We start from the raw sequence: 68,007 nt of genomic DNA on the forward strand, positions 1-68,007 counted from the left end.
CTGTCTTTGCTCACTGCTTTGGCTGTGGCAGCCCTTGCCATGTCCATGTCTTGGTGGCCAAACCCCACTGTTGGCACACATCCTCCATGCTCATCCCCACCAGCCATGGGGAGATCCCAGAGCAGTGACTGGTTCTGCCATGTGGAAAATGGGGCTGAGCAGCAGCTGGGCTCTCCCCCAGGCAGGGAGCTTACGCTTCGGAAATGAGCAGGTGGGAGCTCAACAGCCTCCAGAAATGGGCTGAGGAAGTTTTAAGGAGGGAATGCCTGTTTATGCGACTTCTGGGTAGCTGTTGCCCTTTGTCTGCACCTGGCAAATGAGAAGGGCTTTCAGATTTACTGAGAGTCATGTACATGTAATTCTATGTAATTCTTTTCCATTTCGGTATGCCATGAGAATATTTGCTGTAGTTAATTCTGCACAACCTGAGGTAGCACTTCACATGCTGACTGCATGCCACGACACTTTCTCTATGGATTTTCTCATAGGCATCCTCATCTCACTGTGGTTGTTAGCAGAGATATTTCTACAGCCCCTCAGCACAGCTGGGTGCAGACTTCATGCCAAAAGTGTCTTCTGTGTGCATGGGCTTCACCCTCTCTCACTCCCAGACACCCACGTACACACCTTCTGCCTCTGCAAGGCTGGAGAGGAGCAATGTATGAAGGCAGAAGCAACGCAGGAGGCAAATCACACCTTTGTTGTGTGCCCCAGTTTCCCCTCTGCAAAACCAAGTGAGAGACAGCAAGGCTAAAGGTGCTGCAGAGCTCCAGCATGAACTGTGAGATCCTCGCGGGAGTTTCACTGCATACTGACGTGAATGTGTCCTGTCAGGCAGGGTTGCTGAGCATCGGACTAGCTCCGTGTGGGGGCACCTGCTTGGCGTGCCCTTTGAAACAAGCTTTATTCCTTTCTTCCAGAAACTGGACTGAAAGGTGTCCGTCAGAAAACTGCTGAGCCTCCAGGTGCAAGGGCAAGAGGCAGCTGGGGGAACAGAAGAGTCTTTTCTCCACTCAGTGTGTGCATGCATCAGTGAGAGCTGCACCAGCTACAGTGAAGCTCTCGATGGTGCTGAGGCCACAGGTGAGAAGATCTGCTTCCCCATCAGGAAGAGGAGACTCTCACAGCTGAACTCTGCCGAGTATATGTGATAAAAACATGACGCTAGTTAGGACTGCCTAGTGGTAATGCATCCTTGGAGGTGCACACTGTTAACTGAGGCGTGTTGACAGGCACTACAGCGATGCTGCACAATAGCAGGTGGCGTGAGACTTGTAAGAAGTTCCTAGGGTTTGCGCATCCACTTTGATTCGGACTCCTGCAGGATGGGCTGTGTCAGGCGTCTGTGTGACGGCTGGGCAAGGCCCAGGTATTCACTCCAAGGCAGACAGCTAGAGCTGATGTGAGGAAAGCAATCATAAGTGTTGTGTCTTTTCTTCCACGCTTTGTGTGGCTCACTACATTCTGCAAGCTGCTGCTTGATGCTGCCTTTCATCTGCATGGGAAGGAGTTACCATTCCAAAATTATCATTTATACTTTCTGCTAGCTTTCTCCTCTTCACACTCCCTCCTGCTCACCTGGGCAGATGGATTTGCTTCCTGTGCCTCTACTGCTCATTTTCAGACTTACATTTCATCACCTGCATCTGGACGCCTCAGAGCAGACCAGAGAGCTGCAGCTCCCTGTTGGCCCTAAGCATCCTTCTGGGACTTGCAGCAAGAGAGCATAAATACGCTGAGGTCTGAGACAGCAGCACTGCAAATGCTCCACCAAGATCTCTGCCTGCAGCTCCTCCTTGCCGCTTAAGGCCAGACTGGTGAGTCACCGTGTGCAGTCCTCAGGGCTGGAGCTGTTTTTCATTGCTGTGTCACGGTGATCTCTGAGCCATCTTCTGCAAAAGGCGAGGGCTGCGAAGCCGCAAGGCAAAGGGGCCCTGCTGCTCTGTGTAGCAGAGTAAGGGACGAGCGTTTGGGTGTGATGGGGGAGGCAGATGTGGCAGCAGGGTGGAGAGCTCACAGAGCATGGTCATCACAGCCAGGGCTGTGCTGCAGAAGCCCGTTGTGCAGCTCCCAGCTCGGCAGCCCAGCCTTGCCCTCGCGAGCGGCAGGAGCTGCCGTGTTTCGCCAGCCTGGCTCGAATGGGGGAACGACCTCTGCTCCGTGGGCATGGGGTGGCCTGCACCCAGAAGCAGCCTCTGCCTAGGGCTGAAGGTAAATTGCCCCTTTCAATTTGTGTTTGCTGCCTTGACCTTCTTTTGCTGCACTGGTGAGCATCCACCTTGCTAGCTGGGCTTCCTCTGAATTTCCTCCCACTCTTCCTCTTGCCTAATCCAAGTGGATGTAGCTGCGTCTCTTCCCTTCCCAGAGCACTGGGCTTCACATGGAGCCCAGCAGCGTCTGCTGTTACCTCGGCCTTAGGTTTTTGTTTTTCTCCCCACAAACCAGTGACTAGCTCAGCAGCTTTCAGCTTCCTCATGCCTCCTCAAAATGCAGACCGAGGGGCAGAAAAGTTGCCATGCGATCTCAGTGCAGGGTGCAGCTCTGCACACTCTCTCCTCATGTTTTGCAGCGTGACGGAGTTTCTGGTATGAGTGCTAAAACTTGCATTGACTTCACTGGACACCGGATTTCCCCAGCTGGCAATGCTGCTGAGCTCTGCTGGCATTTATGCTTTCTCTTGTGCTGTCCTTTATTTTTCAGGTGTTTCTAAGTAGAAGACCAAAGACCCCTATGGCAGACGTCAATCACACAGCCTTCCGGCCAGGAACATTCCTCCTTGTTGGCATCCCAGGCCTGGAGAAGTTTCACCTCTGGATTTCTCTCCCCTTCTTCTCCATGTATATTTTTGCCCTTCTAGGCAACTTAGTCTTGCTATTTACCATAGTGAGAGAGCAAAGCCTCCACAAGCCTATGTACCTTTTCCTTTCGGCATTAACACTAGCAGACTTGCTCTTATCTACCACTACAGTGCCCAGGATGTTAGCTATTTTCTGGTTCAGAGTGAGGGACATCTCTTTTGGTGCATGTCTTGCTCAGATGTTTCTCGGTCATTTTATTTTTATTGCAGAGTCAGGAATTCTGGTGGGCATGGCCTTTGATCGGTATGTTGCCATCTGCAACCCCCTGAGATATGTGACTTTATTGACCCACTCAGTCATATGGAGAATAGAGCTGGCAGCTGTTGTCAGAAGCTTCTGCATCGTCCTCCCAGCTCTTTTTCTGCTTCTAAGGCTGTCTTACTGCAGAAACCGTGTTATCCCACATTCGTACTGTGAGCACATGGGTGTAGCCAGACTGGCCTGCACAAGCATAAAAGTCAATATTGTGTATGGTTTAACAGCTATCCTGCTGTCGTTAGGGATAGATGTAGTGCTCATTGCCGTGTCTTACGGACTGATTCTCAGGGCTGTCTTCCAGCTGCCCTCCGCAGGTGCCCGTCGCAAAGCTATGAGCACCTGTGGCTCCCACCTCTGCATCATCCTCCTGTTCTACGTGCCAGCATTCTTCTCCTTTTTCACACATCGGTTTGGTGGCCACAGCATCCCGCGCCACGTCCACATCCTGCTGGCCTGTCTCTACGTAGTGGTTCCCCCCATGCTAAATCCTGTCATTTATGGAATGAACAACAAGCAGATTCATGAGACAGTAATGTCCATGTTGTCTTGGATGGGAAGCCGGAGAAACTGAGTTGTTTATTGGGGCTGGTTTTTCCGAGCCTTGCTCAGAGCTTGTGCATTAGTTCAAGGCAGAGAGATGCTGCTCCTGCAAAAGGGTTTGGAGGCAAAGCTTGGGTGCAGCATTTCCGAGGGTCTCCAGGTCTCCAGGCCTGTGACCTGCTTTTACCCAGGGAAGTGTTGGACCATCTACGCCCTGGTAAGACACTGGTGCCTGGAAGCACTGCCTGCTGCAGGTGTGCTCTGCTGCCATCAGTAGCACTGGGATGTTGCCTGGGCTTGGAAAGCTGCTGCCTGCGCAGTCTTGGCAGCACAGTGCACATCTCCAGAGCATGCTGTCCCCAACTGCAGGGAAAGCGAGTTGGAGGTGGGAATAGCAGCTGATCCAGATGGACTTTTGTTTTTGCCACCCTAGAATTAGTTTGTGCAATGGCAGTGGAATAGAGGCTGCTACAAAGAACTGTGGCAAGAATATTTTTCCCGATGGAATGGACTCACAACTCGGTATTGCCAGAGATCCTAATAAAGAACCAGGACAATCATTCTGTCCAGAGTTGGTGTAGTCAATGTGCCCTGGTCAGAGACTTCAGCTGTTGGTATCATCGGGGCTGGTAAATTGTTGTTGCTTTTAAAGGTGTTGCTGCCTGCAGGCTTTTATTAAACAGCAGCTTTGCTGAGGGGTAGCTGATCAGTGCTGCTGCTGCTGTTAATGGCAAGGACTTCCTATCTCGGGACAGTTATTTTCTCATTCTTCTCTTAAACACTTTGTATTTATTGGTCAGGAAAGACATTTGTGTTCTAAGGAACTGAAGCCTATTCTTGATTTAATGCACAGTAAAGCAGCATAGGTGATTGCTGTCGCCACCCCTTGTTTTCGTGCAGGCTCTAGCGTGCTGCCACGCCGGTGGCACAAGGGATCCGTGTGCCAGTTACAGCGGCGGTGCCTTCCCGGGGTGCTGCATTGCCCACCAACATTTTCACTCTCCCTGCTGTTGTCAGCCGTGGGGCTCGGGTAGCGCAAGCTGGTGGGGGCTGGTCGGCAGTGCCAGGGCTGCTCCTTGCAAACGTCTGGTTTTTGTGTGCACTTAGAGCTGAGCAGCTGTACTGCAGTTCCCACTTTCATGTGTTGTCCTGCCATTTCAGTGTCATTTTCATAAGTGAGCAAGACATAGCAGTGCGGCATCTCTCCTTCTCAAGTGGAGCTCTGCATTGCTGGAGCACCCTGCATTGCACAAGATCCATGCTCCAAACTCATCCGCTGTGCTTGCGGCCCCATGAGGAATGGGACTCTCCATCTCCAGTTTGTACAAAAGAGTCCAGGCTGGGAAAACAGGGCACCCTCGGAGTCCCAGCAGGGTATCAAAGCCAGCAGGAGCAATGAAACATGATCATTGATTTCGAGCTTGCACAAGAAAATCAAGGCAGCCTTAAACCTGAAATTCCCCCCACAACGAGCAGCAACACACAGGGATGAGCCAGGCTTTACCCTGTGGCCAGAAGGTGCTTTACATGGCTCCAGATCCCCATCCCCATGGGAGAAGCAGAATTGGGAAACACAACAAACCACCCAGGTCCACCAGAGGTGCAGAGCCAGCACCAGGCGTGAGCTGGCTGGGGCTTCCATTTAAAAGCTACTTGAGCCTGACAAACTATTGGAGGAGCCTGATTCAGCCTGGCATTCCTTGGAGAATCCAGCATTTAACCTGTCTTGCACATTAAATGGCTCTAGCGACTTTGCGTCCCCCTTTCTTCAGATGGGCCCTCCTGTGGTAGCACCCACTGAATGACCCAGCAGAGCAGCACTTTTATTTTCACCCATATGTAGAGGCCAACCATTACTGCAGAGAGGCCAAGAGGAACCTCCACGTGCACTGCACACATTTGAAATTAGGTCCTTTCAGCCCCAGCTCAAAGCAGGGAGCTTGATCAGGACTTAAGGTCTGCAGATGTGTCAGGGCTTTCTGAAAGAAAGGGGGCTGCTTAATGCAGGAGGAAAGGCTTAAGCTTGTAGGTTGGAACAACAGAACCAAAGGTTTCAGGTAAAGCAAGGCGTGGTCTTTAACTGAGACTATCATTAAGCACTGGAACAAGTGGCCACAGAGGGTGGTGAACTCTCTGTCTCTAAAGGTATTTCACCCAGTGCGGGACTCTTTCTGAAAGCTCTCCCCGCCACTGAAATAATTTGTGTGGAGCTCAGAATGTTTTGGGGAACCTTTAGAGCCAAAGGAACAGATGACATCAGACCCACAGTCTCAGCTGTCAAAAGCTGTGCTCCTCTGAGTCAGAAAGAAAAAGCATATGTAATACTGGAGCAAAAGAACAGAAGCAGATAAAGCTGCAGAAATAGATTAAAAAATGCTCTTGCATTTCATTGTGCTTCCTCTGTTTCTGGTGGGGCCCGTTGCCCAGCTCCAGCAGAGGACATCCCAGGGTGGCTGCCCAGCTCCAAAGCCGCATGCCGCGCGCCCTGCAAACCGTGGCCTTCGCCCGCATCCTCTGCAGCCACGCAGGGTTCTCCTAAACTCGGAGGAATCCGTCTCTTGAAGCTCCACACCTATGCATTATTGATAGGAAATGTTCCCTGACTACCAGCACTGAAATTTAGAAATATCAACAGTGTTTTATAGCTGGCTGCACACAGCCTGCAAAGTGTGTCCTCCACAGCTATGAAATGCATGTGGTGATAAAGATCGTCTCTTTTACTGAGCGATTCCACATTTTTGCAAGCCCTTCCTTCTTATTTTCATTCATGTAAACAGAAGCCCATCAGTACAGATCATTTTGGCATGCACTGTATCATCAGCAACACTCTTTTCACTGGAATAAGCACTTGAGTCCCTGCTGTAAAACAAACAAAAGAACAAAATGTTCTATCACATTGTTGTTCCTGGAACGGCATCCCTTCTCCTTCCACATGTTTTGTCTCTCTCTCCTTCCTGGGACCACCACAGGCCTCCCCTGACATGCCCTCAATGAATACTCTCAATAGTTTCCATGTTGTCTTCACCCCGTTTTTCACATTCCTCAATGTTTTCCTTCCTGTTTTTCCCAGCACTTGTCTCGCCAAAGAGATTTCTACAGAGCAGCCCAAGCCCACTAAAAGCTTTTTCTTACCCTAGGTATACACCATTAACTCAGGACATGTCAATTTGTATAAAGAGAAATCCAGTTCCTGTGCTTGCTAGCACCTGCCAAAGGCTTTGCAGGCTTCTCGCCTGGCTAAAGAACTAAGAACTACAACTGCACAAGTAACAGAGCCGTCTTTGCATCACAGCCGCTAAATGATCCTTTAATTCCTTATCTACAGATAGCCACATGACTGAGCCATATGTATAAAATGAGAGGCACACCATCGAAGTGGCACAGAAGTCCCACACTCAGATCTGTTTATCTGAAAAGTCTGTGATTGAAAGTTTGATTTCTTTTGTCATTTAGCAGTCCTCTTGTCAAACCATCTCTGTCAGTTAGCACCACAACAGAAGCAATTCTTGTTGGTAGTATTTACTATTGGTAATTTTGCTGTGGGTTGAAGCACAGGTCAGAGAATTTCATATGACGTTTAAGGTGTAGAATGAAAAGACCACCCGAGACCTTTGACTCAAAGGATGGGCCAGGAGAAAGAAACGAGGGGAGAACAAGAACATCAGACATCATGGGTCATCGTGTCACCGAAATTGGGAGTAAAACTCCTTAACACCAATGTAGCGTTAAGAAGCAGGCATTCTCTTTATTACGGCGCCGGATGCACGGGGGATCGCTCCTCCCAACATGCATGCCGTATGTTGCATTAGCCAAAGTTTATATTGCTTTGTTACATACATTTGCATTAAATTTCCCCAAATGATTATACATAGTCATTCTATTTCCTGGAACTAATGATCATATTTACATAGTCATTACGCATGCGGTCTGAGTCTCCGGGGGGGCTTCTGTAGGGGTCTCTGGTGGTCCCTGGGGGTCTCTGGTAGTCCCTAGTGGTTGCTGAAGAGGTGCCTTTTCCATGAACTCCGAGCTCCTTTTCCGTAGACGGTCTCGACTTGGCTCATTTCTTTGCTTGAGAAAGCTGTCCAGATCCTAACCTTGGTTTCAACTGGTTTCTGCTGGTTTCGCTGTACTCCTCTAGGACGTAGCAGTTACAGTTGGGAGAATTGTATCCTTGGGTGCACTCTTGTTGGAAGCTCCTGGTAACAGTTCTGCCCTTCCCACCCCCTTTTGAGACTCCTTGGCTGAGGCCCCTGGTAACAATCATGAAAAGCTGTGGGAGCAAAGCACTGTGGCTGACATCTGGCAAACTAAGGGACGTATTAAAATATGGCTTTCATGAGCAGAATGAGCTGGAAAGTGGAGTGCGTAGAGAATTTGTTGAGGTGTGCAGATGACTTAAATGCCCATTTTCATGTGAAGCTTCCTATCAAAATCATCTGGAACAGATCAAACTTCTCATGCAGTAAGCCCACAAGACAACTACCAGGTGCTCATGCAAGACTATTGCACTGGCACTGAAACTGCCTTGTGACTGCTTGTACAGCCTGTAAATGGAACAGGTAGCATTATTCAGGTCCTTGGAATGAAAAGCATTTGAAGGAGTCACAGGACAGGGCTGACTACAGGAAACTGTGGGCTAGAAAATGCCCTAATGGTCGCTTACAGTCTGTGAATCTGCGAAAGCCCGTGGCTGCCACAGGGATGGAATCGGGAAGAACAGTGCCCCTCACAAGCAGAGGCTGCAGCGACTCGGTCGCAGGCTCCACTCGCTTCATGCATGGGGATTTCTGATGAATGATTCTTAACGGATGGCTATGAATAACAGTTAATAACTGCACTGAGTGGGTGCCCTGAGTGAGGCGAAGCAAATGCACTTTCCAAATGCTGAAGCGACACCTGGATCATTCTATGAAGTGGGTGTTTCCCAGAGCAGTGACCTCTGTCAAGGAGATCTCTCAGCTCCCGTGGTGCCACGGGGAGAAGATCCTCCTTGGTGTGAGCACCCTGAGGACACCCCTGCGGATCTGCTTCGTTTTAATGCTGTAGATGATGGGGTTCAGCACGGGGGGGACCAGCAGGTAGATGTTGGCCATGAGGATGTGAACGAGAGGGGAAACATGTTTGCCAAAACGATGAACCACGGACAAGCCAACCATGGGGATGTACAGTACTAGGACTGCCAGGATGTGGGACAAGCAGTTGTTTAAAGCCTTGAGACGCTCACTTGGAGATGCAATGCTCACGACTGCCTTAGCAATCAGTATATATGACACAAAGATGAGCAGGGGGTCTAACACAACTATGAGGACCACTATAGCTAGCCCGTACCTGCTATTGAATGTGATGTCTGCACATACGTGCTTGATCACGTCTTGGTGCAGGCAGTAGGAGTGGGAGAGCACACGGGACCGGCAGAAGGGCAACCTTCTCAGCAGGAAGAGGGATGGCAGCACCCCTAAGAGACATCGGCACATGACAGCCAGCCCGATCTTGGCTATCCTGGCGCTGGTGAGGATGGAGGAGTATCTCAGTGGGTAGCAGATGGCCACATAGCGATCAAAGGCCATGGCCAGAAGCACCGAAGACTCCATGAAAGAGAATGAATGAACAAAGTAGCCCTGAGTAAAACAGGCATCCAAACCAATTTCCCTGTGGTTGGCCCAGAAAATACCCATCACGGTTGGCATTGTAGACAGAGACAAGCCCAGAGCGCAGCTAACAGAGGCAGCGAACAGACGCAGCAGTTTGCGCAGCAGTTCGCGCAGAAGGGCGCGCGAAGGGACGTGCGAAGGGACCTTCATTTCTGTTCCCTGTGGTGTACACTTCCTCAAGTATGGTCGTGACACGTCGCACAGCGCGTTCCCCAGTGACTGTTGGAGTTGCTGCGTCAGAGGCTTGGACCCAGACTGACCCTCTGACAGTAGATGCGGCTCTACAGGTCTCAGGCTGCAGGGAGTGCTTGGGGCCTCTCCAGGAGGCCTGGGCTGGCAGCCAGCTCTCCTGCAGGAGGTGTGCTGCTGTTGACGAGTTGTGTCGTCAGGTAAGGGAGTTACGGGAGGAGGTCAGTAGGCTGCGCAGCATCCGAGAAGCAGAGCAAGAGATAGACAGGGTATTCTCGGAGACTGTACAGCTCCAGGAGTCCCAACCCCCTGCAGCAGTGGAGTTGCCAGAGGGCTCTGTGCCGTGTGAAACGGTACATCATAACATCACAGAAGAAGGCTGGAAACTGGTCACTGCTCGTGGGAGGAGAAAGGCTCCTACTCCTCCTGAAGACCTGAAGCTGAAGAACAGGTTTAGTGCCCTCCAGGATGAGGAGGAGATGGGCATGGCTGCCAGGGAAGTAACCGGGACAACAGACCCTGTGCCCTGCCGGAACACCCGGAAAAAGCGGCGGGTGATTGTTGTGGGGGACTCCCTGCTACAGGGGACGGAGGCATCTATCTGCAGACCTGACCTCTTGTCTAGAGAGGTTTGTGGCCTGCCAGGGGCTCGTGTGAGAGATGTCATGCAAAGACTGCCAAGGCTTGTCCACGCTTCGGACTATTACCCACTGCTGCTCTTCCACGTGGGCGCCAATGACACCAAGGGCAAACTGGAGACCATCAAGCAGGATTTCAGAGCTCTGGGGATGGTGGTCAAGGGTCTGGGAGCCCAGGTCATCTTCTCCTCAATCCTGCCAGTGAGGGGGATGGATGAGAGGAGGAGGAGACGGACTTTCCAGGTTAACGACTGGCTGCGCCGCTGGTGTTGGCAACAGGGTTTTGGTTTCTATGACCATGGGACCCTGTTTGAAGATCGACAACTGATGGCGAGAGATGGGATCCACCTCACGAGGCGGGGCACACAGGTCTTTGCCAACAGGTTGGCCAACCTGGTAAGGAGGGCTTTAAACTAGGAAAGATGGGGGAAGGGGAGAGTTATAGTGCCAGGGTAGTTGGCAAAAGACTGCTCAAGTCAGGATGCCTCCAACAGGTGAATGCAGCCAGGGAAGTGCGCATGGGATGTGGCTATGGAGGACCCTCTTTTACCCCTCCTGGGAAACCTGCATGCTCGATCACCTCCCTGAAATGCCTGTACACCAATGCACGCAGCTTGGGGAACAAACAGGAAGAACTAGAGATATCTGTGCGGTCGCAGGGCCATGATCTCATTGCCATTACAGAGACATGGTGGGATAGCTCGCATGACTGGAGTGCTGTCATGGATGGCTACGTGCTTTTTAGGAAAGACAGGCCAGGAAAGCGAGGTGGTGGAGTTGCTCTTTATGTGAGAGAGCAACTGGAATGTATTGAGCTGTGCCTAGGGGTGGATGAAGAGCGAGTCGAGAGCTTATGGGTAAGGATCAAAGGGCAGGCTAATAGAGGTGACACTGTTGTGGGTGTTTACTACAGGCCACCTGATCAGGATGAGGAAGTTGATGAGGCCTTCTACAGACAGCTGGAAGTAGCCTCACGATCCCAGGCCCTGGTTCTCATGGGGGACTTCAACCACCCCGATATCTGCTGGAAAGACAACACAGCTAGGCACAAACAGTCCTGGAGATTCCTGCAGAGCATTGGTGACAACTTCTTGACACAGGTGGTGGAGGAGCCAACAAGGAGAGGTGTGCTGCTGGACCTCGTACTAACAAACAAAGAAGGACTGGTGGAAGATGTGAAGGTTGGGGGCTGCCTTGGCTGCAGTGACCATGAGATGGTGGAGTTCAGGATCCTGCGAGGAGGCAGCAGGGCACCAAGTAGGATCGCAACCCTGGACTTCAGGAGAGCAAACTTTGTCCTCTTCAGGGACCTACTTGGAGGAATCCCATGGGTGAGGGCCCTGGAAGGAAGGAGTGTTCAAGAGAGTTGGTTAATATTCAAACATCACTTCCTCCAGGCTCAAGAGCGGTGCATCCCTATGAGTAGGAAGTCAAGCAAAGGAGGCAGGAGACCTGCATGGATGAGCAAGGAGCTCCTGGCAAAACTCAACCAGAAGAAGGAAGTCTACAGAAAGTGGAAAGGGGGACAGGCCACTTGGGATGAATATAGGAATGTTGTCAGAGTATGCAGGGATGCGACGAGGAAGGCTAAGGCCCGTTTGGAATTAAATCTGGCTAGAGATGTCAAGGACAACAAGAAGGGCTTCTTCAAATACATCAGCAGCAAGAGGAAGACTAGGGAAAATGTGGGCCCTTTGCTGAATGGGGTGGGTGCCCTGGTGACGAAGGATGCAGAGAAGGCAGAGTTACTGAATGCCTTCTTTGCTTCAGTCTTTACTGCTCAGGCCAGCCCTCAGGAACCCCAGACCCTGGAGGCAAGAGAGAAAGTCTGGAGAGAGGAAGACTTTCCCTTGGTGGAGGAGGAGTGGGTTAGAGATCATTTAAGCAAACTTGACACCCACAAATCCATGGGCCCTGATGGGATGCACCCACGAGTGCTGAGGGAGCTGGCGGACATTATTGCTAAGCCACTCTCCATCATCTTTGAAAGGTCATGGAGAACAGGAGAGGTGCCCGAGGACTGGAAGAAAGCCAATGTCACCCCAGTCTTCAAAAAGGGCAAGAAGGAGGACCCAGGGAACTACAGGCCAGTCAGCCTCACCTGCATCCCTGGAAAGGTGATGGAGCAGCTCATCCTGGAGGCCATCTCCACGCATGTGGAGGAAAAGAAGGTGATCAGGAGTAGTCAGCATGGCTTCACCAAGGGGAAATCATGCCTAACCAATCTGATAGCCTTCTATGATGGGATGACTGGCTGGGTAGATGAGGGGAGAGCAGTGGATGTTGTCTACCTAGACTTCAGCAAGGCTTTTGACACTGTCTCCCATAGCATCCTCATAGACAAGCTCAGGAAGTGCGGGTTAGATGAGTGGACAGTGAGGTGGATTGAGAACTGGCTGAATGGCAGAGCTCAGAGAGTTGTGCTCAGTGGCACAGAGTCTAGTTGGAGGCCTGTAGCTAGCGGTGTCCCCCAGGGGTCAGTCCTGGGTCCAGTCTTGTTCAACTTCTTCATCAATGACCTGGATGAAGGCACAGAGTGCACCCTCAGCAAGTTTGCTGACGATACAAAACTGGGAGGAGTGGCCGATACGCCAGAGGGCTGTGCTGCCATTCAAAGAGACTTGGACAGGCTGGAGAGGTGGGCAGAGAGGAACCTCATGAAATTCAACAAAGGGAAGTGCAGGGTCCTGCACCTGGGGAGGAATAACCCCATGCAGCAGTACAGGTTGGGGGTTGACCTGCTGGAAAGCAGCTCTGCTGAGAAGGACCTGGGAGTGCTGGTGGACACCAAGTTAAGCATGAGGCAGCAATGTGCCCTTGTGGCCAAGAAGGCCAATGGTATCCTGGGCTGCATCAGAAAGAGTGTTGCCAGCAGGTCGAGGGAGGTGATTCTCCCCCTCTACTCAGCCCTGGTGAGGCCACATCTAGAGTACTGCGTCCAGTTCTGGGCTCCCCAGTACAAGAGGGATGTGGCACTACTGGAGCAAGTCCAGCGAAGGGCCACAAAGATGATTAGGGGACTGGAGCATCTCTCTTATGAGGAAAGGCTGAGAGAGCTGGGCCTGTTTAGCTTGGAGAAGAGAAGGCTGAGAGGAGATCTTATCAATGTGTTCAAGTATCTGAAGGGAGGGTGTCGAGAGGATGGGGCCAGACTCTTTTCAGTGGTGACGAGCGACAGGACACGAGGCAATGGGCACAAACTGAAACACAGACACTTCCATCTTAACATGAGGAAAAACTTTTTCACTGTGAGGGTGACAGAGCACTGGAACAGGTTGCCCCGAGAGGTGGTGGAGTCTCCTTCTCTGGAGATATTCAAAATGCGCCTGGATGCAATCCTGTGCAATGTGCTGTAGGTGACCCTGCTTGAGCAGGGGGGTTGGACTAGATGATCTCCAGAGGTCCCTTCCAACCTCAGTGATTCTGTGATTCTGTGATCCGTGATGGCCAGCATGGAGAGGAATTGGTACATGGGCTCGTGGAGGCTCGGCTCGGTCCAGATGACAAAGAGGATCGTGCAGTTCCCCGCCAGTGCCACAACGTAAATGCAAGTGAAAGGGATGGAGAGCCAGACATGGGCAGCCTCCAGCCCCGGGATGCCCGTCAGCATGAACGTCAGCTGAGAGGAATTGCTCCTATCGCAACACGACATGATGAACTGAAGCACAAAAAGGCAATTCACTAATGTGATCAGTGAACCAAAGGAAAACACGCCACCTAGAAATAACCCCAGATCATAAATCAGCAAAATCTAAGCAGATAGCTTTATGTTTCATGCACTGGCACTTTCAAAGTGCTGCAGTACAAACCGTTATGTACGTGAAAGCATGATGGTACAGAAGCATAGCGTAGAAAGACGCAATCCTTGCACTCCGCTATGACAAGAATAAATACCATATAGCCTGGGAGCCTGATAATTTCTTCCTTTACCTAGTACGATTGTAAATGTCAATGTGCAATATTGCTGTTATTATAAACATTACAACTTCAGGAAAAGGGAGGAAAGTTCATAACTGTCCCCCAGATAAATAGCAAGTAATCAAATGTAGCGGGTGAAGCAAAGCTATTTATGTCAATTTCACCTGCACCTTTGGCATTTTTGGGCTTCCACTTAATGGAGTCAGGAGACTCTGGTGTCATTGATATGGCTTTTCACTCCAGAAAGAAGTAGGAAGTTCTCTTGAAATGGTGAATTTAGAAGTGCTGTTGATTCTTCAGATTGAGTCCCGACAGCTTCCCGATCCCACTGCAGGATGAGATGCAGTTTCATGCCAGTTGTCTTCTGTCCTCTCCTCCCTCTTTGCACGCGACACACATTTTGAGACCTTGGCTTCAAGGAGCCCCGAATGACCGAGGAACTGGAGCTCTGCGAGTGTCTTGATCACACACTTGTCCCCCAGCTAAACACGGCCAGGCAATGTCCTCCAAGGCTCTGGGTTGATTGCCCACGGGTTAGAGCACATTCTTGCAGAAAGAGCTGAAAGGAGAAATGGATTGCTTTCCTAAATACAAGCGCAACCACACTGAGACGGCGGGAATTCTGCATGTGTATTTTAGCCATGGAAAATTCTGTAAGTAGCTGGCAGGTGCGCAGGTTTTCTAATCTGAGCATCTTTTAAACAGCAGTAAAGCATAGCAAGACACTGCAGCCTCACTCTGAAAAAGTCATACCAGGCACTAAGTTCTGATTTTATGCTAAGCAGGGAAAACTGACTTAAAACAGGGCAGATTTGCCATTGTGGTTAGGAAGCAAGTTGATTCCTGCCTACCATTCCTTCCAGAGAAAGAGATTTCTGAAAACAAAATGCCCTTTGATATGGCAGGGGAGGTAGGAGAAGCCTTATCTCTTGAAGGCTAAAAGCTGTGGTAGCTAAAGCAAAGCAAGAAACACATTTTTAGCACAGATTTAGCATTCTCCAGTGGGAACAGGCAACCTTAGAAGCTTCGGATTCTCTTCGCATGACTGGAGTGCTGTCATGGATGGCTACGTGCTTTTTAGGAAAGACAGGCCAGGAAAGCGAGGTGGTGGAGTTGCTCTTTATGTGAGAGAACAACTGGAATGTATTGAGCTGTGCCTAGGGGTGGATGAAGAGCGAGTCGAGAGCTTATGGGTAAGGATCAAAGGGCAGGCTAATAGAGGTGACACTGTTGTGGGTGTTTACTACAGGCCACCTGATCAGGATGAGGAAGTCGATGAGGCCTTCTACAGACAGCTGGAAGTAGCCTCACAATCCCAGGCCCTGGTTCTCATGGGGGACTTCAACCACCCCGATATCTGCTGGAAAGACAACACAGCTAGGCACAAACAGTCCTGGAGGTTCCTGCAGAGCATTGGTGACAACTTCTTGACCCAGGTGGTGGAGGAGCCAACAAGGAGAGGTGTGCTGCTGGACCTCGTACTAACAAACAAAGAAGGAGTGGTGGAAGATGTGAAGGTTGGGGGCTGCCTTGGCTGCAGTGACCATGAGATGGTGGAGTTCAGGATCCTGCGAGGAGGCAGCAGGGCACCAAGTAGGATCGCAACCCTGGACTTCAGGAGAGCAAACTTTGGCGTCTTCAGGGACCTACTTGGAGGAATCCCAAGGGTTACGGCCCTAGAAGGAAGGAGTGTTCAAGAGAGTTGGTTAATATTCAAGCATCACTTCCTCCAGGCTCAAGAGCGGTGCATCCCTATGAGTAGGAAGTCAAGCAAAGGAGGAAGGAGAGCTGCATGGATGAGCAAGGAGCTCCTGGCAAAACTCAACCAGAAGAAGGAAGTATAGAGAAAGTGGAAAGGGGGACAGGCCACTTGGGAGGAATATAGGAATGTTGTCAGAGTATGCAGGGATGCGACGAGGAAGGCTAAGGCCCGTTTGGAATTAAATCTGGCTAGAGATGTCAAGGACAACAAGAAGGGCTTCTTCAAATACATCAGCAGCAAGAGGAAGACTAGGGAAAATGTGGGCCCTTTGCTGAATGGGGTGGGTGCCCTGGTGACGAAGGATGCAGAGAAGGCAGAGTTACTGAATGCCTTCTTTGCTTCAGTCTTTACTGCTGAGGCCAGCCCTCAGGAACCCCAGACCCTGGAGGCAAGAGAGAAAGTCTGGAGAGAGGAAGATTTTCACTTGGTGGAGGAGGTTGGGGTTAGAGATCATTTAAGCAAACTCGACACCCACAGATCCATGGGCCCTGATGGGATGCACCCAGGAGTGCTGAGGGAGCTGGCGGACATTATTGCTAAGCCACTCTCCATCATCTTGGAAAGGTCATGGAGAACAGGAGAGGTGCCCGAGGACTGGAAGAAAGCCAGTGTCACCGCACTCTTCCAAAAGGGCAAGAAGGAGGACCCAGGGAACTACAGGCCAGTCAGCCTCACCTCCATCCCTGCAAAGGTGATGGAGCAGCTCATCCTGGAAGCCATCTCCACGCATGTGGAGGAAAAGAAGGTGATCAGGAGTAGTCAGCATGGCTTCACCAAGGGGAAATCATGCCTAACCAATCTGATAGCCTTCTGGGTTGGAATGCCTGGCTGGGTAGATGAGGGGAGAGCAGTGGATGTTGTCTACCTAGACTTCAGCAAGGCTTTTGACACTGTCTCCCATAGCATCCTCATAGACAAGCTCAGGAAGTGTGGGTTAGATGAGTGGACAGTGAGGTGGATTGAGAACTGGCTGAATGGCAGAGCTCAGAGAGTTGTGATCAGTGGCACAGAGTCTAGTTGGAGGCCTGTAGCTAGCGGTGTCCCCCAGGGGTCAGTACTGGGTCCAGTCTTGTTCAACTTCTTCATCAATGACCTGGATGAAGGCACAGAGTGCACCCTCAGCAAGTTTGCTGATGATACAAAACTGGGAGGAGTGGCCGATACCCCAGAGGGCTGTGCTGCCATTCAAAGAGACTTGGACAGGCTGGAGAGATGGGCAGAGAGGAACCTCATGAAATTCAACAAAGGGAAGTGCAGGGTCCTGCACCTGTGGAGGAATAACCCCATGCAGCAGTAGAGGTTGGGGGTTGACCTGCTGGAAAGCAGCTCTGTGGAGAAGGCCCTGGGAGTGCTGGTGGACACCAAGTTAAGCATGAGGCAGCAATGTGGCCTTGTGGCCAAGAAGGCCAATGGTATCCTGGGCTGCATCAGAAAGAGTGTTTCCAGCAGGTCGAGGGAGGTGATTCTCCCCCCTCTACTCAGCCCTGGTGAGGCCACATCTGGAGTACTGCGTCCAGTTCTGGGCTCCCCAGTACAAGAGGGATGTGGCACTACTGGAGCAAGTCCAGCGAAGGGCCACAGAGATGATTAGGGGACTGGAGCATCTCTCTTATGAGGAAAGGCTGAGAGAGCTGGGCCTGTTTAGCTTGGAGAAGAGAAGGCTGAGAGGAGATCTTATCAATGTGTACAAGTATCTGAAGGGAGGGTGTCGAGAGGATGGGACCAGACTCTTTTCAGTGGTGCCGAGCTACAGGACGCGAGGCAATGGGCACAAACTGAAACACAGACACTTCCATCTTAACATGAGGAAAAACTTTTTCACTGTGAGGGTGACAGAGCACTGGAACAGGTTGCCCGGAGAGGCGGTGGAGTCTCCTTCTCTGGAGATATTCAAAACCTGCTGGGACGCAATCCTGTGCAATGTGCTCTAGGTGACTGTGGTTGAGCAGGGGGGTTGGACTAGATGATCTGCAGAGGTCCCTTCCAACCCAAGTGATTCTGTGATTCTGTGATTCTGTGATTCTGCCTGAAGTCTTCAAAGGGCAACCGGAGGACATCTCAGGTCAAAGTGAGCTCACTGATTTAATGCCAGTAAAATGTGGTGGTCACCTGGCTCATCACAGAATTGATAGGAAATATGCCGGAAAGGGCCCTCAGGAGACCCCTTTCCCATCTCTGATGAACCACCAGCAGCCATCCTTCGATCAGCTGCAGAGGGACAGTGCCCTAGTCCATTGCCTGCCCAAAGGCAGGATCCACCTATGCCATGCCATTCCTGATGGGCACCTGCTCAATCTGGTTTTCAAAGTGCCACCAATGGCAAAGCGGCATCCTCCCTAGGCAATCTAGTCCCGTGCTTCACTGCCTTCACCCCACTCCTATGGCGACCCTCTCTTCCTGCAGGCTAAACCCACCCTGCCTGGCCCTGCCCACGGCTGTCACAAAGAAGAGTTGATTCCCTTTTCCACAGCTCTGCTTTACACACTGAAAGACAGTTCTCTTTGGTCTTTTGTTCTTTACGCTACGCAATCCAAGCTCCTTTAAATTTTCCAGGTCATGTCTCATTCTCCTGGCACACCCCCAACCTTTCTTCAGTTGGTCTGCTTTATTTTCAAGCGGGGGAATTAAAACCAAGTAACTTCACTGGTCCCTTCTCGCCCTAAAATCTACAGATCTAGGAAGTGTGGAAAAATGAGCAAGTAGTAATGGGAAGAAGTAAATATAAAGGTGGAAATCTGAATGGAAACTTACAAAGAGTAGCTGTCGTTTCAGCTTTTCGTCGTGCTCCCACGTCTTAGTGGTACTGCGCTCATGGGGAATTAAAGATCATAGTAGTCTTTCCTTCTCGCTGCATTGACAACTTTAGTCCTGCCAAGGATGCAAGGTCTTGACGAAGTGAAGAGTCAAGGCCCAGGTGCTCCCTGCCTGTGCTGCCCACGCACAGCTATTTATAATATTTTCCTGACAAAACACTGCTGAGAACGAGCATTACGAGCAACCCAGAGGCAGAAGGAGCGTGTCCCTGGGAAGCACAGTGTTGCTGTGAAGAGGCGCAGACAAGCCAAAGGGAATAGGAGCTGGGGGAGTCGTTGTGCCTTCAACTCTCCACTGGGCAGGGGACACAAACCACACGGTCCCCGCTCACCGTCCCCACCGGCCACACAGCCTCTGCGGGAAGCTGCAAAGCAGCAGAAGGAAAAACTGCAAACACGCCTTCCTCTGAGCCAAAGGGATCCTCAACAGCCAGCATCACACTAAAACCTGGGAAATGCTTTACCGACCCTTGACAGATGAGATCCTGCCAGTGATGGCTCCTGCTGCTGGAGGTGCTGGTGCACAAGCTCTGCTGCACTCCTCCACAGCTCCTTCTCCTCGCCCTGTACCCGTTGCCAATGTACTAACACAAGCCTCCAGCCCTCTGTCCCTTAGCGCTCTTAAAGCCTGAGACCGCTCTCACAGCGCCCATGAAATGTTGCTGAGTGCAGGAAGTTTCCAACACAGCGACAGGCCTTGCAGGTTAAACCTTAGTTTTTGCTGACTGCTGAGTAGCTCCGTGGTTAGTGCTCAGAAGCATTAAAAAAGAAAAAAAGAAAAACTGAATGCAAATAATGGTTAGGACAGGAATAAACATCAGGGAACGTCCTTAGACGGCTGTATAAACCTAATGTTCACCCTGATCTTGTGCAGTTCTGCTTCCTTCATCTCAAAGAGGGACATGAAACGGGGAAAGTTCAGGGAGGGCATCACAAGCAATCCGAGACCTGGAAGAGCTTTCCTGGACTAGACACCCACACGCGAATGCCTCTAAACATGCTGAGCTGCAGGAGGTGTGAGCACCTCTGGATCCCTGCTGTCAAACATGTAGGCATCAGTCGAATGCAGATGTCTTCCGACTGTGCATGGCAGAGAGGAAAAAGGCCAAATCAGCCACTGAGAATTACATATCAGAATTCAGCCAGGGCTTGCCCTAGGTAAAGCACGGACAGTCGGAACTTGAGGATACAAGGTACCCTTGCTGCTGCAACCACTGTGTTGAGTCTGCCCCCAGGAAGGAGCACGCGGAGCACGAGGTTAGGCGTCCCTGACGTGCCGTGCCGGGACAGCGAGAAATGTCCCCCTGCCGTCCACCTCAGGGCAGCCAGCTCACCACAGCTCACCTCGGGGTGGGAGGTCCCCAGGACACTCTCAGTCTCAGAGCCCCGAGACAACTTGCACAAGGCAAGTCAGCTGCATGGAGCAAATGGGGGTGCACCCACCCACCTCTGCCATCAACACAAGCCATACTGGTAGGACTACAGAGAGAGGGAGAGCTTCCCCATCTTCCGCACTGAGCATCACGCGGACAAGTACCCCCTTCACGGACACGGGATACACGTTCATGTGGCTCGCACTCAAAAGGCTTTCTGGGGAGATCTGGAGAACTGCAGAACCATGAACGTGAGACCTGTGTGGGACAAGGATGCAGAAAATAATGAAGGGTTGAATCAACCGGCCCTTGCATAAGCACGCGATCCTGGGGAAGGCTCAGCTCGGCTCTTCTAACATGGAGACAAGCCTCCCTAGGATACCCAAAGTCCTCAAAGGACCAGAAAAGATTCTGGGTGAGGCAGATCCAGTTGATCGACCCTACTTGGAGTCCCAAAGGCTCTGAATAAGGCCCCCACCAGAGGTCATCAAACAAGCAGCCGTCAGACGAGAGTGAAATCCCTCACACTAGGACAGGATTGAATCAGAAGATAAACGGCTATCCTTTACAGTGAACCCCTGCAGGAATCTGTGCTGGGGCTTGTCCTTTCCAATTTAGTTCATCTGGGAAAAGGAGGGAAAACAGCAGGGTGACCAAGTTTCCTGATGATAGTCAGTTACTCAAGAAAAAGGAGGACCGGCTGAGGAAATCTGCAGAAGAGCCTAATGTAACTGTACAATACAACAACAGATATAAGTCAGATTAGATAAATGTAAAGTGATGCAATTGGGGGAAAAAAAAAAACAGAACACTTTAGACAGAAAATGACGGGCTCATGGCTAACAATTATCCCTCAGGAATAAGCTGTCACAAGTTCTGACAGTTTTATGACAACATCATTTTGGTGATCAGCAGTGCCCAAAAGCAAGCCAGATATTAGAAATTCCTTGTCAAGGGGTAGAAAGGAAAGGAAGAACGGCGTTATGCGTCTGGGATACTGCTGCAGTTGTGGCTCCTCCGGGGAAGGGAAAGATGTGCCACAAGACCTGAGCAGACCGTGACTCTGCAGCATGGACAAGAGGCAGCTGAGGGGAGATGCGATAGAGGTGACAAAGGCACAGAGAGGATGAATGGGGAATAATCGCTCACTGTCACTTCCACTACGAGAACGAGAAGCACGAAAAATGAAAACAGCACACGGCTGGTTCAGAGCAAACCTATCGAGGTCATTCTTCACACACCATGGAATTAGACTGCGGAAATCACTACAACAGGGTCTTGTGGAGCTGAAAGTGTTCATGAGTGACACCCAGAAAGAGGAGCTCCTCAGGCAAGTGGGTTCATCACCAAAAATCCCCCAAATCAGGGCTGTGATTGAAGAACCTGCGTGGTTTCAGAGGGAAGGCTCTGCCTGTCAGCAGCCAGGGAGTAGGGGCTTCCCGAGGGGTCTTGTGATCAAAGCTGGCTTTCAGGCTCAATTGTAGTGTTCAGGTCTTTGCAACAAGGCTTATTGTTTCCTCTCATCAGCTGGCATTTATTTTTTAATTTGGGAGCTGATACTCTCATAACATGGATCGTTGTTACTGATCGTCTCCCCAGGCAAGAGATGGTGGCTTGTGAGAGAAGCTGGGCACAGCTGCTTGTCACTAAACCACTGCTCCTAAGGCAATGCATGCTGGCACAAGCTAGACCTCATTAAGCATATTAGTGCTTTCAAGTGCCAGCATCTGTGTGAGAAGACTCTCCTGTTAAAGCTGAGCCCAGGATGCTGCTGCACTGAGTGTTTTTAAGGTCTTGCAGAGGTCTTGGAGGCTCTTTTGACTGGTAAGCTGCTCTTCTTTGCTTTATGGAGTATGTGGTTATGATGCAGATTAGTTACTTCCTCAGCCTCAGGTTTATGTGTATGCTTCCTTAGTTCAGGAGTTGCTGTTTTCTCCTACAGCACTTTATACTGTTTTTAGATGTTGTAAGCAGTGTGTCCTCTTCCTGTGCTGTGCAAAAGCTTCCTTAGGAGTGGTGGTTCTACACTGTTCTCCTGCCTTGACAAGGAATGTGAGGGAGTAGCATTCCTCTAACAAGTGAGCATAAAAGACCTATTCTGCTCTGGATAGGAAGGAGAGGCCAAGACATTCTGACATGAAGTTGTCTCCTGTTGCTCGAGTCTCTTCTCCTTTAGAGACCTTAGTTTTGGCTCTGTAGTGGCTGTGAGGTACAGATGAGCCAAAGCAAATGCCTCTTTCTTCTGACCCATTCCTGAAAAGAAGGTGGGCCTCTTGCAGCTGGTGGTCCAGGCAAGGTGTCAGTGTGCTGGTGCTTTTAACCGCCTCCTCTGAACCACTAGCTAAAACCCATCCCTAGTTAGGGGCTGTCTAGCTTGCATGAAGCTTGGGCTCTGAAAGCTCTGAGCTTAAACTGTGAGGTGGCTTAAGGGAAGAAGGAATCCAGCTGGAAGGGTTCTAATGCAGCATTGTCCTGCTGATCATGGTGCCTTGTGGGGTCTCAGAGGCTGACTAGCAAACAGCCGCAGTGCTGATGGAGGAGAGGGTGCCAGGCTGCCTGGGGACAACACCTGGCTGACCTGGCAGCCTTTCTTTGGAGCACTGCACCATGTGTCCTTGGTGCTGTGACTTGCTAGCAAGCTGCTGGTGTCCTTCTGGGTGCCTTGCCTGCACAGCCCCTCTGCTCCTGCTGCTCCTGCTAAAGCGTGTCCTCTGCTGTCCCCTTGCCTGTGCAGCTTTGCCCTTCTCCTGCCTCTGTGGAGATGGCAGTGGGGCAGGTGCTGCTTGTGCTGCTGGCTGCCTCCACAGTGAGTGCCACCAAGGACCTGCTGCTGAATGTCTGCATGGATGCCAAGCACCACAAAAGCAAGCCTGGCCCAGAGGGGCTGCTGCATGGCCAGGTAGGATGCTGCTGTGCTGCTGATGTTTCTGTCCAGCCACCACCTCTGCAGTCCAGGATATGCCAGGTGGCGCTGTCTGGGTGCCCTCTGCCCACCTGCCCAGACCAGAGAGGCTGCTGTGGAGCTTTGGGCTTAGCAAGCTCTTGTCTGGGGAAGATGGCCTGTGCTGTATATGGGGCCAGATTGTTTTGCCCCTTTCTTCCAACAAAAGGCTAGAGCAGAATGGGGGTGGGGGGAGCTACTGCTGCCATGGATGTGGGGATTTCTTGTGTTAGCTCAGTTTTCCTTTTTGTTTTTGCCAGGAGGGCACTTTTTTCAAAGCTCAGGGGATCCTGAGATCACACTGAGATAAATGCTGGCAAGAAAAGCCCATCTTTTCTGCTCCCTCCCTCTCTGTGTTAGAGCTGCTTCTTGCTGCCTGGGAGCTCTGTTCCCCAGCCCTTGGTGGGGACAGGCCTAGCAGGCAGCCAGGGCCCAGCAGGTGGCAGCTCGTGTTTCTCTTTGCTGGGACTGGTGCTGTGTGTGATCTGGGCTGGGCTCTGACCTTCATGGTCCCTGTCCTGCTCTCCTGCTGACTCCATCTGGCTGCAGCCGCAAGCTCTTCAGTCTGCAGTGCCCTGGGGTTGCTGCAGAAGGGCAAATGCTGTTGCTGCTCAAGTGCTCTTGCTGGAGGCAGTGCAGGCAGCTGGCACCTGCAGCAGCCTGCCACTGCCTTGAGCTGCTGCCTGGCCCTCCTCACGGGCCTGTCTCCTGCTCCATGGCAGTGTTCCCCCTGGAAGGACAATGCCTGCTGCACAGCCAACACCAGCTCAGAAGCCCACAGGGACCAGTCCTACCTCTACAGCTTCAACTGGAACCACTGTGGGGTGATGCCACCCAAGTGCAAGAGGCACTTCATCCAGGACACGTGCTTGTATGAGTGCTCACCCAACCTGGGGCCTTGGATTGACAAGGTAGGGGTCAGTTCTGCTGTGACTGAAGGCAGTGGAGCTTGTGCTGGGCCCATGACATGGGATCTGCTGGTGCCCTGTGTGTTATGCTCTTGCCCGCCTGGGTGAGGGCTGGCATGTGTGCTCTCCAGGAATGGTGAGTCTCTCCACCTGATAGGTAGATTAGCAGAGGACTCTGCTTGCCTGTGTACCTAAGCAGAGGCTGACTGATGTAAAAATTGCTCTCTATCAAGGTGTGTCTGGTGGGACTGAAACTTTTGGGGGTCAGCTCTGGAGGCCAAGGGAAAGGGTTGGGAGGGGGATTCAGATGACCTCTGTGATGTGGCAGAGCCCTTGGCTTTCGAGGGCCACCACCAATGTGCATGGCCCTCTTCTCTTGGAGGCTGACAGCAGCTGGCGTCGGGAGAGGATTCTCCATGTGCCCCTCTGCAAAGAGGACTGTGAGGAGTGGTGGGAGGATTGCAAGGACTCTGTCACCTGCAAGGAGAACTGGCACAAGGGCTGGAACTGGGCAACAGGTTAGTGGGCTCTGTGGAGCAAGCCTTTCCTCACCTTTCCCTGCAAACCAAGACCTGGCAGTGTCACTGCTGCCTGCCCAGTGCTCAAAGCCAAGACACCTGGTTGCTCTCATTTGGCTTGGGGGGTTGCAGACTAGAAGGTGGCCAAGCCACAGTCCACCAGCTGATGTGCAGCAGTGGGCTGTGGGCAGACTGTTAGCTGGGGCCTGCTTCCTTGTGTGGAAGGAGGGAACTGAAGTGTGCTCACTCAGGAGGGCCTTGCTGGTGCTGTCTGTCCTCAGGAACAAACCGCTGCCCTTGGGGATCCATGTGCAGGCCCTTCTCCCATGTCTTCCCCCAACCAGCTGACCTGTGTGAGAAGATCTGGTCCAACTCCTACAAATACACCACAGAGCACCGGGGCAGTGGGCGCTGCATCCAGATGTGGTTTGATCCTGCCCAGGGAAACCCCAATGTGCTTGTGGCAAAACACTATGCTTGGAAGAAGAGATCCTCTCCTGCTCGGATGAAGAATGTGACTCCTGCTGAGACTGGCAAAGCTGTGTGTGCTTTGCCATGGCCTGCCCTGGTCCCGCTGCCTCTTGCCCTCCTGATGCTCCCCTAGGGCCCTGGGAGCTGTTGGCCCTGTGGGTGCTGGGGGATCCCTCCAATGGCTCGCCCAAGGGCCTTGGCTTTGGCCACTCTCAAGAAATGGGCTGCACAAGGTGCCCTATGAGAGGAGATGGCATGTATAACACTCAGGTCTGCCCAAACTGTTTGTCCATGCCAGCAAGTGCTTGACATGAATGTTGTTGTTGCTGTTGGCCCTTGATACCTGCCTCTACTTGGAGCTGGTGGTGAAGGACACTATTTCCCTGCCATGCTATGGAGGGAAGGCCTAGCCTTTGCTCTGAGGTAGGAGGTGTTGCTCCTTCAGCACATGTGTTGCCACCCCACACTCACCTTCTCCTGGCCCTAGCACAGGCTCTGACAGCTGTGCTCTGGCTTGCAAATGCTTCTTCCTGGTCCTCAGCTGAGCTCTGCTGGTGGCTTCCTCAGACTCCTCTCCAGCTCCCTGGAGGCTGGGCAGTGAGAATAAAAGCCTTCTTAATCAGCCTTGCTCTCCTGGAGTTGAAACAAATACTGTTGAGGAAGTAGCAGGGCTCTGGGGGTGGAACAAGCCTGCTGTTCTGGCCTGCACAGGGCTTTTCCCAAATGAAGAAGCCAGTCTGGGGCTGGGAAAGCTGCAGCCTTGCCTCATGGGTCCTGAGAAATCCTTAGCTGCTGTGCTCTGCTCCATCGTGCTGCAGGAGATGCAGAGTCTTCTGCTGGTGCACCCTGGGGCTCTTGCACACCTAGGCATGATGGAAGCACCCAGAATGTCTTGGCCCTTGTCCCTAGCCTTAACCATTCTCCAGTGCCCTTTCCCTTCCCTTGGAGTTGGCCTCCCAAAGCCAGGTGCAGGCTGATCTTCTGGGGGTGTGTGGGGGGTGGATTTCTGCAGCTAAAGGCCAATTGCCATTACAGCTTGCAGCAACTTAAATGTGTTTCTTCCAGCTCAGGGAATGTGTCTGTGAGGAATATCTTGGCAGAACTGGCCTAGTCCTGCAGCTCCTCAAACAGATGTACTCTGAAAGCTCCCTTTGATGCACAGCTGTGGCAAAGGTCAGGCTGACTTGTATGGCTTTCCTGGCCCCTGCCTGTGACCTGGTCTTGGTTGTGTGCCTGTGTCACTTCAAAACCTTCTTTTCTGCTGCAGGGTAACTCTTCACAACCTCCCACATGGGATTTTCAGACTTCATAAGTAGCTGTGTGAAGGCTCGCAGCTTGTGCTGAGTTTTTTCCCTCTCTTTTTTCTCCTTTCCCCTTCTGCAGAGGAAAGAAAAGCCTCTGGCAGATTTTTAGCAACTTGTGAGATGCAGTTGGGTGGGAGAGGAATGGGAAAATGCTCAGGGTGCTTAGATTGGACACAGACCACAACTGTCCGGTCTTTAGAGCTTTATCTTGCTTCAACTGCTTTAAGGAATCTTTAAACCAAAGCAGCTTTCCTAGCAGTATTCCTGTTTAATTGCCATATGCGTTTCTAACTGTACAGCCTCCACTGTAGCTGATTATTTATTTGTTGCCTTATGAGGAGACACAGGCACCTTTTTTTTTCCTAGCTTGAATGTGTTGTCCGCTGAAGCTATTCTAGGATCCTGGCTTAATGAAAGAAAAAAGAAAAAACAACAACAACAAAAAAACCCTGACAGAACTGCTTTATGAGCAGTCTTCAGTTGTAGCCACTTGTTCCTGGGCGCTTCACTAGTTCTGCTGGGGCTATGCCCATGCTTGTCAATAACAGGAGCATTCTGCATGAATGATTGCATGAAATCTGGGCCTTCCTAGGGGAGGCAGATTGGTCTGCAACTGCAGTTTACTTCTTTCCCCTCTGCCCCTTGATTCTTGCTGGAAGGCAATGGCCTAGTCATGATTGCCAAGAGCAGCAGAGTTGTTCTCACTTCCCAGGCTAGGCTGCACCTTGACACTTGCACTGTGGGAGCTGGAGAGAGTCCCCAGATGGGTAGGAATGAATAGAATGGTGCAGGGAGCAAAGACAGCCAGCTGGAAAAGGCTTAGCTGCCTGCCCCTTTGGACAGTCACTACCCACAGCTGCCCAGGGATAGGCAGGTGCTGACTTCCCCTTTCACAGGAGAGATTGAATCTTCTGTCCATCAGACTGGCCCAACACTGCCTCATTGGCTTTGTCCAGCTTTTCCAGCTGCCAGCTTTCCTCCTGGCTCTCTTCCACACTACATGCTTGGTGTACACGCCTTGTGCAGTGCACTTCAATATGATAAGCAGTAGTTCCTCATGTTTGCCTTAATGTGCTTTCAGTGTTTCCATGTGCTTCTGTGTGTGCCTTTTTTGTGATCGCTTATTGGGCCAGGGACTCTCTCCTGCTGTGGTTTGTGTCAATGCCCTGCTCTAACACCAAAAGTAGCTGCAGTCCAGGCTTTGCCCCCAGAAGGGGCAACCAAATGTTGCTGAGCATTACCCATAGCACATACTCAAGGTCTGATGTGAGCTCACTTGCACGTTAGCTTGAAAGGGGCAGTTATCCATGTTGGATAACTTCTGTCCAGGTGGACACTGCAAAGAAAGCTCTGCAGGGATGGGAGATGGTAAAAGAGACCTTAGGCTGTGCAGGAATGAGATGAAAATGATCTCCAAGGTCCTGCTGTTGTGCACTGGTGGCCTGGGCGAGGAAAGGGTTTGGCTGCGGTGTGTGTCTCTAAGCACACTGCGGGGACCACTGGGACTCACATCTGCCTCCTGCTTCACGGCCCTTCAGGGACTCCTTGGCACACTTGTTAACTACCTCTGGCTCCCTGCTCTTAGGCAGACGATCCCTCCTCCTGCTGCTCCCTACCTCCATCTCCAGCAGAGGAGCCTCCTTCCTCACAGGAGCAGGGCACAGGTGAGAGCTTCGGGGCCAGGCTGCTCTCCTGTGTTGGCGGGTGGCTCAGGCTGTGCTAGGGACTAGGCTGGAGAAAGGAGCCCTCTTGTAGTCTGCTTTTGCTGCTTTTCTTTGTCTCTCCTTGCCATGCAGAATACAAACTCCTGTGAGCTTGGTGGGTTGCTCACGATGCTCCCAGGGAGAAAGGATTGAGCCCTAAAGAGGAAGAAGAGTGCTGCTTGGGGGGATGCAAACATGGAAATAGCCTAGCCTGTAGTATTTTAGCCCTGTGAACACCTTGGCAGTGGAGGCAGAGCAAGTGCAACTGTCCTGCTTTGTAGCCGTGTCCCTCTGCCCTCAGCCCTGAGCTCTGGCATCCCTGTGGCCATCAGCAGCCTTTCTTTAGAGTGTGTAATGCTTTTTCAGCAGCAGCCGTGGGAAGAGGAGTAGTGCAGCTGCCCTGGCCTGCCCTGGCAGAGCTCTGGGATCAGCCGAGCGCAGTGGGAAGGCAAGGAAGGGTCCAAGGGTTGCAACTCCACCTCCCAAAGGCTCCACTGGAGATGTTGTCTCTCTGTCCAAGTGCTTAGCCTGGGCTGTAGTATTTGAGCCCTGCTCCTTCCAGAGGCACATCCCTGCCTCTCCCACCTGTGAAGCAGGCTGACAGAGGCAGCTGCAGCTGGAGCAGTGCCCCAAGGCAGGAGCTGCAAGAGGAAAGCAAGCAAGCGACTGCCTCAACAGAGCTGCTGTTTCCCGTCATCCCAGGATCAGGGGCTTGCAGAATCAAAGGGTCGTATATGGGGGAGGGACCTCTGGAGGTCTCTGCTCCAGCACTCCACCCCATGTACTGTCCCTTGCAGGAGGCTGCTCAGCACTGTATGCAGCTGAGCTTTGAATGTCTTCCAAAACGGAGATGCAGCAGCGTGTCTGGGCTGCTCTCCCAGGGTTTGAGCACCTGCAGAAAGGGGCAAAAGCTTTTCCTTAGAACTACTGGGAATTTCCCCCTCTCTGGCTTGGGCTGTCACCTCTCGCCCTGTCCCTGGGCCCCTCTGAGGAGACTCCAGCTCCGCCTTCCCTCACGGCTCCCAGCAAGGAGATGCCAGTGGCGATGAGACCCCCTCCTCTCCCGCTGCCCACACCCAGCTCTCGGCCTCTCTCGCGTCCCGGCCTCCAGCCAGGACCCACGTGGGGCTGCAATGGGCTGGCTGCAGCCTGGCACTGGTGCACCCAGCCTGGGTGCAGTGCCCACACGTGGCCCCACCAGTGCCGAGCAGGGCAGCAATCGTGGCACTGGCCCCACTCGCAGCACTCCTGCCAGCACAGCCCTGGCGGCAGTTGGCCGCTCTGCTGTCAGCGCTCACGCCTCGTTCATGGGCATCACGTTACCTGCCAGGACCCCAGCTCCTTCCCTGCCAAGCTGCTTCCTACACAGTCTCTCCCAGCCTGCTTTCTTGCGCAGCATTATTCCATCCCCAGCACAGGAATCGGCATGTGCCTTTGTTAACTCCTTGCAGTCCTGCCAGCCCGTGGCTCAGCATGTCGAGGTCCTTGTGAGTAGCAGCCCTGCCATCCCTGTGAGTCACTGCCCGGATTTGTTCTCAGCTGTGAACTTGCTCAGATCGCACCTCATCCCTGCATTTGGTGAGTGAAAAAGACCTTAGAAAGTGCTGACACACTGTTGACCCCTGAGGGGTGCCACCACTAGCCTGGCTGCCACTTCCACTTTGTACTGCTCCTCACAACCTGTTGATCCCGGTGGTGCGCACAGTTTTCCACCAGCCTGATCATCCCTGTATGCAGCCCATCGCTCAGCAAGGTGTCTACGAGGCTACTAGGGCAAACTGAGTCAAAGGCCTTGCTAAAGTCAAAGCGACCAGCATGCACTGCTCTCGCCTTCTCCATGCAGAGAGTCACCTCATCACAGGAGGCAGTCAGGCTGGTCAGGCACGAGGTGCCCTCGGTACATTCATGCTGGCTGTTCCCAGCCCCCTTCCTGTGCTTCCCGTGGCCAGACGGGGCTTCCCAGAAGATTTGTGCCATCCCCTTCCCAGGCACTAACGAGAGTCTGGCCGTGTGTGTCACCGAGTGGCACGCACCAGCCACGTGCAAGCCCACCTGTCTCTCGGAAGGGAGACCCCTCTTTGCAGCACAAACGTGGGCAGGTGCCAGCCTTTCACGCTGGGAGGCAAGAGAGGCTTTATAGCAGTGGGGCCATGGTCACCACCAGCAAACACAGGGTGGAGGGAGAGGCACAGTTCTGACAGCAGCGCTGATTTTCCCAGTACGGGTGTCCGCATGAATAAAACGTATTCTGGCCCCTTACAAGCCATGGCCACTTCAAAAGGAAAGCAAATCCATTTCCATGGCCTCTGCTTTGCCAGCCAAGTATGTGGGCCCTATGGGAGTCACAGCCTCAGCAGGAACTCTGCTGCTCTGCTGCCAGCTGACAAATGCCCATGCTTTTACAGGTTCTTGGATGTTTGCTTCCAGCAGGACAACTTGCCCACCCCTGCTCGGAGACAACAAGCATTCCATGTCGTCTCTGAACTCTACCACCCTCTACCACCCTCCTGCTTTCCTCCTGGTTGGCATCCCTGGGCTGGAGAAGGAGCAGTTCTGGATTGCCTTCCCCTTCAGCATGATGTATGCCATTGCTGTGCTGGGGAACATCACCCTTCTCGTCTTTATAAAGACAGAGCCAAGCCTGCACGAGCCCATGTACTTCTTCCTGGCCATGCTGTCCTTCACCGACCTGGTCCTCTCCACATCCTCTGTACCCAAAATGCTCAGCATCTTCTGGCTGGGCTCCAGAGAGATCAGCTTTGTCTCCTGCCTTACTCAGTTGTTCTTCATCCACACCTTCTCGTCACTGGAGTCGGGTGTGCTCATGGCCATGGCCTTGGATCGCTACGTTGCCATATGCTACCCACTCCGGCACTCCACCATCCTCTCCGTGCCAGTGGTGGTGACCCTTGGGAGCCTGGTGCTGGTGCGTGGGGTTGTCCTGGTGAGTCCCTTCTGCTTCCTGCTCCACAGGTTGTCCTTCTGCCAGCAGAACGTCATCTCCCACTCCTACTGCGAGCACATGGCCGTGGTGAAGCTGGCCTGTGGGGACACCAGAGTCAATGTCATTTACGGCCTCTTTGTGGCTTTTTTGGTGGTGGGGTTTGATGTGATCCTCATATTTGTGTCCTACATCACCATCCTGCAGGTAGTCATGAGGCTGCCATCCACAGAGGCAAGGCTCAAGGCCTTCAGCACTTGTGCATCCCATGTCTCTGTCATCTTGGCATTTTACATCCCTGCCCTCTTCACGTTCCTCACCCACCGGTTTGGGCACAGCATCCCTCACCATGTCCATATAATGGTGGCCAATCTCTACCTGCTGGTGCCCCCCACCTTGAACCCCATCATTTATGGGGTGAGAACCAAACAGATCCGGGACAGAGTGGTCCTCCTCTTCCAGCACAAGGCAACCTGACTCACCTCTTTCTGACAGCTTGCCTACTGAGAGCAGGCGGCTCTCACTGTGGTACCTGAGTGCTGGTGTGTTGCACCTCACAGCATGGGAAAGTCCTTCTAGGACCTTCCTAAAGCTGTTCTTCACTGCCCCCATCCTCACTGTGTTGGGCTAGGGGTGAAGTGCCCCTGCACGTGTGTGTGTGTTACTTCCTATGCGCAGACCCTCTGATTTTTCCCTCACACGCTGGTATTTGGGGAGGGGGCACTGACATTGCACAGTTCTTGAAAATATATATCTATAACACCACATCTCCAACAGCTACTGATGTCCCATGAGCACCTTCAGCTCTCTCCTACGCTCGCTGGCCACCACTGATCTGGGTTTGTCTCTGACTACAGTGCCAACCATGATGGGCATTTCCTGGTTTAATGCCCGAGAGATTGATTTTGGTGCTTGTTTTTTACTCAATTTTCCTTTTTATTCATGTCTTCTTCTTGGAGGCCTCAGTGCTTCACCAGCACCAGGATAGCCAAGCATTTGGTATAATCTGTTTTTGTTTTAAATTTGAGGGTATGCAGAGAAAAGCAGAACACTACAAATTAGCTGGCAGATTGCCTGGTGCAAACAGACTTTTTAATTTGGAGACACATTTAATTTGAAATGTAGAACACCTGGGAAGGAGGTGGAGTAGCTCCCATGGGAGCTGCTGTTCTCATCACCTCTCCTCATCCTCCTGTTCTGCTGGTCTGACACTCGCCTATGCCATGCCGGGCTGACAGCTCTGTGCTGGCTGCAGCCCCAGTGCGATCAGCGCCATCTCCAGTGTCTGCCTGTCCCTTTTCAGCCTGCACTGAGAAGAGGATGCATGGAGAACCTGCTGCTGCAGGTGACCCTGGGGGTAGTGGTTGTGTCTTGGAGCACAGGAGACTTGCCCAGCCCCTGCTCATCCCTGCCTTCCTTTGCTGATGCTCAGGGGCAGAGTGAGGGCAGCTGGGTGTGCTCCTCTTCTGTGCACGCTGCACTGTGGAGAAGAGACCAGGCAGGAACTGTTGGAGGGGAGACTGTTTCTGCAATTGCTCTTTCAGCAAGTAACCGCTTTGCATTTCAAACAAACGGAAACCCCCAGCTCTAGCTGTTGTTCCAGTGACGGGGAGGCAGCAAAGTCCCCTGCAGTGCTTCTGTGCATGACACCATGGCCATGCCAGTGCTCCTCACACTGCCAAAGGTTGCAGAGAAAGCTTTACTGCACGGGAGCTAGGAGCACGGCCAGGGTGACGATGCCAGCTATGATGGGGATGATGCGGTGTGGCACCGTGGGAGGGCTCCTTGGCCAGCTCCTGGGACGTGGCCAGGGACCACAGGGCAGCTCCATCCTCCAGAGCCGGTCACACGTGTGCACCAGCTGCAGTGTGTGGGCAGACAGCCCAGCTGCTGCCACCAGCTCCCAGGGATGGGCACGCGTCTGCCCAAGTACAGGCTGCTGTCCTGTGTCTCCAAGAGACCCTCCAGGCAGCACTGCTGGCCCCAGTCTGGTCACACCCAACAGCAGACTGGTTTGTGGCTTCCCCAGCTTTGAAACTGGGTTAGCGTCTGAGCCCTTTCCAAGTGCCCTCATGGAAAGGAGCCCGGTGGGTCTATCAGTCCCTGTGGTCCTGAGCAAACCCACGCAGACGTGGTGGAGCTCAGGAGCACTCACTCCACCTCTGACCTCTCAGGACTGGTCTTCAAGGCAACTGACAAAACAGCATGAAAACATGCCTGAGAGTGTAAACTCGTAATTCCACTGGATTATGAAAAGAGGAATCAAACAGAGAGGTGAGACCTGTGCCATAAATCTCAGGCTTGTTCTTCTCAAGCTGTATTTAGCTTTGAAGCTTGCTGCCTTTCAGACATGAAGAACAGCTTGCGAGTTCAAAAGATTTTTTATGGTTTACCTGACTGTGAGTTCATCTATTAAAAGAGAGCACCTCTTGCCACAGATCACTTTTGTCAGGCATATCTGTAGCTGCATAGTCACAGCTGCTAGATATTTACAGTTCTGTTTTTAGAGCTACAGCGAATGCTCCGTCTGCTAACTCTACCCTTGGATGTTCTGCAATTTGCCCGGTAGAGCTGTTAGGCAGTGAGAGTGTGTGTGTCCTTTGTTTCACAGATTCTTTCTAGCTTAGGACACATGGCCTTCTTGTAAAAGGGGAACAGTGAACTAAGCAGAAGTGTAAAGAGCACCTTGAGAAGATGAGGTCTGAAATCCAGTTTTCAGCTGCATCCTGTGATGCAGAGACTTCATTTTGCTTTAAAATGCTGTGCTGAAAAACACAGGCAATCAGTTTGCAGGCTCTCCTTGGTGCATGTGTTTTCTAAAATAGCAAGAACCGAAATCGGGAGTAAAACTCCTTAACGCCAATGTAGCATTAAGAAGCAGGCATTCTCTTTATTACGGCGCCAGATGCACGGGGGATCGCTCCTCCCAACATGCATGCCGTATGTTGCATTAGCCAAAGTTTATATTGCTTTGTTACATACACATGCATTAAATTTCCCCAAATGATTATACATAGTCATTCTATTTCCTGGAACTAATGATCATATTTACATAGTCATTACGCATGCGGTCTGAGTCTCCGGGGGGGCTTCTGTGGGGGTCTCTGGTGGTCCCTGGGGGTCTCTGGTGGTCCCTAGTGGTTGCTGAAGAGGTGCCTTTTCCATGAACTCCGAGCTCCTTTTCCATAGATGCTCTCGGCTTGGCTCATTTCTTTGCTTGAGAAAGCTGTCTAGTTCCTAACCTTGGTTTCAACTGGTTTCTGCTGGTTTCGCTGTACTCCTCTAGGACGTAGCAGTTACAGTTGGGAGAATTGTATCCTTGGGTGCACTCTTGTCGGAAGCTCCTGGTAACAGTTCTGCCCTTTCCCACCCCCTTTTGAGACTCCTTGGCTGAGGCCCCTGATAACAGTTCTCCCCTTTGAGACTTCCAAAGTAAGATCTCTTTGGGAGTCTCACCTAGACTGCATAATTCTGATAATACTTTCGACTTTCAGGTGCACACAATTGGGTACAACATACCGTAATTAAAGGTAAACATTGGGTCATGATACAGCACAAGATGCATACCACATCTATGGCTATGATTATTACAAACAATTCTTTTAACCCGGTTGGGTTTGGTAGCCATGAAGTTAGCCAATTCCACCACGAGGAAGAGGACTCCTTTTGTTTTTCCCACTTCTCTACTGCTTTTTCGATTGAGTTTATCCCTTTCTGTTGGGTCTCAAATCCATCATTTATATATGTACAGCATTCTCGTCCTATGAGAGCACATGCTCCTCCCTGCCTAGCTAACAGATAATCTAGGGCCATACGATTTTGTAGCGTCACCGTCCTATTTTGAGCCATTTCATAAGATGTACTGCTCAACACTTTGATAGTCTCATTAGCCACCTCTTTCAGTAAATTGCTAAGTTGATTGATTTTGGTCCCATAGGACACAGCTGCACACATAGGACAGAGTGTAAAGAAAAACCTTCGTCCTTCTGCTATGACAGGTTTATTTTTTAATTTTAATTTTCTCTCTCTTTTCCAGCGTGGTCGTCCTGATGGGAAGTTGTTGTATCACTCTAAACAGGGGCATTAACAGACCTAGACAGCAAGATCCATACCACCCTCCAGGTAGTCAGCTGTATGCTTTTTCTCCACAGATCCAATATGTACCATTAACGTGGCCTTCCCAGATGGTTGATTTGTTTGCAATTGCCTCCCAGGTTGGATTTTGAATACCACCAGGTGACATTACCTACCACCGTACCATTTGGGTGTTGTAAGGGAAGAGTGGCATTGCGGGAAGGGGTTAGGTAATATCTGCACTTGCTTTCTCCTGCCTTGAGCCCACCCGTTTTGTTCATTTTGTAACAAAGAAACCCGTCCTTCAGGTTTAGGTTTATCTCCACTATTTATCAGTAGAGATGGTTGTTTCCGCCGCTCAGCCCACACTATGCTATTGTTAGTTTCAGCAGTAGGGTTGGCAGCTAGGGAGGCTGCATAGGTGTAGTTTGTTGCTTTTAATTGTGCCTGATTATTCCAATTGCGTAAAACACAATATTCTGACCATCCTAGAGATTTAGATTTAAGAGGAAATCCTGTTCCCCCCAACATTATCTGCAAACATATCCAGCAGTTTGACACTTTCAATTTCTCTGCTTTTTTTTGCCTCCTCAAAAAGATTTTCATGGTTCGTTCCCTGGTTGACTGAGCAGTCAGTTAACATCATGGCTACCCCAATTAAAATACTAATAATCTCTTGATTAGTTCTCATGTTTGATCAGATTATTTTCTGCATTCTTATTTGAAGAGGATTTTTAGCGGATGGAATGACTTTCCATTGAGGTTCTTTTGGCACTGATGCTGGCTTAACTCGAGTGTAACGAACCCAAGGCTTGATCTCTTCCAGCTCGAGTGCGGTGTAAGTTGTCAGGAGTACCTGAAAGGGTCCCTTCCACCTCTCTTGTAAAGGTTCGGAGGTCCACGTTTTTATGTATACGAAATCTCCGGGTTGATACTGATGGACAGGAGTGTCCAACGTGAGTAGTCCTGTCAAAATAATATGCCATCGGAGAGCTGCAAAGACTTTCCCTAGAGAAATCAGATATAATTTTAAATCTGTTTTTCCTTTTACATGCATCTCCCCCGGAATCAGCAGCGCTTGGTATGGTTTCCCATATAATACCTCATAAGGACTAATTTTATTTCTAGACCTTGGTTGTATTCTGATTCTCAAAAGAGCCAGCGGAAGGGCCTGTGGCCATCTTAAAGAAGTTTCTTGACATATTTTACTAATCTGCTGCTTTAAAGTTTGATTCATTCTTTCTACTTTCCCACTCAATTATCGAGGCCTCCATGGGGTATGTAAATCCCACTTGATACCAAGAATTTTACTTAGCTGTTGAACCATATCTGACACAAAATGCAGGCCCCGATCAGAACAATGACCTGTTTTGTAGGAGGTATTAACCAACCCTCTCCGTTTGGGGCTGCTTTTAGCAGTGATGCTAATTGTTGATCTGCCTCACTGTAATTAGGTTTCAGAATTGGGAGCTTCACCTGTTTTACTGGTACCAATACAAGGATGCCTTGTTCAGCCACCTCTTGAGCGGTTTTATCGGCTAATCGATTACCCCTGTTTACTGTGGTTTGTCCAAATTGGTGTGCCTTGCAATGCATTATTGCCACTTCCTCAGGTTTTTGAGTATTCTGTAGAAGTTGGAGAATTTCTTCCTTGTATTTAATAGGTGATCCTTGAGCCGTCAGCAATCCTCTCTCCTTCCAGATAGCCCCATGTGCATGGACTATCCCAAATGCTTACTTTGAGTCAGTCCCTATATTTACCTTTTTCCCTTCAGCTATCTTCAGGGCTTGTCAGTTGCGGCTACAGCACGCAAACACCCTGGCCATCCTTTACTCACACTGTCCAGTTGTTTGGAGAAATATCCCACAGCTCTTCTCCACGTTCCCAATTTCTGAGTCAGCACGCCCAGGGCAAGATGTTGGCGTTCATGCACAAATAGCTCGAAAGGTTTAGACAAATTGGGCAGTCCCAATGCAGGTGCTGACATCAGAGCCTTTTTTAAGTCTTTAAAAGCCACTTGGCATTCGGGGGTGGTCCACAGTAGATAGTTTTCTTTTGGCCCCTTCAAAATTTCATAAAGGGGGTTTACTAATAGCCCGTAGTTGGGAATCCACAGTCTGCACCATCCGGCCGTACCCAAGAATGCCCTCAACTCTCGTGCAGTTCTTGCTTCTGGAGTTGGCAGATTGCTTCTTTTCTGTCGGCTCCAGCCTCCGTTGTCCTTGTGAAATCTCGAGACCTGAATAAATCACAGTCTCCTTTCCTACCTGAGCTTTACTTTTTGATACACAATGTCCTCTTTGTCCTAGAAAATTCAACAGGCTTATGGTCATCTGTAGGCACTCTCCCCTAGTCTCCGCAGCCAACAAAATGTCATCTACGTACTGCAGTATTGTTCCTTCCAGGTTTTCCCTTTCCATGATTCCAGCTCCTTGGCCAATTGGTTGTCAAATATTGTTGGACTGTTTTTGAACCCCTGAGGTAACACCGTCCAAGTAAGTTGTGTTTTGCGTCCGGTGGTGGGACTTTCCCACTCAAAGGCGAATATCACCTGACTGTCTTTGTCTAGAGGTATGCAGAAAAAGGCATCCTTGAGGTCAAGTACAGTAAACCACTTATGGTTCTCCTTCAGGGATGTCAGCAAGGTATATGGGTTAGCCACCACTGGGTGAATATCTTGAACAATCTGATTCACAGCTCTTAAAATCCTGAACCAACCTGTATTCCTTGCCATTTTGTGTTTTTATTGGTAATATTGGGGTGTTACATTCTGACTCACACTCTATCAATAACCCATAATTCAAAAATTTGGTCATTAATTCTTCCAACCCTTTTCTAGCCTCCCACTTAATAGGATACTGCTTTTGTCTTAACGGTTTAGTCCCAGATTTTAGAACAACCTTCACTGGTTTCGCCAATTTAGACCGACCTGGAATTCCGCTAGCCCATACCAAGGGTATTACTGTATCTTCTACTTCGGCAGGAGTCTCTCCCTCCGGTTTTTGTGTGCTCTGTAGCATAAAAATTCTCGCTTCCACAGCGCTTGATTCAGGGATTAGTAGCTGCACCTCCCCATTCTTAAAGGTTATCTGCGCATTCAACTTATCCAATAAATCCCTTCCCATCAAGGGTATTGGACATTCAGGCATATATAGAAATTGATGAGTCACCCATTGTTTTCCCAATTTAAATGTTAAGGGCTGCAAAAAGGGCCGATTTTCTTGTTTCCCTGTAGCACCAACAACGCTTACAGCTTCATGGCTAAAGTCTCCTTTACAAGTATTAAGTACAGAGTAAGTGGCTCCTGTTTCAACTAAAAAGTCTCCTAAATCTTTCGAATCCGCCTCTTCTAATTTCTGAAGTTTTTTTCTTATGTCTGGGGCTGATTGTCCCATAAAAATTGAAGTTAACTGCTGGGCTTCCTCTGGTTTTTCAGGATCCAGGTTGGTATATTTCCTGGCAGTAGCCTTTAATCGTTCCATAAAAGCAGAATACCATCTTCTTTTCAGTATCATCTAGCAGTGTGTCTAATAAATCACTCCAATCTGGATCCTGAGTCCTAATTACAGTTTCAGACACTTTAGCCGCTCTCTCTGGATCCTGTCTTTAGTTCCCTGCTATTTCCTTCCAGGACCTTAAATCCGTTACTGAAAAACGGATTTATTGTTTCCGTTATTTCCAACCGCCTGCCGAAGGGCAGCCTGTAAAACCTCCCCCGCTTCCCCTTGTCGTCCTCTTGTTCTCCCCGCAGTCGGGCAAAATCCTTCTGCCCCTCTAAATCGTCCTCCCTGTTCATAATTCCCCTCCCCTGGTCCCTCTGCACCTCCAGCTCCACCGATAGCCTCGAAATCCGCCCCCAGCCTCTGTCGGGGAGCGACCATCAATTCCAAATCTTCTTCCTCCTCCCGTCCACACTTCAGACACCTTTTTCCAATACCACAAGCGGAACAACACCTTTTCAAATTTCCACCCTTTCCCTCTTTCTCTAGTGCTAGTATCATTGGATCCCTTGGAATCCTCCCACGATCTTTCTGCCACTCAGGGTGGTCCCTCAATGCGAAAAACAAATCTACATACATTACTTCATCCCATTTTCCCACCCTTCTACAAAACAGCATATTTCCTGCAATAGCAGCTGCTAGCAGAGAAGCTTGTAACCTTCGATCCTTCTCTTTCTCTTTCAGTTTTTCTCTCTTCTCTACTTCCTCCCTAGTGTTATATCGACATACCTCCTACCCCAGCCACTTCCTGCAGCTTTCTCCTAATGTCTGGTGCCGACTGCCTGATAAACAACATATTAAACATTTTCCTCTTGGCTTCATCCTCCAGATCCAAATCAGTCCATTTCCTCGGACTTTCACAAAGTCTTCCACAGAATGACGAGCGGTTTTCATCCCCCCCTTGCTTATTTCATACAACTTCTACTAACATTTGCACTTCCTCTGCTTCCTCAAACTGTTTAATACAACCTCTCCCAACAGCACATGCAGAACAACATTCCCGTCCCCGTTTCTTCTGCACCTTATCAGCCAAGACATAGATACCATTAGAATCATTATCCATCAGTTCACAGTCCTTTTCTTGCTTCATAATCATTCCGTAAAGTGAAAAGAAATCCACATATGGTACTTCATCCCATTTCCCCTCCCTCCAGCAAAACAACATTGATTGTAATATGGTATTATAGTTCACAGTTCCATTCTTAGGCCATTTTTCCTGATCCTCTAAAGTATACATTGGCCACCAAGGATTACAATATTCAATTAATTGCCTTTTTGTAAGTGTACCTCCTGGCAGACCTGCTGCCTCCTTCCAATGCTTTACAAGACACCCCAGAGGTGATTTCTTCAAAATCCCCCCCTCTTTCAATGCTTGGTTACCCATAACCACAAAATCCACAAAGCAAAGTCCAATAATGTTCTAAATGTCAAATTACCACAAAAATTGAGCAATTTGGGACTCTAACCCGACCTGGTGGGACTCTAACCCACTTACGATAGTCCAACCCTGCGAGGCTTTCACTGTGTCTTACAGGCAGGCAACACAGCGTCCCCCCCCCCCCTTTTTAAATTTATATTTATTTTATTTTTTTTTCCCACTCCCTTTTGAGACTCCTTGGCTGAGGCCCCTGGTAACAATCATGAAAAGCTGTGGGAGCAAAGCACTGTGGCTGACATCTGGCAAACTAAGGGACGTATTAAAATATGGCTTTCATGAGCAGAATGAGCTGGAAAGTGGAGTGCGTAGAGAATTTGTTGAGGTGTGCAGATGACTTAAATGCCCATTTTCATGTGAAGCTTCCTATCAAAATCATCTGGAACAGATCAAACTTCTCATGCAGTAAGCCCACAAGACAACTACCAGGTGCTCATGCATGACTATTGCACTGGCACTGAAACTGCCTTGTGACTGCTTGTACAGCCTGTAAATGGATCAGGTAGCGTTATTCAGGTCCTTGGAATGAAAAGCATTTGAAGGAGTCACAGGACAGGATTGACTACAGGAAACTGTGGGCTAGAAAATGCCCTAATGGTCGCTTACAGTCTGTGAATCTGCGAAAGCCCGTGGCTGCCACAGGGATGGAATCGGGAAGAACAGTGCTCCTCACAAGCAGAGGCTGCAGCGACTCGGTCACAGGCTCCACTCGCTTCATGCACGGGGATTTCTGATGAATGATTCTTAACGGATGGCTATGAATAACAGTTAATAACTGCACTGAGTGGGTGCCCTGAGTGAGGCGAAGCAAATGCACTTTCCAAATGCTGAAGCGACACCTGGATCATTCTATGAAGTGGGTGTTTCCCAGAGCAGTGACCTCTGTCAAGGAGATCTCTCAGCTCCCATGGTGCCACGGGGAGAAGATCCTTCTTGGTGTGAGCACCCTGAGGACACCCCTGCGGATCTGCTTCGTTTTAATGCTGTAGATGATGGGGTTCAGCACGGGGGGGACCAGCAGGTAGATGTTGGCCATGAGGATGTGAACAAGAGGGGAGGCATATTTGCCAAAACGGTGAACCATGGACAAGCCAACCATGGGGATGTACAGTACTAGGACTGCCAGGATGTGGGACAAGCAGTTGTTTAAAGCCTTGAGACGCTCACTTGGGGATGCAATGCTCACGACTGCCTTAGCAATCAGTATATATGACACAAAGATGAGCAGGGGGTCTAACACAACTATGAGGACCATTACGGCTAGCCCGTACATGCTATTGAATGTGATGTCTGCACATACCAGCTTGATCACATCTTGATGCAGGCAGTAGGGGTGGGAGAGCACACGGGACCGGCAGAATGGTAAACTTCTTAGTACCAGAAGTTCGGGGATAATTGGTAAGACACATCTGCACAGGGCAGCCAGCCCGATCTTGGCTATCCTGGCGCTGGTGAGGATGGAGGAGTATCTCAGTGGGTAGCAGATGGCCACATAACGATCAAAGGCCATGGCCAGAAGCACTGAAGACTCCATGAAAGAGAATGAATGAACAAAGTAGCCCTGAATAAAACAGGCATCCAAACCAATTTCCCTGTGGTTGGCCCAGAAAATACCCATCACAGTTGGCATTGTAGACAGAGACAAGCCCAGATCCGTGATGGCCAGCATGGAGAGGAATTGGTACATGGGCTCGTGGAGGCTCGGCTCGGTCCAGATGACAAAGAGGATCGTGCAGTTCCCCGCCAGTGCCACAACGTAAATGCAAGTGAAAGGGATGGAGAGCCAGACATGGGCAGCCTCCAGCCCCGGGATGCCCGTCAGCATGAACGTCAGCTGAGAGGAATTGCTCCTATCGCAACACGACATGATGAACTGAAGCACAAAAAGGCAATTCACTAATGTGATCAGTGAACCAAAGAAAAACACGCCACCTAGAAATAACCCCAGATCATAAATCAGCAAAATCTAAGCAAATAGCTTTATGTTTCATGCACTGGCACTTTCAAAGTGCTGCAGTACAAACCGTTATGTACGTGAAAGCATGATGGTGCAGAAGCATAGCGTAGAAAGATGCAATCCTTGCACTCCGCTATGACAAGAATAAATACCATATAGCCTGGGAGCCTGATAATTTCTTCCTTTACCTAGTACGATTGTAAATGTCAATGTGCAATATTGCTGTTATTATAAACATTACTATTTCAGGAAAAGGGAGGAAAGTTCATAACTGTCCCCCAGATAAATAGCAAGTAATCAAATGTAGCGGGTGAAGCAAAGCTATTTATGTCAATTTCACCTGCACCTTTGGCATTTTTGGGCTTCCACTTAATGGAGTCAGGAGACTCTGGTGTCATTGATATGGCTTTTCACTCCAGAAAGAAGTAGGAAGTTCTCTTGAAATGGTGAATTTAGAAGTGCTGTTGATTCTTCAGATTGAGTCCCGACGGCTTCCCGATCCCACTGCAGGATGAGATGCAGTTTCATGCCAGTTGTCTTCTGTCCTCTCCTCCCTCTTTGCACGCGACACACACTTTGAGACCTTGGCTTCAAGGAGCCCCGAATGACCGAGGAACTGGAGCTCTGCGAGTGTCTTGATCACACACTTGTCCCCCAGCTAAACACGGCCAGGCAATGTCCTCCAAGGCTCTGGGTTGATTGCCCACGGGTTAGAGCACATTCTTGCAGAAAGAGCTGAAAGGAGAAATGGATTGCTTTCCTAAATACAAGCGCAACCACACTGAGACGGCGGGAATTCTGCATGTGTATTTTAGCCATGGAAAATTCTGTAAGTAGCTGGCAGGTGCGCAGGTTTTCTAATCTGAGCATCTTTTAAACAGCAGTAAAGCATAGCAAGACACTGCAGCCTCACTCTGAAAAAGTCATACCAGGCACTAAGTTCTGATTTTATGCTAAGCAGGGAAAACTGACTTAAAACAGGGCAGATTTGCCATTGTGGTTAGGAAGCAAGTTGATTCCTGCCTACCATTCCTTCCAGAGAAAGAGATTTCTGAAAACAAAACGCCCTTTGATATGGCAGGGCAGGTAGGAGAAGCCTTATCTCTTGAAGGCTAAAAGCTGTGGTAGCTAAAGTAAAGCAAGAAACACACTTTTAGCAGAGATTTAGCATTCTCCAGTGGGAACAGGCAACCTTAGAAGCTTCGGATTCTCTTCTGCCTGAAGTCTTCAAAGGGCAACCGGAGGACATCTCAGGTCAAAGTGAGCTCACTGATTTAATGCCAGTAAAATGTGGTGGTCACCTGGCTCATCACAGAATTGATAGGAAATATGCCGGAAAGGGCCCTCAGGAGACCACTTTCCCATCTCTGATGAACCACCAGCAGCCATCCTTCGATCAGCTGCAGAGGGACAGTGCCCTAGTCCATTGCCTGCCCAAAGGCAGGATCCACCTATGCCATGCCATTCCTGATGGGCACCTGCTCAATCTGGTTTTCAAAGTGCCACCAATGGCAAAGCGGCATCCTCCCTAGGCAATCTAGTCCCGTGCTTCACTGCCTTCACCCCACTCCTATGGCGACCCTCTCTTCCTGCAGGCTAAACCCACCCTGCCTGGCCCTGCCCATGGCCGTCACAAAGAAGACTTGATTCCCTTTTCCACAGCTCTGCTTTACACACTGAAAGACAGTTCTCTTTGGTCTTTTGTTCTTTACGCTACGCAATCCAAGCTCCTTTAAATTTTCCAGGTCATGTCTCATTCTCCTGGCACACCCCCAACCTTTCTTCAGTTGGTCTGCTTTATTTTCAAGCGGGGGAATTAAAACCAAGTAACTTCACTGGTCCCTTCTCGCCCTAAGATCTACAGATCTAGGAAGTGTGGAAAAATGAGCAAGTAGTAATGGGAAGAAGTAAATATAAAGGTGGAAATCTGAATGGAAACTTACAAAGAGTAGCTGTCGTTTCAGCTTTTCGTCGTGCTCCCACGTCTTAGTGGTGCTGTGCTCATGGGGAATTAAAGATCATAGTAGTCTTTCCTTCTCGCTGCATTGACAACTTTAGTCCTGCCAAGGATGCAAGGTCTTGACGAAGTGAAGAGTCAAGGCCCAGGTGCTCCCTGCCTGTGCTGCCCACGCACAGCTATTTATAATATTTTCCTGACAAAACACTGCTGAGAACGAGCATTACGAGCAACCCAGAGGCAGAAGGAGCGTGTCCCTGGGAAGCACAGTGTTGCTGTGAAGAGGCGCAGACAAGCCAAAGGGAATAGGAGCTGGGGGAGTCGTTGTGCCTTCAACTCTCCACTGGGCAGGGGACACAAACCACACGGTCCCCGCTCACCGTCCCCACCGGCCACACAGCCTCTGCGGGAAGCTGCAAAGCAGCAGAAGGAAAAACTGCAAACACGCCTTCCTCTGAGCCAAAGGGATCCTCAACAGCCAGCATCACACTAAAACCTGGGAAATGCTTTACCGACCCTTGACAGATGAGATCCTGCCAGTGATGGCTCCTGCTGCTGGAGGTGCTGGTGCACAAGCTCTGCTGCACTCCTCCACAGCTCCTTCTCCTCGCCCTGTACCCGTTGCCAATGTACTAACACAAGCCTCCAGCCCTCTGTCCCTTAGCGCTCTTAAAGCCTGAGACCGCTCTCACAGCGCCCATGAAATGTTGCTGAGTGCAGGAAGTTTCCAACACAGCGACAGGCCTTGCAGGTTAAACCTTAGTTTTTGCTGACTGCTGAGTAGCTCCGTGGTTAGTGCTCAGAAGCATTAAAAAAGAAAAAAAGAAAAACTGAATGCAAATAATGGTTAGGACAGGAATAAACATCAGGGAACGTCCTTAGACGGCTGTATAAACCTAATGTTCACCCTGATCTTGTGCAGTTCTGCTTCCTTCATCTCAAAGAGGGACATGAAACGGGGAAAGTTCAGGGAGGGCATCACAAGCAATCCGAGACCTGGAAGAGCTTTCCTGGACTAGACACCCACACGCGAATGCCTCTAAACATGCTGAGCTGCAGGAGGTGTGAGCACCTCTGGATCCCTGCTGTCAAACATGTAGGCATCAGTCGAATGCAGATGTCTTCCGACTGTGCATGGCAGAGAGGAAAAAGGCCAAATCAGCCACTGAGAATTACATATCAGAATTCAGCCAGGGCTTGCCCTAGGTAAAGCACGGACAGTCGGAACTTGAGGATACAAGGTACCCTTGCTGCTGCAACCACTGTGTTGAGTCTGCCCCCAGGAAGGAGCACGCGGAGCACGAGGTTAGGCGTCCCTGACGTGCCGTGCCGGGACAGCGAGAAATGTCCCCCTGCCGTCCACCTCAGGGCAGCCAGCTCACCACAGCTCACCTCGGGGTGGGAGGTCCCCAGGACACTCTCAGTCTCAGAGCCCCGAGACAACTTGCACAAGGCAAGTCAGCTGCATGGAGCAAATGGGGGTGCACCCACCCACCTCTGCCATCAACACAAGCCATACTGGTAGGACTACAGAGAGAGGGAGAGCTTCCCCATCTTCCGCACTGAGCATCACGCGGACAAGTACCCCCTTCACGGACACGGGATACACGTTCATGTGGCTCGCACTCAAAAGGCTTTCTGGGGAGATCTGGAGAACTGCAGAACCATGAACGTGAGACCTGTGTGGGACAAGGATGCAGAAAATAATGAAGGGTTGAATCAACCGGCCCTTGCATAAGCACGCGATCCTGGGGAAGGCTCAGCTCGGCTCTTCTAACATGGAGACAAGCCTCCCTAGGATACCCAAAGTCCTCAAAGGACCAGAAAAGATTCTGGGTGAGGCAGATCCAGTTGATCGACCCTACTTGGAGTCCCAAAGGCTCTGAATAAGGCCCCCACCAGAGGTCATCAAACAAGCAGCCGTCAGACGAGAGTGAAATCCCTCACACTAGGACAGGATTGAATCAGAAGATAAACGGCTATCCTTTACAGTGAACCCCTGCAGGAATCTGTGCTGGGGCTTGTCCTTTCCAATTTAGTTCATCTGGGAAAAGGAGGGAAAACAGCAGGGTGACCAAGTTTCCTGATGATAGTCAGTTACTCAAGAAAAAGGAGGACCGGCTGAGGAAATCTGCAGAAGAGCCTAATGTAACTGTACAATACAACAACAGATATAAGTCAGATTAGATAAATGTAAAGTGATGCAATTGGGGGAAAAAAAAAAACAGAACACTTTAGACAGAAAATGACGGGCTCATGGCTAACAATTATCCCTCAGGAATAAGCTGTCACAAGTTCTGACAGTTTTATGACAACATCATTTTGGTGATCAGCAGTGCCCAAAAGCAAGCCAGATATTAGAAATTCCTTGTCAAGGGGTAGAAAGGAAAGGAAGAACGGCGTTATGCGTCTGGGATACTGCTGCAGTTGTGGCTCCTCCGGGGAAGGGAAAGATGTGCCACAAGACCTGAGCAGACCGTGACTCTGCAGCATGGACAAGAGGCAGCTGAGGGGAGATGCGATAGAGGTGACAAAGGCACAGAGAGGATGAATGGGGAATAATCGCTCACTGTCACTTCCACTACGAGAACGAGAAGCACGAAAAATGAAAACAGCACACGGCTGGTTCAGAGCAAACCTATCGAGGTCATTCTTCACACACCATGGAATTAGACTGCGGAAATCACTACAACAGGGTCTTGTGGAGCTGAAAGTGTTCATGAGTGACACCCAGAAAGAGGAGCTCCTCAGGCAAGTGGGTTCATCACCAAAAATCCCCCAAATCAGGGCTGTGATTGAAGAACCTGCGTGGTTTCAGAGGGAAGGCTCTGCCTGTCAGCAGCCAGGGAGTAGGGGCTTCCCGAGGGGTCTTGTGATCAAAGCTGGCTTTCAGGCTCAATTGTAGTGTTCAGGTCTTTGCAACAAGGCTTATTGTTTCCTCTCATCAGCTGGCATTTATTTTTTAATTTGGGAGCTGATACTCTCATAACATGGATCGTTGTTACTGATCGTCTCCCCAGGCAAGAGATGGTGGCTTGTGAGAGAAGCTGGGCACAGCTGCTTGTCACTAAACCACTGCTCCTAAGGCAATGCATGCTGGCACAAGCTAGACCTCATTAAGCATATTAGTGCTTTCAAGTGCCAGCATCTGTGTGAGAAGACTCTCCTGTTAAAGCTGAGCCCAGGATGCTGCTGCACTGAGTGTTTTTAAGGTCTTGCAGAGGTCTTGGAGGCTCTTTTGACTGGTAAGCTGCTCTTCTTTGCTTTATGGAGTATGTGGTTATGATGCAGATTAGTTACTTCCTCAGCCTCAGGTTTATGTGTATGCTTCCTTAGTTCAGGAGTTGCTGTTTTCTCCTACAGCACTTTATACTGTTTTTAGATGTTGTAAGCAGTGTGTCCTCTTCCTGTGCTGTGCAAAAGCTTCCTTAGGAGTGGTGGTTCTACACTGTTCTCCTGCCTTGACAAGGAATGTGAGGGAGTAGCATTCCTCTAACAAGTGAGCATAAAAGACCTATTCTGCTCTGGATAGGAAGGAGAGGCCAAGACATTCTGACATGAAGTTGTCTCCTGTTGCTCGAGTCTCTTCTCCTTTAGAGACCTTAGTTTTGGCTCTGTAGTGGCTGTGAGGTACAGATGAGCCAAAGCAAATGCCTCTTTCTTCTGACCCATTCCTGAAAAGAAGGTGGGCCTCTTGCAGCTGGTGGTCCAGGCAAGGTGTCAGTGTGCTGGTGCTTTTAACCGCCTCCTCTGAACCACTAGCTAAAACCCATCCCTAGTTAGGGGCTGTCTAGCTTGCATGAAGCTTGGGCTCTGAAAGCTCTGAGCTTAAACTGTGAGGTGGCTTAAGGGAAGAAGGAATCCAGCCGGAAGGGCTCTAATGCAGCATTGTCCTGCTGATCATGGTGCCTTGTGGGGTCTCAGAGGCTGACTAGCAAACAGCCGCAGTGCTGATGGAGGAGAGGGTGCCAGGCTGCCTGGGGACAACACCTGGCTGACCTGGCAGCCTTTCTTTGGAGCACTGCACCATGTGTCCTTGGTGCTGTGACTTGCTAGCAAGCTGCTGGTGTCCTTCTGGGTGCCTTGCCTGCACAGCCCCTCTGCTCCTGCTGCTCCTGCTAAAGCGTGTCCTCTGCTGTCCCCTTGCCTGTGCAGCTTTGCCCTTCTCCTGCCTCTGTGGAGATGGCAGTGGGGCAGGTGCTGCTTGTGCTGCTGGCTGCCTCCACAGTGAGTGCCACCAAGGACCTGCTGCTGAATGTCTGCATGGATGCCAAGCACCACAAAAGCAAGCCTGGCCCAGAGGGGCTGCTGCATGGCCAGGTAGGATGCTGCTGTGCTGCTGATGTTTCTGTCCAGCCACCACCTCTGCAGTCCAGGATATGCCAGGTGGCGCTGTCTGGGTGCCCTCTGCCCACCTGCCCAGACCAGAGAGGCTGCTGTGGAGCTTTGGGCTTAGCAAGCTCTTGTCTGGGGAAGATGGCCTGTGCTGTATATGGGGCCAGATTGTTTTGCCCCTTTCTTCCAACAAAAGGCTAGAGCAGAATGGGGGTGGGGGGAGCTACTGCTGCCATGGATGTGGGGATTTCTTGTGTTAGCTCAGTTTTCCTTTTTGTTTTTGCCAGGAGGGCACTTTTTTCAAAGCTCAGGGGATCCTGAGATCACACTGAGATAAATGCTGGCAAGAAAAGCCCATCTTTTCTGCTCCCTCCCTCTCTGTGTTAGAGCTGCTTCTTGCTGCCTGGGAGCTCTGTTCCCCAGCCCTTGGTGGGGACAGGCCTAGCAGGCAGCCAGGGCCCAGCAGGTGGCAGCTCGTGTTTCTCTTTGCTGGGACTGGTGCTGTGTGTGATCTGGGCTGGGCTCTGACCTTCATGGTCCCTGTCCTGCTCTCCTGCTGACTCCATCTGGCTGCAGCCGCAAGCTCTTCAGTCTGCAGTGCCCTGGGGTTGCTGCAGAAGGGCAAATGCTGTTGCTGCTCAAGTGCTCTTGCTGGAGGCAGTGCAGGCAGCTGGCACCTGCAGCAGCCTGCCACTGCCTTGAGCTGCTGCCTGGCCCTCCTCACGGGCCTGTCTCCTGCTCCATGGCAGTGTTCCCCCTGGAAGGACAATGCCTGCTGCACAGCCAACACCAGCTCAGAAGCCCACAGGGACCAGTCCTACCTCTACAGCTTCAACTGGAACCACTGTGGGGTGATGCCACCCAAGTGCAAGAGGCACTTCATCCAGGACACGTGCTTGTATGAGTGCTCACCCAACCTGGGGCCTTGGATTGACAAGGTAGGGGTCAGTTCTGCTGTGACTGAAGGCAGTGGAGCTTGTGCTGGGCCCATGACATGGGATCTGCTGGTGCCCTGTGTGTTATGCTCTTGCCCGCCTGGGTGAGGGCTGGCATGTGTGCTCTCCAGGAATGGTGAGTCTCTCCACCTGATAGGTAGATTAGCAGAGGACTCTGCTTGCCTGTGTACCTAAGCAGAGGCTGACTGATGTAAAAATTGCTCTCTATCAAGGTGTGTCTGGTGGGACTGAAACTTTTGGGGGTCAGCTCTGGAGGCCAAGGGAAAGGGTTGGGAGGGGGATTCAGATGACCTCTGTGATGTGGCAGAGCCCTTGGCTTTCGAGGGCCACCACCAATGTGCATGGCCCTCTTCTCTTGGAGGCTGACAGCAGCTGGCGTCGGGAGAGGATTCTCCATGTGCCCCTCTGCAAAGAGGACTGTGAGGAGTGGTGGGAGGATTGCAAGGACTCTGTCACCTGCAAGGAGAACTGGCACAAGGGCTGGAACTGGGCAACAGGTTAGTGGGCTCTGTGGAGCAAGCCTTTCCTCACCTTTCCCTGCAAACCAAGACCTGGCAGTGTCACTGCTGCCTGCCCAGTGCTCAAAGCCAAGACACCTGGTTGCTCTCATTTGGCTTGGGGGGTTGCAGACTAGAAGGTGGCCAAGCCACAGTCCACCAGCTGATGTGCAGCAGTGGGCTGTGGGCAGACTGTTAGCTGGGGCCTGCTTCCTTGTGTGGAAGGAGGGAACTGAAGTGTGCTCACTCAGGAGGGCCTTGCTGGTGCTGTCTGTCCTCAGGAACAAACCGCTGCCCTTGGGGATCCATGTGCAGGCCCTTCTCCCATGTCTTCCCCCAACCAGCTGACCTGTGTGAGAAGATCTGGTCCAACTCCTACAAATACACCACAGAGCACCGGGGCAGTGGGCGCTGCATCCAGATGTGGTTTGATCCTGCCCAGGGAAACCCCAATGTGCTTGTGGCAAAACACTATGCTTGGAAGAAGAGATCCTCTCCTGCTCGGATGAAGAATGTGACTCCTGCTGAGACTGGCAAAGCTGTGTGTGCTTTGCCATGGCCTGCCCTGGTCCCGCTGCCTCTTGCCCTCCTGATGCTCCCCTAGGGCCCTGGGAGCTGTTGGCCCTGTGGGTGCTGGGGGATCCCTCCAATGGCTCGCCCAAGGGCCTTGGCTTTGGCCACTCTCAAGAAATGGGCTGCACAAGGTGCCCTATGAGAGGAGATGGCATGTATAACACTCAGGTCTGCCTGAACTGTTTGTCCATGCCAGCAAGTGCTTGACATGAATGTTGTTGTTGCTGTTGGCCCTTGATACCTGCCTCTACTTGGAGCTGGTGGTGAAGGACACTCTTTCCCTGCCATGCTATGGAGGGAAGGCCTAGCCTTTGCTCTGAGGTAGGAGGTGTTGCTCCTTCAGCACATGTGTTGCCACCCCACACTCACCTTCTCCTGGCCCTAGCACAGGCTCTGACAGCTGTGCTCTGGCTTGCAAATGCTTCTTCCTGGTCCTCAGCTGAGCTCTGCTGGTGGCTTCCTCAGACTCCTCTCCAGCTCCCTGGAGGCTGGGCAGTGAGAATAAAAGCCTTCTTAATCAGCCTTGCTCTCCTGGAGTTGAAACAAATACTGTTGAGGAAGTAGCAGGGCTCTGGGGGTGGAACAAGCCTGCTGTTCTGGCCTGCACAGGGCTTTTCCCAAATGAAGAAGCCAGTCTGGGGCTGGGAAAGCTGCAGCCTTGCCTCATGGGTCCTGAGAAATCCTTAGCTGCTGTGCTCTGCTCCATCGTGCTGCAGGAGATGCAGAGTCTTCTGCTGGTGCACCCTGGGGCTCTTGCACACCTAGGCATGATGGAAGCACCCAGAATGTCTTGGCCCTTGTCCCTAGCCTTAACCATTCTCCAGTGCCCTTTCCCTTCCCTTGGAGTTGGCCTCCCAAAGCCAGGTGCAGGCTGATCTTCTGGGGGTGTGTGGGGGGTGGATTTCTGCAGCTAAAGGCCAATTGCCATTACAGCTTGCAGCAACTTAAATGTGTTTCTTCCAGCTCAGGGAATGTGTCTGTGAGGAATATCTTGGCAGAACTGGCCTAGTCCTGCAGCTCCTCAAACAGATGTACTCTGAAAGCTCCCTTTGATGCACAGCTGTGGCAAAGGTCAGGCTGACTTGTATGGCTTTCCTGGCCCCTGCCTGTGACCTGGTCTTGGTTGTGTGCCTGTGTCACTTCAAAACCTTCTTTTCTGCTGCAGGGTAACTCTTCACAACCTCCCACATGGGATTTTCAGACTTCATAAGTAGCTGTGTGAAGGCTCGCAGCTTGTGCTGAGTTTTTTCCCTCTCTTTTTTCTCCTTTCCCCTTCTGCAGAGGAAAGAAAAGCCTCTGGCAGATTTTTAGCAACTTGTGAGATGCAGTTGGGTGGGAGAGGAATGGGAAAATGCTCAGGGTGCTTAGATTGGACACAGACCACAACTGTCCGGTCTTTAGAGCTTTATCTTGCTTCAACTGCTTTAAGGAATCTTTAAACCAAAGCAGCTTTCCTAGCAGTATTCCTGTTTAATTGCCATATGCGTTTCTAACTGTACAGCCTCCACTGTAGCTGATTATTTATTTGTTGCCTTATGAGGAGACACAGGCACCTTTTTTTTTCCTAGCTTGAATGTGTTGTCCGCTGAAGCTATTCTAGGATCCTGGCTTAATGAAAGAAAAAAGAAAAAACAACAACAACAAAAAAACCCTGACAGAACTGCTTTATGAGCAGTCTTCAGTTGTAGCCACTTGTTCCTGGGCGCTTCACTAGTTCTGCTGGGGCTATGCCCATGCTTGTCAATAACAGGAGCATTCTGCATGAATGATTGCATGAAATCTGGGCCTTCCTAGGGGAGGCAGATTGGTCTGCAACTGCAGTTTACTTCTTTCCCCTCTGCCCCTTGATTCTTGCTGGAAGGCAATGGCCTAGTCATGATTGCCAAGAGCAGCAGAGTTGTTCTCACTTCCCAGGCTAGGCTGCACCTTGACACTTGCACTGTGGGAGCTGGAGAGAGTCCCCAGATGGGTAGGAATGAATAGAATGGTGCAGGGAGCAAAGACAGCCAGCTGGAAAAGGCTTAGCTGCCTGCCCCTTTGGACAGTCACTACCCACAGCTGCCCAGGGATAGGCAGGTGCTGACTTCCCCTTTCACAGGAGAGATTGAATCTTCTGTCCATCAGACTGGCCCAACACTGCCTCATTGGCTTTGTCCAGCTTTTCCAGCTGCCAGCTTTCCTCCTGGCTCTCTTCCACACTACATGCTTGGTGTACACGCCTTGTGCAGTGCACTTCAATATGATAAGCAGTAGTTCCTCATGTTTGCCTTAATGTGCTTTCAGTGTTTCCATGTGCTTCTGTGTGTGCCTTTTTTGTGATCGCTTATTGGGCCAGGGACTCTCTCCTGCTGTGGTTTGTGTCAATGCCCTGCTCTAACACCAAAAGTAGCTGCAGTCCAGGCTTTGCCCCCAGAAGGGGCAACCAAATGTTGCTGAGCATTACCCATAGCACATACTCAAGGTCTGATGTGAGCTCACTTGCACGTTAGCTTGAAAGGGGCAGTTATCCATGTTGGATAACTTCTGTCCAGGTGGACACTGCAAAGAAAGCTCTGCAGGGATGGGAGATGGTAAAAGAGACCTTAGGCTGTGCAGGAATGAGATGAAAATGATCTCCAAGGTCCTGCTGTTGTGCACTGGTGGCCTGGGCGAGGAAAGGGTTTGGCTGCGGTGTGTGTCTCTAAGCACACTGCGGGGACCACTGGGACTCACATCTGCCTCCTGCTTCACGGCCCTTCAGGGACTCCTTGGCACACTTGTTAACTACCTCTGGCTCCCTGCTCTTAGGCAGACGATCCCTCCTCCTGCTGCTCCCTACCTCCATCTCCAGCAGAGGAGCCTCCTTCCTCACAGGAGCAGGGCACAGGTGAGAGCTTCGGGGCCAGGCTGCTCTCCTGTGTTGGCGGGTGGCTCAGGCTGTGCTAGGGACTAGGCTGGAGAAAGGAGCCCTCTTGTAGTCTGCTTTTGCTGCTTTTCTTTGTCTCTCCTTGCCATGCAGAATACAAACTCCTGTGAGCTTGGTGGGTTGCTCACGATGCTCCCAGGGAGAAAGGATTGAGCCCTAAAGAGGAAGAAGAGTGCTGCTTGGGGGGATGCAAACACGGAAATAGCCTAGCCTGTAGTATTTTAGCCCTGTGAACACCTTGGCAGTGGAGGCAGAGCAAGTGCAACTGTCCTGCTTTGTAGCCGTGTCCCTCTGCCCTCAGCCCTGAGCTCTGGCATCCCTGTGGCCATCAGCAGCCTTTCTTTAGAGTGTGTAATGCTTTTTCAGCAGCAGCCGTGGGAAGAGGAGTAGTGCAGCTGCCCTGGCCTGCCCTGGCAGAGCTCTGGGATCAGCCGAGCGCAGTGGGAAGGCAAGGAAGGGTCCAAGGGTTGCAACTCCACCTCCCAAAGGCTCCACTGGAGATGCTGTCTCTCTGTCCAAGTGCTTAGCCTGGGCTGTAGTATTTGAGCCCTGCTCCTTCCAGGGGCACATCCCTGCCTCTCCCACCTGTGAAGCAGGCTGACAGAGGCAGCTGCAGCTGGAGCAGTGCCCCAAGGCAGGAGCTGCAAGAGGAAAGCAAGCAAGCGACTGCCTCAACAGAGCTGCTGTTTCCCGTCATCCCAGGATCAGGGGCTTGCAGAATCAAAGGGTCGTATATGGGGGAGGGACCTCTGGAGGTCTCTGCTCCAGCACTCCACCCCATGTACTGTCCCTTGCAGGAGGCTGCTCAGCACTGTATGCAGCTGAGCTTTGAATGTCTTCCAAAACGGAGATGCAGCAGCGTGTCTGGGCTGCTCTCCCAGGGTTTGAGCACCTGCAGAAAGGGGCAAAAGCTTTTCCTTAGAACTACTGGGAATTTCCCCCGCTCCAGTCTGGGCTGTCGCCTCTCGCCCTGTCCCTGGGCCCCTCTGAGGAGACTCCAGCTCCGCCTTCCCTCACGGCTCCCAGCAAGGAGATGCCAGTGGCGATGAGACCCCCTCCTCTCCCGCTGCCCACACCCAGCTCTCGGCCTCTCTCGCGTCCCGGCCTCCAGCCAGGACCCACGTGGGGCTGCAATGGGCTGGCTGCAGCCTGGCACTGGTGCACCCAGCCTGGGTGCAGTGCCCACACGTGGCCCCACCAGTGCCGAGCAGGGCAGCAATCGTGGCACTGGCCCCACTCGCAGCACTCCTGCCAGCACAGCCCTGGCGGCAGTTGGCCGCTCTGCTGTCAGTGCTCACGCCTCGTTCATGGGCATCACGTTACCTGCCAGGACCCCAGCTCCTTCCCTGCCAAGCTGCTTCCTACACAGTCTCTCCCAGCCTGCTTTCTTGCGCAGCATTATTCCATCCCCAGCACAGGAATCGGCATGTGCCTTTGTTAACTCCTTGCAGTCCTGCCAGCCCGTGGCTCAGCATGTCGAGGTCCTTGTGAGTAGCAGCCCTGCCATCCCTGTGAGTCACTGCCCGGATTTGTTCTCAGCTGTGAACTTGCTCAGATCGCACCTCATCCCTGCATTTGGTGAGTGAAAAAGACCTTAGAAAGTGCTGACACACTGTTGACCCCTGAGGGGTGCCACCACTAGCCTGGCTGCCACTTCCACTTTGTACTGCTCCTCACAACCTGTTGATCCCGGTGGTGCGCACAGTTTTCCACCAGCCTGATCATCCCTGTATGCAGCCCATCGCTCAGCAAGGTGTCTACGAGGCTACTAGGGCAAACTGAGTCAAAGGCCTTGCTAAAGTCAAAGCGACCAGCATGCACTGCTCTCGCCTTCTCCATGCAGAGAGTCACCTCATCACAGGAGGCAGTCAGGCTGGTCAGGCACGAGGTGCCCTCGGTACATTCATGCTGGCTGTTCCCAGCCCCCTTCCTGTGCTTCCCGTGGCCAGACGGGGCTTCCCAGAAGATTTGTGCCATCCCCTTCCCAGGCACTAACGAGAGTCTGGCCGTGTGTGTCACCGAGTGGCACGCACCAGCCACGTGCAAGCCCACCTGTCTCTCGGAAGGGAGACCCCTCTTTGCAGCACAAACGTGGGCAGGTGCCAGCCTTTCACGCTGGGAGGCAAGAGAGGCTTTATAGCAGTGGGGCCATGGTCACCACCAGCAAACACAGGGTGGAGGGAGAGGCACAGTTCTGACAGCAGCGCTGATTTTCCCAGTACGGGTGTCCGCATGAATAAAACGTATTCTGGCCCCTTACAAGCCATGGCCACTTCAAAAGGAAAGCAAATCCATTTCCATGGCCTCTGCTTTGCCAGCCAAGTATGTGGGCCCTATGGGAGTCACAGCCTCAGCAGGAACTCTGCTGCTCTGCTGCCAGCTGACAAATGCCCATGCTTTTACAGGTTCTTGGATGTTTGCTTCCAGCAGGACAACTTGCCCACCCCTGCTCGGAGACAACAAGCATTCCATGTCGTCTCTGAACTCTACCACCCTCTACCACCCTCCTGCTTTCCTCCTGGTTGGCATCCCTGGGCTGGAGAAGGAGCAGTTCTGGATTGCCTTCCCCTTCAGCATGATGTATGCCATTGCTGTGCTGGGGAACATCACCCTTCTCGTCTTTATAAAGACAGAGCCAAGCCTGCACGAGCCCATGTACTTCTTCCTGGCCATGCTGTCCTTCACCGACCTGGTCCTCTCCACATCCTCTGTACCCAAAATGCTCAGCATCTTCTGGCTGGGCTCCAGAGAGATCAGCTTTGTCTCCTGCCTTACTCAGTTGTTCTTCATCCACACCTTCTCGTCACTGGAGTCGGGTGTGCTCATGGCCATGGCCTTGGATCGCTACGTTGCCATATGCTACCCACTCCGGCACTCCACCATCCTCTCCGTGCCAGTGGTGGTGACCCTTGGGAGCCTGGTGCTGGTGCGTGGGGTTGTCCTGGTGAGTCCCTTCTGCTTCCTGCTCCACAGGTTGTCCTTCTGCCAGCAGAACGTCATCTCCCACTCCTACTGCGAGCACATGGCCGTGGTGAAGCTGGCCTGTGGGGACACCAGAGTCAATGTCATTTACGGCCTCTTTGTGGCTTTTTTGGTGGTGGGGTTTGATGTGATCCTCATATTTGTGTCCTACATCACCATCCTGCAGGTAGTCATGAGGCTGCCATCCACAGAGGCAAGGCTCAAGGCCTTCAGCACTTGTGCATCCCATGTCTCTGTCATCTTGGCATTTTACATCCCTGCCCTCTTCACGTTCCTCACCCACCGGTTTGGGCACAGCATCCCTCACCATGTCCATATAATGGTGGCCAATCTCTACCTGCTGGTGCCCCCCACCTTGAACCCCATCATTTATGGGGTGAGAACCAAACAGATCCGGGACAGAGTGGTCCTCCTCTTCCAGCACAAGGCAACCTGACTCACCTCTTTCTGACAGCTTGCCTACTGAGAGCAGGCGGCTCTCACTGTGGTACCTGAGTGCTGGTGTGTTGCACCTCACAGCATGGGAAAGTCCTTCTAGGACCTTCCTAAAGCTGTTCTTCACTGCCCCCATCCTCACTGTGTTGGGCTAGGGGTGAAGTGCCCCTGCACGTGTGTGTGTGTTACTTCCTATGCGCAGACCCTCTGATTTTTCCCTCACACGCTGGTATTTGGGGAGGGGGCACTGACATTGCACAGTTCTTGAAAATATATATCTATAACACCACATCTCCAACAGCTACTGATGTCCCATGAGCACCTTCAGCTCTCTCCTACGCTCGCTGGCCACCACTGATCTGGGTTTGTCTCTGACTACAGTGCCAACCATGATGGGCATTTCCTGGTTTAATGCCCGAGAGATTGATTTTGGTGCTTGTTTTTTACTCAATTTTCCTTTTTATTCATGTCTTCTTCTTGGAGGCCTCAGTGCTTCACCAGCACCAGGATAGCCAAGCATTTGGTATAATCTGTTTTTGTTTTAAATTTGAGGGTATGCAGAGAAAAGCAGAACACTACAAATTAGCTGGCAGATTGCCTGGTGCAAACAGACTTTTTAATTTGGAGACACATTTAATTTGAAATGTAGAACACCTGGGAAGGAGGTGGAGTAGCTCCCATGGGAGCTGCTGTTCTCATCACCTCTCCTCATCCTCCTGTTCTGCTGGTCTGACACTCGCCTATGCCATGCCGGGCTGACAGCTCTGTGCTGGCTGCAGCCCCAGTGCGATCAGCGCCATCTCCAGTGTCTGCCTGTCCCTTTTCAGCCTGCACTGAGAAGAGGATGCATGGAGAACCTGCTGCTGCAGGTGACCCTGGGGGTAGTGGTTGTGTCTTGGAGCACAGGAGACTTGCCCAGCCCCTGCTCATCCCTGCCTTCCTTTGCTGATGCTCAGGGGCAGAGTGAGGGCAGCTGGGTGTGCTCCTCTTCTGTGCACGCTGCACTGTGGAGAAGAGACCAGGCAGGAACTGTTGGAGGGGAGACTGTTTCTGCAATTGCTCTTTCAGCAAGTAACCGCTTTGCATTTCAAACAAACGGAAACCCCCAGCTCTAGCTGTTGTTCCAGTGACGGGGAGGCAGCAAAGTCCCCTGCAGTGCTTCTGTGCATGACACCATGGCCATGCCAGTGCTCCTCACACTGCCAAAGGTTGCAGAGAAAGCTTTACTGCACGGGAGCTAGGAGCACGGCCAGGGTGACGATGCCAGCTATGATGGGGATGATGCGGTGTGGCACCGTGGGAGGGCTCCTTGGCCAGCTCCTGGGACGTGGCCAGGGACCACAGGGCAGCTCCATCCTCCAGAGCCGGTCACACGTGTGCACCAGCTGCAGTGTGTGGGCAGACAGCCCAGCTGCTGCCACCAGCTCCCAGGGATGGGCACGCGTCTGCCCAAGTACAGGCTGCTGTCCTGTGTCTCCAAGAGACCCTCCAGGCAGCACTGCTGGCCCCAGTCTGGTCACACCCAACAGCAGACTGGTTTGTGGCTTCCCCAGCTTTGAAACTGGGTTAGCGTCTGAGCCCTTTCCAAGTGCCCTCATGGAAAGGAGCCCGGTGGGTCTATCAGTCCCTGTGGTCCTGAGCAAACCCACGCAGACGTGGTGGAGCTCAGGAGCACTCACTCCACCTCTGACCTCTCAGGACTGGTCTTCAAGGCAACTGACAAAACAGCATGAAAACATGCCTGAGAGTGTAAACTCGTAATTCCACTGGATTATGAAAAGAGGAATCAAACAGAGAGGTGAGACCTGTGCCATAAATCTCAGGCTTGTTCTTCTCAAGCTGTATTTAGCTTTGAAGCTTGCTGCCTTTCAGACATGAAGAACAGCTTGCGAGTTCAAAAGATTTTTTATGGTTTACCTGACTGTGAGTTCATCTATTAAAAGAGAGCACCTCTTGCCACAGATCACTTTTGTCAGGCATATCTGTAGCTGCATAGTCACAGCTGCTAGATATTTACAGTTCTGTTTTTAGAGCTACAGCGAATGCTCCGTCTGCTAACTCTACCCTTGGATGTTCTGCAATTTGCCCGGTAGAGCTGTTAGGCAGTGAGAGTGTGTGTGTCCTTTGTTTCACAGATTCTTTCTAGCTTAGGACACATGGCCTTCTTGTAAAAGGGGAACAGTGAACTAAGCAGAAGTGTAAAGAGCACCTTGAGAAGATGAGGTCTGAAATCCAGTTTTCAGCTGCATCCTGTGATGCAGAGACTTCATTTTGCTTTAAAATGCTGTGCTGAAAAACACAGGCAATCAGTTTGCAGGCTCTCCTTGGTGCATGTGTTTTCTAAAATAGCAAGAACCGAAATCGGGAGTAAAACTCCTTAACGCCAATGTAGCATTAAGAAGCAGGCATTCTCTTTATTACGGCGCCAGATGCACGGGGGATCGCTCCTCCCAACATGCATGCCGTATGTTGCATTAGCCAAAGTTTATATTGCTTTGTTACATACACATGCATTAAATTTCCCCAAATGATTATACATAGTCATTCTATTTCCTGGAACTAATGATCATATTTACATAGTCATTACGCATGCGGTCTGAGTCTCCGGGGGGGCTTCTGTGGGGGTCTCTGGTGGTCCCTGGGGGTCTCTGGTGGTCCCTAGTGGTTGCTGAAGAGGTGCCTTTTCCATGAACTCCGAGCTCCTTTTCCATAGATGCTCTCGGCTTGGCTCATTTCTTTGCTTGAGAAAGCTGTCTAGTTCCTAACCTTGGTTTCAACTGGTTTCTGCTGGTTTCGCTGTACTCCTCTAGGACGTAGCAGTTACAGTTGGGAGAATTGTATCCTTGGGTGCACTCTTGTCGGAAGCTCCTGGTAACAGTTCTGCCCTTTCCCACCCCCTTTTGAGACTCCTTGGCTGAGGCCCCTGATAACAGTTCTCCCCTTTGAGACTTCCAAAGTAAGATCTCTTTGGGAGTCTCACCTAGACTGCATAATTCTGATAATACTTTCGACTTTCAGGTGCACACAATTGGGTACAACATACCGTAATTAAAGGTAAACATTGGGTCATGATACAGCACAAGATGCATACCACATCTATGGCTATGATTATTACAAACAATTCTTTTAACCCGGTTGGGTTTGGTAGCCATGAAGTTAGCCAATTCCACCACGAGGAAGAGGACTCCTTTTGTTTTTCCCACTTCTCTACTGCTTTTTCGATTGAGTTTATCCCTTTCTGTTGGGTCTCAAATCCATCATTTATATATGTACAGCATTCTCGTCCTATGAGAGCACATGCTCCTCCCTGCCTAGCTAACAGATAATCTAGGGCCATACGATTTTGTAGCGTCACCGTCCTATTTTGAGCCATTTCATAAGATGTACTGCTCAACACTTTGATAGTCTCATTAGCCACCTCTTTCAGTAAATTGCTAAGTTGATTGATTTTGGTCCCATAGGACACAGCTGCACACATAGGACAGAGTGTAAAGAAAAACCTTCGTCCTTCTGCTATGACAGGTTTATTTTTTAATTTTAATTTTCTCTCTCTTTTCCAGCGTGGTCGTCCTGATGGGAAGTTGTTGTATCACTCTAAACAGGGGCATTAACAGACCTAGACAGCAAGATCCATACCACCCTCCAGGTAGTCAGCTGTATGCTTTTTCTCCACAGATCCAATATGTACCATTAACGTGGCCTTCCCAGATGGTTGATTTGTTTGCAATTGCCTCCCAGGTTGGATTTTGAATACCACCAGGTGACATTACCTACCACCGTACCATTTGGGTGTTGTAAGGGAAGAGTGGCATTGCGGGAAGGGGTTAGGTAATATCTGCACTTGCTTTCTCCTGCCTTGAGCCCACCCGTTTTGTTCATTTTGTAACAAAGAAACCCGTCCTTCAGGTTTAGGTTTATCTCCACTATTTATCAGTAGAGATGGTTGTTTCCGCCGCTCAGCCCACACTATGCTATTGTTAGTTTCAGCAGTAGGGTTGGCAGCTAGGGAGGCTGCATAGGTGTAGTTTGTTGCTTTTAATTGTGCCTGATTATTCCAATTGCGTAAAACACAATATTCTGACCATCCTAGAGATTTAGATTTAAGAGGAAATCCTGTTCCCCCCAACATTATCTGCAAACATATCCAGCAGTTTGACACTTTCAATTTCTCTGCTTTTTTTTGCCTCCTCAAAAAGATTTTCATGGTTCGTTCCCTGGTTGACTGAGCAGTCAGTTAACATCATGGCTACCCCAATTAAAATACTAATAATCTCTTGATTAGTTCTCATGTTTGATCAGATTATTTTCTGCATTCTTATTTGAAGAGGATTTTTAGCGGATGGAATGACTTTCCATTGAGGTTCTTTTGGCACTGATGCTGGCTTAACTCGAGTGTAACGAACCCAAGGCTTGATCTCTTCCAGCTCGAGTGCGGTGTAAGTTGTCAGGAGTACCTGAAAGGGTCCCTTCCACCTCTCTTGTAAAGGTTCGGAGGTCCACGTTTTTATGTATACGAAATCTCCGGGTTGATACTGATGGACAGGAGTGTCCAACGTGAGTAGTCCTGTCAAAATAATATGCCATCGGAGAGCCGCAAAGACTTTCCCTAGAGAAATCAGATATAATTTTAAATCTGTTTTTCCTTTTACATGCATCTCCCCCGGAATCAGCAGCGCTTGGTATGGTTTCCCATATAATACCTCATAAGGACTAATTTTATTTCTAGACCTTGGTTGTATTCTGATTCTCAAAAGAGCCAGCGGAAGGGCCTGTGGCCATCTTAAAGAAGTTTCTTGACATATTTTACTAATCTGCTGCTTTAAAGTTTGATTCATTCTTTCTACTTTCCCACTCAATTATCGAGGCCTCCATGGGGTATGTAAATCCCACTTGATACCAAGAATTTTACTTAGCTGTTGAACCATATCTGACACAAAATGCAGGCCCCGATCAGAACAATGACCTGTTTTGTAGGAGGTATTAACCAACCCTCTCCGTTTGGGGCTGCTTTTAGCAGTGATGCTAATTGTTGATCTGCCTCACTGTAATTAGGTTTCAGAATTGGGAGCTTCACCTGTTTTACTGGTACCAATACAAGGATGCCTTGTTCAGCCACCTCTTGAGCGGTTTTATCGGCTAATCGATTACCCCTGTTTACTGTGGTTTGTCCAAATTGGTGTGCCTTGCAATGCATTATTGCCACTTCCTCAGGTTTTTGAGTATTCTGTAGAAGTTGGAGAATTTCTTCCTTGTATTTAATAGGTGATCCTTGAGCCGTCAGCAATCCTCTCTCCTTCCAGATAGCCCCATGTGCATGGACTATCCCAAATGCTTACTTTGAGTCAGTCCCTATATTTACCTTTTTCCCTTCAGCTATCTTCAGGGCTTGTCAGTTGCGGCTACAGCACGCAAACACCCTGGCCATCCTTTACTCACACTGTCCAGTTGTTTGGAGAAATATCCCACAGCTCTTCTCCACGTTCCCAATTTCTGAGTCAGCACGCCCAGGGCAAGATGTTGGCGTTCATGCACAAATAGCTCGAAAGGTTTAGACAAATTGGGCAGTCCCAATGCAGGTGCTGACATCAGAGCCTTTTTTAAGTCTTTAAAAGCCACTTGGCATTCGGGGGTGGTCCACAGTAGATAGTTTTCTTTTGGCCCCTTCAAAATTTCATAAAGGGGGTTTACTAATAGCCCGTAGTTGGGAATCCACAGTCTGCACCATCCGGCCGTACCCAAGAATGCCCTCAACTCTCGTGCAGTTCTTGCTTCTGGAGTTGGCAGATTGCTTCTTTTCTGTCGGCTCCAGCCTCCGTTGTCCTTGTGAAATCTCGAGACCTGAATAAATCACAGTCTCCTTTCCTACCTGAGCTTTACTTTTTGATACACAATGTCCTCTTTGTCCTAGAAAATTCAACAGGCTTATGGTCATCTGTAGGCACTCTCCCCTAGTCTCCGCAGCCAACAAAATGTCATCTACGTACTGCAGTATTGTTCCTTCCAGGTTTTCCCTTTCCATGATTCCAGCTCCTTGGCCAATTGGTTGTCAAATATTGTTGGACTGTTTTTGAACCCCTGAGGTAACACCGTCCAAGTAAGTTGTGTTTTGCGTCCGGTGGTGGGACTTTCCCACTCAAAGGCGAATATCACCTGACTGTCTTTGTCTAGAGGTATGCAGAAAAAGGCATCCTTGAGGTCAAGTACAGTAAACCACTTATGGTTCTCCTTCAGGGATGTCAGCAAGGTATATGGGTTAGCCACCACTGGGTGAATATCTTGAACAATCTGATTCACAGCTCTTAAAATCCTGAACCAACCTGTATTCCTTGCCATTTTGTGTTTTTATTGGTAATATTGGGGTGTTACATTCTGACTCACACTCTATCAATAACCCATAATTCAAAAATTTGGTCATTAATTCTTCCAACCCTTTTCTAGCCTCCCACTTAATAGGATACTGCTTTTGTCTTAACGGTTTAGTCCCAGATTTTAGAACAACCTTCACTGGTTTCGCCAATTTAGACCGACCTGGAATTCCGCTAGCCCATACCAAGGGTATTACTGTATCTTCTACTTCGGCAGGAGTCTCTCCCTCCGGTTTTTGTGTGCTCTGTAGCATAAAAATTCTCGCTTCCACAGCGCTTGATTCAGGGATTAGTAGCTGCACCTCCCCATTCTTAAAGGTTATCTGCGCATTCAACTTATCCAATAAATCCCTTCCCATCAAGGGTATTGGACATTCAGGCATATATAGAAATTGATGAGTCACCCATTGTTTTCCCAATTTAAATGTTAAGGGCTGCAAAAAGGGCCGATTTTCTTGTTTCCCTGTAGCACCAACAACGCTTACAGCTTCATGGCTAAAGTCTCCTTTACAAGTATTAAGTACAGAGTAAGTGGCTCCTGTTTCAACTAAAAAGTCTCCTAAATCTTTCGAATCCGCCTCTTCTAATTTCTGAAGTTTTTTTCTTATGTCTGGGGCTGATTGTCCCATAAAAATTGAAGTTAACTGCTGGGCTTCCTCTGGTTTTTCAGGATCCAGGTTGGTATATTTCCTGGCAGTAGCCTTTAATCGTTCCATAAAAGCAGAATACCATCTTCTTTTCAGTATCATCTAGCAGTGTGTCTAATAAATCACTCCAATCTGGATCCTGAGTCCTAATTACAGTTTCAGACACTTTAGCCGCTCTCTCTGGATCCTGTCTTTAGTTCCCTGCTATTTCCTTCCAGGACCTTAAATCCGTTACTGAAAAACGGATTTATTGTTTCCGTTATTTCCAACCGCCTGCCGAAGGGCAGCCTGTAAAACCTCCCCCGCTTCCCCTTGTCGTCCTCTTGTTCTCCCCGCAGTCGGGCAAAATCCTTCTGCCCCTCTAAATCGTCCTCCCTGTTCATAATTCCCCTCCCCTGGTCCCTCTGCACCTCCAGCTCCACCGATAGCCTCGAAATCCGCCCCCAGCCTCTGTCGGGGAGCGACCATCAATTCCAAATCTTCTTCCTCCTCCCGTCCACACTTCAGACACCTTTTTCCAATACCACAAGCGGAACAACACCTTTTCAAATTTCCACCCTTTCCCTCTTTCTCTAGTGCTAGTATCATTGGATCCCTTGGAATCCTCCCACGATCTTTCTGCCACTCAGGGTGGTCCCTCAATGCGAAAAACAAATCTACATACATTACTTCATCCCATTTTCCCACCCTTCTACAAAACAGCATATTTCCTGCAATAGCAGCTGCTAGCAGAGAAGCTTGTAACCTTCGATCCTTCTCTTTCTCTTTCAGTTTTTCTCTCTTCTCTACTTCCTCCCTAGTGTTATATCGACATACCTCCTACCCCAGCCACTTCCTGCAGCTTTCTCCTAATGTCTGGTGCCGACTGCCTGATAAACAACATATTAAACATTTTCCTCTTGGCTTCATCCTCCAGATCCAAATCAGTCCATTTCCTCGGACTTTCACAAAGTCTTCCACAGAATGACGAGCGGTTTTCATCCCCCCCTTGCTTATTTCATACAACTTCTACTAACATTTGCACTTCCTCTGCTTCCTCAAACTGTTTAATACAACCTCTCCCAACAGCACATGCAGAACAACATTCCCGTCCCCGTTTCTTCTGCACCTTATCAGCCAAGACATAGATACCATTAGAATCATTATCCATCAGTTCACAGTCCTTTTCTTGCTTCATAATCATTCCGTAAAGTGAAAAGAAATCCACATATGGTACTTCATCCCATTTCCCCTCCCTCCAGCAAAACAACATTGATTGTAATATGGTATTATAGTTCACAGTTCCATTCTTAGGCCATTTTTCCTGATCCTCTAAAGTATACATTGGCCACCAAGGATTACAATATTCAATTAATTGCCTTTTTGTAAGTGTACCTCCTGGCAGACCTGCTGCCTCCTTCCAATGCTTTACAAGACACCCCAGAGGTGATTTCTTCAAAATCCCCCCCTCTTTCAATGCTTGGTTACCCATAACCACAAAATCCACAAAGCAAAGTCCAATAATGTTCTAAATGTCAAATTACCACAAAAATTGAGCAATTTGGGACTCTAACCCGACCTGGTGGGACTCTAACCCACTTACGATAGTCCAACCCTGCGAGGCTTTCACTGTGTCTTACAGGCAGGCAACACAGCGTCCCCCCCCCCCCTTTTTAAATTTATATTTATTTTATTTTTTTTTCCCACTCCCTTTTGAGACTCCTTGGCTGAGGCCCCTGGTAACAATCATGAAAAGCTGTGGGAGCAAAGCACTGTGGCTGACATCTGGCAAACTAAGGGACGTATTAAAATATGGCTTTCATGAGCAGAATGAGCTGGAAAGTGGAGTGCGTAGAGAATTTGTTGAGGTGTGCAGATGACTTAAATGCCCATTTTCATGTGAAGCTTCCTATCAAAATCATCTGGAACAGATCAAACTTCTCATGCAGTAAGCCCACAAGACAACTACCAGGTGCTCATGCATGACTATTGCACTGGCACTGAAACTGCCTTGTGACTGCTTGTACAGCCTGTAAATGGATCAGGTAGCGTTATTCAGGTCCTTGGAATGAAAAGCATTTGAAGGAGTCACAGGACAGGATTGACTACAGGAAACTGTGGGCTAGAAAATGCCCTAATGGTCGCTTACAGTCTGTGAATCTGCGAAAGCCCGTGGCTGCCACAGGGATGGAATCGGGAAGAACAGTGCTCCTCACAAGCAGAGGCTGCAGCGACTCGGTCACAGGCTCCACTCGCTTCATGCACGGGGATTTCTGATGAATGATTCTTAACGGATGGCTATGAATAACAGTTAATAACTGCACTGAGTGGGTGCCCTGAGTGAGGCGAAGCAAATGCACTTTCCAAATGCTGAAGCGACACCTGGATCATTCTATGAAGTGGGTGTTTCCCAGAGCAGTGACCTCTGTCAAGGAGATCTCTCAGCTCCCATGGTGCCACGGGGAGAAGATCCTTCTTGGTGTGAGCACCCTGAGGACACCCCTGCGGATCTGCTTCGTTTTAATGCTGTAGATGATGGGGTTCAGCACGGGGGGGACCAGCAGGTAGATGTTGGCCATGAGGATGTGAACAAGAGGGGAGGCATATTTGCCAAAACGGTGAACCATGGACAAGCCAACCATGGGGATGTACAGTACTAGGACTGCCAGGATGTGGGACAAGCAGTTGTTTAAAGCCTTGAGACGCTCACTTGGGGATGCAATGCTCACGACTGCCTTAGCAATCAGTATATATGACACAAAGATGAGCAGGGGGTCTAACACAACTATGAGGACCATTACGGCTAGCCCGTACATGCTATTGAATGTGATGTCTGCACATACCAGCTTGATCACATCTTGATGCAGGCAGTAGGGGTGGGAGAGCACACGGGACCGGCAGAATGGTAAACTTCTTAGTACCAGAAGTTCGGGGATAATTGGTAAGACACATCTGCACAGGGCAGCCAGCCCGATCTTGGCTATCCTGGCGCTGGTGAGGATGGAGGAGTATCTCAGTGGGTAGCAGATGGCCACATAACGATCAAAGGCCATGGCCAGAAGCACTGAAGACTCCATGAAAGAGAATGAATGAACAAAGTAGCCCTGAATAAAACAGGCATCCAAACCAATTTCCCTGTGGTTGGCCCAGAAAATACCCATCACAGTTGGCATTGTAGACAGAGACAAGCCCAGATCCGTGATGGCCAGCATGGAGAGGAATTGGTACATGGGCTCGTGGAGGCTCGGCTCGGTCCAGATGACAAAGAGGATCGTGCAGTTCCCCGCCAGTGCCACAACGTAAATGCAAGTGAAAGGGATGGAGAGCCAGACATGGGCAGCCTCCAGCCCCGGGATGCCCGTCAGCATGAACGTCAGCTGAGAGGAATTGCTCCTATCGCAACACGACATGATGAACTGAAGCACAAAAAGGCAATTCACTAATGTGATCAGTGAACCAAAGAAAAACACGCCACCTAGAAATAACCCCAGATCATAAATCAGCAAAATCTAAGCAAATAGCTTTATGTTTCATGCACTGGCACTTTCAAAGTGCTGCAGTACAAACCGTTATGTACGTGAAAGCATGATGGTGCAGAAGCATAGCGTAGAAAGATGCAATCCTTGCACTCCGCTATGACAAGAATAAATACCATATAGCCTGGGAGCCTGATAATTTCTTCCTTTACCTAGTACGATTGTAAATGTCAATGTGCAATATTGCTGTTATTATAAACATTACTATTTCAGGAAAAGGGAGGAAAGTTCATAACTGTCCCCCAGATAAATAGCAAGTAATCAAATGTAGCGGGTGAAGCAAAGCTATTTATGTCAATTTCACCTGCACCTTTGGCATTTTTGGGCTTCCACTTAATGGAGTCAGGAGACTCTGGTGTCATTGATATGGCTTTTCACTCCAGAAAGAAGTAGGAAGTTCTCTTGAAATGGTGAATTTAGAAGTGCTGTTGATTCTTCAGATTGAGTCCCGACGGCTTCCCGATCCCACTGCAGGATGAGATGCAGTTTCATGCCAGTTGTCTTCTGTCCTCTCCTCCCTCTTTGCACGCGACACACATTTTGAGACCTTGGCTTCAAGGAGCCCCGAATGACCGAGGAACTGGAGCTCTGCGAGTGTCTTGATCACACACTTGTCCCCCAGCTAAACACGGCCAGGCAATGTCCTCCAAGGCTCTGGGTTGATTGCCCACGGGTTAGAGCACATTCTTGCAGAAAGAGCTGAAAGGAGAAATGGATTGCTTTCCTAAATACAAGCGCAACCACACTGAGACGGCGGGAATTCTGCATGTGTATTTTAGCCATGGAAAATTCTGTAAGTAGCTGGCAGGTGCGCAGGTTTTCTAATCTGAGCATCTTTTAAACAGCAGTAAAGCATAGCAAGACACTGCAGCCTCACTCTGAAAAAGTCATACCAGGCACTAAGTTCTGATTTTATGCTAAGCAGGGAAAACTGACTTAAAACAGGGCAGATTTGCCATTGTGGTTAGGAAGCAAGTTGATTCCTGCCTACCATTCCTTCCAGAGAAAGAGATTTCTGAAAACAAAACGCCCTTTGATATGGCAGGGCAGGTAGGAGAAGCCTTATCTCTTGAAGGCTAAAAGC

The 68,007-nt window shown here is 50.4% G+C and overlaps 8 protein-coding genes across 8 annotated transcripts; 5 read left to right on the forward strand and 3 right to left on the reverse strand.

Moving 5' to 3' along the window:
* The first annotated feature begins 2,730 nt into the window (after nucleotides 1–2,730).
* Nucleotides 2,731–5,461, forward strand: LOC136991014 (olfactory receptor 52Z1P-like). Its single transcript, XM_067289491.1, has 3 exons — nucleotides 2,731–3,650; nucleotides 3,750–3,873; nucleotides 5,429–5,461. Exons 1-3 carry the CDS (start codon nucleotides 2,731–2,733, stop codon nucleotides 5,459–5,461), a joined length of 1,077 nt encoding a protein of 358 aa, XP_067145592.1.
* A 3,153-nt stretch (nucleotides 5,462–8,614) lies between these two features.
* Nucleotides 8,615–13,789, reverse strand: LOC136991015 (olfactory receptor 51Q1-like). Its single transcript, XM_067289492.1, has 2 exons — nucleotides 13,575–13,789; nucleotides 8,615–9,368 (listed from the first exon to the last, which is right to left on the reverse strand). Exons 1-2 carry the CDS (start codon nucleotides 13,787–13,789, stop codon nucleotides 8,615–8,617), a joined length of 969 nt encoding a protein of 322 aa, XP_067145593.1.
* Nucleotides 13,790–22,761: 8,972 nt separating this feature from the next.
* Nucleotides 22,762–24,974, forward strand: LOC136991075 (folate receptor gamma-like). Its single transcript, XM_067289562.1, has 4 exons — nucleotides 22,762–22,902; nucleotides 23,667–23,855; nucleotides 24,235–24,370; nucleotides 24,652–24,974. The coding sequence occupies exons 1-4, from the start codon at nucleotides 22,765–22,767 to the stop codon at nucleotides 24,972–24,974; spliced, it is 786 nt and encodes a 261-aa protein (XP_067145663.1). The 5' UTR covers nucleotides 22,762–22,764.
* Nucleotides 24,975–30,318: 5,344 nt separating this feature from the next.
* Nucleotides 30,319–31,266, forward strand: LOC136991076 (olfactory receptor 52R1-like). The gene has a single exon (XM_067289563.1). It carries the CDS (start codon nucleotides 30,319–30,321, stop codon nucleotides 31,264–31,266), a length of 948 nt encoding a protein of 315 aa, XP_067145664.1.
* Nucleotides 31,267–40,697: 9,431 nt separating this feature from the next.
* LOC136991016 (olfactory receptor 51Q1-like) lies at nucleotides 40,698–41,666 on the reverse strand. The gene has a single exon (XM_067289493.1). It carries the CDS (start codon nucleotides 41,664–41,666, stop codon nucleotides 40,698–40,700), a length of 969 nt encoding a protein of 322 aa, XP_067145594.1.
* Nucleotides 41,667–47,892: 6,226 nt separating this feature from the next.
* LOC136991077 (folate receptor gamma-like) lies at nucleotides 47,893–50,105 on the forward strand. The gene is made up of 4 exons (XM_067289564.1): nucleotides 47,893–48,033; nucleotides 48,798–48,986; nucleotides 49,366–49,501; nucleotides 49,783–50,105. The coding sequence occupies exons 1-4, from the start codon at nucleotides 47,896–47,898 to the stop codon at nucleotides 50,103–50,105; spliced, it is 786 nt and encodes a 261-aa protein (XP_067145665.1). The 5' UTR covers nucleotides 47,893–47,895.
* Nucleotides 50,106–55,449: 5,344 nt separating this feature from the next.
* On the forward strand, nucleotides 55,450–56,397 carry LOC136991078 (olfactory receptor 52R1-like). The gene has a single exon (XM_067289566.1). It carries the CDS (start codon nucleotides 55,450–55,452, stop codon nucleotides 56,395–56,397), a length of 948 nt encoding a protein of 315 aa, XP_067145667.1.
* A 9,431-nt stretch (nucleotides 56,398–65,828) lies between these two features.
* On the reverse strand, nucleotides 65,829–66,797 carry LOC136991017 (olfactory receptor 51Q1-like). The gene has a single exon (XM_067289494.1). It carries the CDS (start codon nucleotides 66,795–66,797, stop codon nucleotides 65,829–65,831), a length of 969 nt encoding a protein of 322 aa, XP_067145595.1.
* Nucleotides 66,798–68,007: the final 1,210 nt, after the last annotated feature.

The sequence above is a fragment of the Apteryx mantelli genome, chromosome 1 (genome assembly GCF_036417845.1).
Source record: "Apteryx mantelli isolate bAptMan1 chromosome 1, bAptMan1.hap1, whole genome shotgun sequence".
Taxonomy (NCBI): Eukaryota; Metazoa; Chordata; class Aves; order Apterygiformes; family Apterygidae; genus Apteryx; species Apteryx mantelli.

What these genes read in the sequence shown, in the direction of transcription:
- LOC136991078 (XM_067289566.1), top strand. Translation starts at nt 55,450, where the DNA reads ATGTCGTCTCTGAACTCTACCACCCTCTACCACCCTCCTGCTTTCCTC.
- LOC136991016 (XM_067289493.1), bottom strand. Translation starts at nt 41,666, where the DNA reads ATGTCGTGTTGCGATAGGAGCAATTCCTCTCAGCTGACGTTCATGCTG.
- LOC136991014 (XM_067289491.1), top strand. Translation starts at nt 2,731, where the DNA reads ATGGCAGACGTCAATCACACAGCCTTCCGGCCAGGAACATTCCTCCTT. An exon ending in CAGATTCATGAGACAGTAAT is followed by an intron (nt 3,651 to 3,749) that starts GTCCATGTTGTC and finishes AGTTCAAGGCAG; the next exon opens with AGAGATGCTGCTCCTGCAAA. An exon ending in GTTGGACCATCTACGCCCTG is followed by an intron (nt 3,874 to 5,428) that starts GTAAGACACTGG and finishes CCCTTTCTTCAG; the next exon opens with ATGGGCCCTCCTGTGGTAGC.
- LOC136991015 (XM_067289492.1), bottom strand. Translation starts at nt 13,789, where the DNA reads ATGTCGTGTTGCGATAGGAGCAATTCCTCTCAGCTGACGTTCATGCTG. An exon ending in TCCATGCTGGCCATCACGGA is followed by an intron (nt 9,369 to 13,574) that starts TCACAGAATCAC and finishes TGTTAGCTGCGC; the next exon opens with TCTGGGCTTGTCTCTGTCTA.
- LOC136991075 (XM_067289562.1), top strand. Translation starts at nt 22,765, where the DNA reads ATGGCAGTGGGGCAGGTGCTGCTTGTGCTGCTGGCTGCCTCCACAGTG. An exon ending in AGGGGCTGCTGCATGGCCAG is followed by an intron (nt 22,903 to 23,666) that starts GTAGGATGCTGC and finishes GCTCCATGGCAG; the next exon opens with TGTTCCCCCTGGAAGGACAA. An exon ending in GGGCTGGAACTGGGCAACAG is followed by an intron (nt 24,371 to 24,651) that starts GTTAGTGGGCTC and finishes GTCTGTCCTCAG; the next exon opens with GAACAAACCGCTGCCCTTGG.
- LOC136991076 (XM_067289563.1), top strand. Translation starts at nt 30,319, where the DNA reads ATGTCGTCTCTGAACTCTACCACCCTCTACCACCCTCCTGCTTTCCTC.
- LOC136991077 (XM_067289564.1), top strand. Translation starts at nt 47,896, where the DNA reads ATGGCAGTGGGGCAGGTGCTGCTTGTGCTGCTGGCTGCCTCCACAGTG. An exon ending in AGGGGCTGCTGCATGGCCAG is followed by an intron (nt 48,034 to 48,797) that starts GTAGGATGCTGC and finishes GCTCCATGGCAG; the next exon opens with TGTTCCCCCTGGAAGGACAA. An exon ending in TGGGGCCTTGGATTGACAAG is followed by an intron (nt 48,987 to 49,365) that starts GTAGGGGTCAGT and finishes CTTCTCTTGGAG; the next exon opens with GCTGACAGCAGCTGGCGTCG.
- LOC136991017 (XM_067289494.1), bottom strand. Translation starts at nt 66,797, where the DNA reads ATGTCGTGTTGCGATAGGAGCAATTCCTCTCAGCTGACGTTCATGCTG.